Source organism: Chenopodium quinoa, unplaced genomic scaffold, assembly GCF_001683475.1.
Source record: "Chenopodium quinoa cultivar QQ74 unplaced genomic scaffold, ASM168347v1, whole genome shotgun sequence".
Classification (NCBI taxonomy): Eukaryota; Viridiplantae; Streptophyta; class Magnoliopsida; order Caryophyllales; family Amaranthaceae; genus Chenopodium; species Chenopodium quinoa.
This window is the reverse complement of record NW_018744757.1, coordinates 1224479-1296567: the sequence shown is the minus strand read 5'-3', so window position 1 is coordinate 1296567 and position 72089 is coordinate 1224479. Positions and strand designations below refer to the sequence as shown.

Genomic DNA, 72089 nt, shown 5'->3' with positions numbered 1-72089 from the left:
CAATTAAACATGAAATTTGTTGCAAAACACTCCTCAAACATAATATAATAACATGGAACAAACAATTTCAAGAATAATAGACCGAATAAAAAACCCCCAAATTCGAAATTTAGGGTTCAACGGTTCGAAAATCGTCCCAATTAAGCTTAAATCAAACGTAAAATAACAAAAAACTTACATTGTATTATGGCAAATATGAATTTAGGGCGATATTTTCTTCCTTTAGCTTCGAAAATCGCAAGAAACCGAGCTCTTTAGAGAGAGAAAGAGGTGAAAATAGATGAGGGAAGGAGAGAGAAAGCGAAATGAAAAATCACGTTTGCGATTTTCTTTTTGCTGAACTGAGTGTCGCGCGCAACTAAATTAGTTGCGCGTGACAAACCAGCATAACTTAAAAAGATGCGCGCGCTTGGTTTGCGCGACCCACTGGGTTGCGTGCGGATACTGGTCACTAAAATGGCCGGAATCTTGATTTTGATCTGTTTGAATATTTTTCAACGGTTTTGCTCGTTATTAGACGTAATGGCGCGCAAATTATCAAAATCTTTTTAAATTGCTTTGCATATTGTAGTTTGTTTTCTTCTTTATTAGTTTTTTGCATCATTCTTGCATGCACACCGTGCTATGTGCCTTCCCCAAGCATACGTTTTGAACGTTTTTTGTAAGTGTGCCTTAAGACGTTCCGTGGTGGTGCTTTACGTAAAAGCACCCATAGACAGGTTTATCATTTTACTTTACTGACGTTACAAATGTCCGGGTTTTATTCTTTTTTCACGTCCGAAGTAAAAAGGAAGGCATTTTCATGCAGCATGCAAATGCAAATGGCGTATCATACGGTGCAAAATTGTACGGCGTAGGTGTTGCGTAAAATATCACTTCAGCCCAAGCTTTTCGAGATCTACCTCTCGGGACTAAAAGGCAGAGAATTACTGTAGGCGGTAGTTCACGAGTCGACAGGCGCGCCGAACCATCAGGAACATGCACTTCTTGAATGGGAGAAAATACGGTAGTTAGTTCGCTTACTAACATACCGGGCAGTTAGGGTGTCGAATCATCCCCTGTATAAAGAAGCGAAGAGACGATGTCGCGCCTATGTAGTCACGTTCCCCAAGTCTTGAGACCCGTGTACTCATCTTGTGGACAAAACTGTTGAGAGAGTTGCTAACTTTCTTCCCTCTCACTGGATTTGGATATATGCCTCTAGTCCTAAGACATGTATTTCTATCTTGTGGACATTCGGCTTGAATACCGGACTATTTCGGCTCGAATACCGAAAACCCCTTTTCATCTTTTTTACTTTGTTAAAGTCAGGCTAAAGTTTCAATGACATATCGAGGGACTTTAGACCAACGATGACACAATTGAGAGGAAATCTTCGCCTTTTGTCCTTTTAAAACCGATCTCTACTCATGACTTGACATCACATAGAACACCTTTACTTGTAAAAGCGTTCTACAATTGCAAAGGATCAATCTAGATTCTTTAGCGCGTTAAGACTAGGGAAAACTTTTTCTAGCCTTAATAGCTAATTTTTTCAAACACTTAGAGAACCAAGGATTATTTCGATATCCATAAACATTACTGAAAGATTTTCTATCCTAAGAGAAATTGCAGAATGAGTCTCGGATTTATTTCCTTGACTACTTTGATCATCGTCTATTCTAGACTCGATCAAAGTGGGGGCTAACTGTAGACATCTACTTTTGGCCTCCTGTGCCAACAGGAAGTGGAATGACGATATATAAAACCATCTTCGTGTTAAAAAAAAGTGAAGAAAACTTATAGAAAACTAGTTAAGCCACAAAACACAAAAGACTAGCCTAAATTAAAGGTAAAAGCCAAAACAAAGGTCCAATTAACTAAAACCGATCATAATTAGGCTTAAGCCCGTGCTTAAAACCCAATAATGACGGATTTAAGAGCGCCTAGGTTAAATTTTAGTGCCGCCGTAGGAAAAGCTGCGCGCAACTAATTCAGTTGCGCGCGACATCCTGCGCGACCTCCAGAGTTGCACTGCGGAAGGTTTAGAATTATACGGAAAATATAAAGTCGAATCTTACCATAAAGCCGCACGCAAGACAAATAGTTGTGCTGCCTAGAGCAGCGAAACCTAATCACTTACGCTGGGTTGCAGCGCGCAACTCATCTTGTTGCGCGCGACACCAGCTGCGGTAGAATGCTCGTAACCTTAAACCTAATAATTCCCTAAAAATAAGAGCTTTAACCGAGGCTTAGACAGACAGAAAATAACCTAAAACTCTGGCAAAATACTTGTGAACTTGTGCAACCTAGCCCCTCTTGTCCTAAAAACTCACCCCTTTTGATATTTTGTTGCTACGGTGGAGGTTTCCTAAGGAGTCTATAAGTATTCTAAACAGAGATCTAGAAAAGCGAAGTGGTAAATTCCCGAGCACTTAGTTAAATCACATTTATTTTCTTGTTTAAAAGAACCTTAATTAATTAATTAGTGTTGTTTGATAACCTTTAAAATAATTAATTAATCAATTTTACATAGTATCTTGCGCTAAATAAAGATTAGAATTGAACTAAATAATTGTTTGTTGATCACTTAAGCCAAGGCGAATATTGTTTATTTTCTTGTCCTTTTGACAAATTTGATTAAATAAGAATAATGACATTACGATGTAATTCCTACGTGAATTAATATGTGTAAATAAAATCAACTAACATAGTTTTAGGTATCGCGTTGCATATATTGTTTGGTGATGAAATTGTAAAAAAGGAAGATCTAGTAGAGGCCGCACTAAGGCTAGGATAACGATTCCCCTCTAAAGGGAACGTTATTTTAGTACCCTCGCTCCCGAACTCATTTCTGATTTATAGACCAATTTGGGCATGGGTAAACTTATGATTCATGCTAATTATTCCATGAACTCCACATGGAAGAAAGGCATGAACGAGGTTTATGAGTTTTTCCTAAAACTCATTGGCGACTCCTTATTTAATTCTTACAAAAAAGCGTAATGATAGAATCAATTCTAATTCAAGGTCCCCCAAACAGTCAGGAATTTAAATCGTACTACACCCTAGCAAGTGTAAAGTTTTAGGCTTTAAAGGGTCATGGGCATTTAAGGAGGGGACCCCTTACGATGGGAACTCCCTCCTTACACCTTTTATTTTCCTTAGATTTTTATTTTGTATGTTTCTTTTCTCCTTTAAATAAAATGAGCATTTGTTTTCTTACATATGATCATAACATTGCAAAATAATAAAAAATAATAATAAAAAAAATCCATGTCAAACTAAGCACAAGGTATACAAATTATTTGAGGCACCCATTGTACTCATATCATATCACCTTTCACCCTTCAAATATACAATCCTTTTTGATAAACCACTTTGAGCCATGTTTAACGATAGACCTTTCATTTTTCAACCCATATCTACCTAACTTTGGGATGGGATGGTGTGCAACTTATGCAATTTTCAATTTCATAAAAAGCTTGAGTGACTTCAAAAGATTAAAATAGCAAATAATAAGCAAAAATAAATAAATAAATAAAAGGGTACAAAAGGGCAATGACAAGCGCACATTAGGGCGCGCTTTAAGGCATATAAATGGGTGATTTTGGATGTATTTAGGCCCGTTTTGGTCGTTTATTGCCTTGTTACACTCGTTTCCTTCATATTACGTGCTTCACGGGTTTCGGTCTGTTTTTGGTGTGTTAAAAGGTATAGTTGACCAAGTTATGTCGAGTCCCGAACCATTGGTGCGTAATCAGGCTATTATCGATCCTAGTCCACCAAGCTAAGGCTTTGCTGCGGTTCTCAAGGCCTTGAAAGGCAAGTTAAGTAGCAGGCAAGGCAGAACAGTTCACAAATATGACACCTGTTCACTATTTTGCTCACAACTTTCGGTATACAAATGATAATGGAGTCATTTTAATTGCATTGGAAAGTAGACTTGAAGAGCTTTCCAACGATATATTGCACGCCTCAAACGAAGCTCTGGATAAGAAGTTGTGACTGTTTTAAGAAGACCAAAGTGCTTGCAACCTTCCTGCCTATGCTGCATGGCCGTGCCAGATTCAGCACGGCCGTGCCAGGCATTAGCACGGCCGTGCCAAGCCAATTTCCATGCCCGTGCCAGTGCCAGATTCAGCACGGCCGTGCCAGGCATTAGCACGGCCGTGCCAAATTCAGCACGGCCGTGCCATAATTGAAGATATTGCGGATCAGCTACTGCCATGCTTGCACGGCCGTGCCACTTCCAGCACGGCCGTGCCGATTCACGAAGGGCAGCCTGCGATTTACTTTCCGATTTAAAACATATATATATAGCCCGATTGTAAGGGTTAAGAGACAGTTTTAGAGATAGTTTTGAGAGCCTTTGTAGAGAGTTATTGGAGAACGTTTTTAGTATTAGAGATTCATTAGTTTTCTTAGAGATATTTCTAGAGATTTTAGTTTTCTTGGATTGATTTGAAGCAAGATTTGCGAAGATTCTTTGTATTATTCATTGACGACGGATATCAAAGTTCTGAAATTTTCCATTGATTCGCATCAATACAATTGGTATTATTCATTCTTGTTTATTAATTAAGCTTTATTATTCCTTAATCAGAATTCATGTTTATATCTATTATGCTTTTGGAATTCATTATTTCTTTGATTATGAATAAGTGTGAGTAGTCTCCTAGCTAGGGTTTCGGGATGAAACCCGGCCTAGGTAATCTATGTAATTGAGGATTGATTTTGATAAACAGATTGTGATTAAATTGATTATATGCGATTGCATGTTAATTCATTATAATAGGAGTAGCTAACCTAGAATCTTGAATTTGATTGCATGATATCCTTGATTTGAACAAGAGATTGTGAATTGAGTATTTCATTATTGAATGTGGTTTGATTATGTATCGAGTAATGTTAAGTGCATGAGAAATCCAATATTAGTATTGCCCGTTGTCTTCCTATCACATGATATTGATCAGACATATAGTCTTTGCATATCTCGTTTGTCTCTGTGATTCCTTGTTGCTTAGTTACCAATGGTTAGGCGGATTCCCGTTCTCCCTAGTGTCTTAGTTTATAGATTTATTCCATCTTATTAGTAGTATTTTAGAACACCATTTTCCATTGATTTCGAACTAGCTTAGGTTTAAGATTGATTTGCAATTACTCTCGTTCCTCGTGGACCGAACCTTTATTTGCCATTGTACTTGGTTATAGGGTGTTCGTATAAGTATTGTTTGATTGAGAGTTAGATTATAGCGAACGATTTAACCCTTGTCAAAATGGCGTCGTTGCCGGGGAACGGTGTTTGTTAATTGCTTTTTGATTTCTTGAGTCTTGTTCATCATAAAAAAAGCACAAAAAGATTTTTCCCTTTTGGCTACACTTGTAGCCCTGCTATTTAATTGGTTTGGTTAGTGTGTATGCGCAGGTCTAAACAGAGAGAATTAATACCCTTCGATCCAGAAATCAAAAGAACTTTGAAGAGCAATCGTAAATCTCGATTGACGTCATCAAACTCTCAAGGAAAGGAACACAACACACAACAGGTTCCAATGGCAGACATATCGCGCCAACCCAATCGGCCAGCACCACGACCCCTTAAGGAGTTGGGAACTCCTGGGGCGTATAGAGCTTCAAGTGGGATTGCTCCACCCACTACTGAGGCCAATGATTTCGAGATCCGGCCGGCTATGATCACCCTCATCGAGAGAAGGCAGTTTAGTGGTGCCAAGCATGAGAGCCCTTTGGCTCATTTGAACGAATTTGAGAAGTACTGCAATACCATCAAGGTTAATGGGGTGAATCAAGAGTTCGTGAGATTGAAGCTTTTCCCCTTTTCACTTATTGGGAGAGCTCTCGAATGGTTAGAGAAGGAGGTGAAGCCGAACTCTCTACACACTTGGGATGATGTCACGACAGCATTTTTGGGAAGATTGTATTCTCAAAAGAAGACGGCCGATGCTAGAGCCTTGATTCAAGGGTTTCGGCAAAGGAGTGGGGAGTCGATCTATGAAGCATGGGAAAGGTACAAGGAGTACCAAAGAGAGTGCCCACACCACGGAATCCCAACATATCAAGTTTTACAGATTTTCTATGGAGGATTGAGTCCTCAAGGGAAGACCAGTTTGGATGCGGGAGCAGGTGGCCCAATAATGAACAAAACTGAAGAGCAAGTCATAGATATTATCGAAGATGTGGTACGACACCACATGGATTGGCAAGACGGCGAGCGAGATGCTGTGAACAAGAGTGGAGGAGCGGTCTATTCAGTGGACCACCTCAATGCCATTAGCAACCTGACATCACAAATTACGAACCTCGGGAAGGAGATGTCAGTGATTAAAGCCAAGCTCGATTCCGTGCCATTGCAAGATCTTCCCTCCCAATCTAAGGGGAGAGGTATGAATCCTAATCCTTCCGTTTCTAATATGCCTGTAGGATGTATTTTCTGTGAAAACTGTGGGTCTTATGATCATTATACTAATGCTTGTAATTTTGATCCCTCATATGATCCTAATAATAATGATGGTAATAGATATAATAATGAACAGGTCAATGATATGTCTTATGATAACGGACCTAGGAATGACAATAATAGATATCTACCACCTAATCAAAGAGGGAACAATTATAATCAGGGAGGTAATGATTTTGATTATCAAAACCAGTGGGGAAATAGGGGCCAAAGGGACCCAAATTCCCAAGGACCCTATAATCAACATGGTGGTTTTGGAAATCAAAACCAATACCAACAGGGTAATCAAATGAATCATAATTCCCAAGGGCAATTCAATCAAGGGGGAAACGGCATTAATAACAGGGGAAACAATAATAATAATAAGGGGTACTCTAATCAAAATCCCCAACAATCTAATGTGCGTGGTTCCCGAGCTACAAATGATAATTATTATGCTCATGGACCACCATAGAGATCTAGCTTGGAGGAAATGATGGAGTCCCAGGCCAAAATGTTCAACACTTTTATGTCCACCACTGATAAAAAGTTTAGTGAAGTGATGACACATAATAAGATGCTTGAAACCCAGATTTCTCAGTTGGCTAGTGCTATAAAAGATGGGGTTGGAGTTTCAAAACTACCGCCTCAAGGTATTGACCCTAAAAACTCTGTAAATGCTATCACCACTAGGAGTGGAAAGACATTGAGGGGGAGCGATGAAGTAGTACCCCCTAGGAGTCAACCTGTGACTCCACCTATCACTGATAATGTTGTAGGAAGTGAGGATGAGAGGACCAGAGAAAAAGATAAAATTAATGAGGTCCCAAAGGAACAGGTGGGAGCACAAACCAATGAACCCGACCTATTACATAGACTCCCCTAACCCCAAAAATATGTGAGACATAAGCTAGATGCCCAATTCGGGAAGTTTTTAGAGACCTTGAGAGAAGTCCACCTTTCTATACCATTCACTGATGCTATCAAGCAAATGCCTAACTATGCTAGGTTTTTAAAAGATATATTGAGTGGTAGAAGAAACTGTGAAGGGGTAGAAACTGTTAACCTCACTGAACATTGTAGTGCTATAATAATAAACAAAATGCCTCCTAAGTTAGGAGATCCGGGTAGCTTTTCAATCCCTTGTGCTATAAACAAAATGAATATTGATAATGCTTTGTGTGATCTTGGAGCTAGTGTTAGTCTCATGCCATATTCTGTTTATCAACGATTAAATATAGGAGAACTTCTTCCCACTAACATATCCCTTCAATTAGCCGATCGATCGATCAAATTTCCAAAGGGTAAAGTGGAAGATGTTCCCCTAAGGGTGGGGAAGTTTGTCATACCTGTTGACTTTGTGGTCCTAGATATGGATGAGGATGTTCATATACCTATAATTCTAGGACGTCCTTTCCTAGCTACTTCAGGGGGCCCTTATTGATGTAAAGGGTGCCAAGATTTCATTGAAAGTAGGAAAGGAGGTTTTAGATTTTGATTTACATAAAACTATGAAATATCCTTGTTCTAATTCTGATAATTGCATGATGGTTGACACTGTTGATTCCATTGTCTCTGATATGCGTAATGAATTATTCTATACTAATCATGATTTTGAGTTGAATGAGAACAAGGAAAACAGGGACATGGAGGAGCAATTTCTAGATGCATTAGATGTGGCCACTACAAAGGAGGCTAATGAAGCACCAAAGGTAAAGCTTAAACCCCTTCCAACACATCAAGGAAGGGTTTCCCCTGTGTTTGTAGTACCTAAGAAAGGGGCGGTGACTATTGTCAAGAATAAGAATGGTGAGCTTATCTCCACTGCAATGGCAAGTATTGATTATGGGTAACCTGCTTAGTTTTCTTAGAGATATTTCTAGAGATTTTAGTTTTCTTGGATTGATTTGAAGCAAGATTTGCGAAGATTCTTTGTATTATTCATTGACGACGGATATCAAAGTTCTGAACTTTTCCATTGATTCGCATCAATACAATTGGTATTATTCATTCTTGTTTATTAATTAAGCTTTATTATTCCTTAATCAGAATTCATGTTTATATCTATTATGCTTTTGGAATTCATTATTGCTTTGATTATGAATAAGTGTGAGTAGTCTCCTAGCTAGGGTTTCGGGATGAAACCCGGCCTAGGTAATCTATGTAATTGAGGATTGATTTTGATAAACGGATTGTGATTAAATTGATTATATGCGATTGCATGTTAATTCATTATAATAGGAGTAGCTAACCTAGAATCTTGAATTTGATTGCATGATATCCTTGATTTGAACAAGAGATTGTGAATTGAGTATTTCATTATTGAATGTGGTTTGATTATGTATCGAGTAATGTTAAGTGCATGAGAAATCCAATCTTAGTATTGCCCGTTGTCTTCCTATCACATGATATTGATCAGACATATAGTCTTTGCATATCCCGTTTGTCTCTGTGATTCCTTGTTGCTTAGTTACCAATGGTTAGGCGGATTCCCGTTCTCCCTAGTGTCTTAGTTTATAGATTTATTCCATCTTATTAGTAGTATTTTAGAACACCATTTTCCATTGATTTCGAACTAGCTTAGGTTTAAGATTGATTTGCAATTACTCTCGTTCCTCGTGGACCGAACCTTTATTTGCCATTGTACTTGGTTATAGGGTGTTCGTATAAGTATTGTTTGATTGAGAGTTAGATTGTAGCGACCGATTTAACCCTTGTCAGGCAAGTGTTCTAATGTCTTTGAAATGAACATGTCTTCGATATGAACACGTCTCAAATTGTGTCTTTTATCGAGTGATCGGTACCGTGCCTGAGAAACATGAATGCCAAGTGAGTAATAGACCGTAGGATCGGGATTGCCCGCACTTATAAAATTAAAATAAATACAAAAGTAAAAAAACGAGAGCAAAATTAAAAAAGAAAGAGCTCAAAAGTGAGAAACCTCAAGCATAATAAAACAAAGATTCAAAAGCAAGGTTGCACACCTGGGGGGCTTATCTATGGTCTTTAGCCTTTATCCCTTTCTTCTATAACCTTTATCCTAACCACGTTACAACCCTCAAAAGACCTCTTTGAGGTATACACACTTGTGCGAGGTTCGGCTAGAGCTATGTTCGGCCTGATTCCTAACGGATACGTTGGCAACCTCACATTGAGGTGTGGCCGTAATAAAAATGCATTTATATTTTTATAATTGATCATATCAAGGGATCTCCCATGCTCATCCCTATTCATTTAGAGCTAGACTTGGGGCTTGATCCCTACATCATTAGCCTACCTAGCCTAAGAGTCACCATTATTTGACTCTTTTCAAAATATCTTTCCACACACTTAGCTCTTGCAGCCTAACTTTAGTGTCACTCTCACACACTGCACAGATACATGACCAAATATACTTTCCTTAGGTACCCTTTGTCATGAAATCTTAACACAACATTGAAGCATGCCTTGTCATATCAACATCAATCATCATTGCATCACAAAGTATGAAGCATTGTCATCATTGCATCACAAAGTATGAAGTACTATCATCATTGCATCACAAAGTATGAAGTACTTAGTCTCCGGGCCTAAGTTACCTAAATACATTCATTATCGAGTCAACTAGGATAGTCTAAGATGTTACAATCCTTGTACTATGAGAGACAACGTTAACGGATTAAGCTCATTCAACATGCACCTTCAAAAACTTCGCTTCCTTCTTTTTTCGCGTCTTTCTTTTTTCGGGAGAAAGTCAGTACCCTCCACAAAAATGACGAAATTTTTTTGCTTTTTTGCATTATTGAGTCGCACGATCCGAATACAATGCACACAAGGGTCATGAGTCACACTTGTCAATTCACCTTGGGTCAACCTCAAGTCAGTCAATCACCTTAAGTCAACCCTAAGAAAAAAAAAAAACATCAAGCCTTAGGTCACCCCTAAGAAAAGCACTAGCAAAGTCTTTTGGCAATCTTTTGATTTTTACAAGATACAACTATTCAGCAAAGCTCCTGTTCGCAGCCAACCGAATGATCGCAACAAAAATTCATGTGTTAAAGCTCTATTGTTCAAAGATGTGTAGACAATCCTTTCAAGCTCTTTATTCAGAGATGCATGGACATATCATCAAAGCTCTTTTGTTTAGAGACGCGTGGAAATATCATCAAAGCTCTTTGTTCAGAGACGCGTGGACATATCATAAAGCTCTTTTGTTCAGAGACGCGTGGACGTATCAAAAAGCTCTTTTGTTCAAAGACGCGTGGATATATCACTAAAGCTCTTCTGCTCAGAGACACATGGGCATCCTATTAAAGCTCTTCTGTTCAGAGACACATGGAAGTTTCTTCCAAAAGCTCCATTGTTCAGAGACGAGTGAACAATCTTAAAAAAGAAGCTTTTTTTTACGAGTGAACAGTAACAACGGCAAAGCACGACCACAACATCAAAACAGCAAGATGACGTTCCCTATCTTGTGGAAGGTTGTCACAACAACAATGTAGCAACAAATCAGTTACCCTAGAGACTTGTACTCGACGGTGCAAGATACACGTTTCTTTAACTCTCTTATCTGTTTTAACTAACGCTAGTTTTGTAGGTATCGGTGTTACAAGAATGATTTAGGATCGCAGAACATTCTGAATCATTCTCCGTCCCTATCGATACTTTGACTTTTATTTTTGAAACTTGCGTTTCTCCAAACTCAGTCAAAGTGGAGGCTTCTGTAGACACCCATTTGTGTCTCCCCAAAACCCAACCCAGTGATGAGTACCTTTCACGTCGAATCATAATCTAATGAAGTGAAAGTGTGGAAAGTCTAGTGTTGCGGTTAATTTTTATTTCTTTTCTTTCTCTCTGTTTTTAAAAACCTATTTTAAGAAAACAACCAATCCAGTTTGGTTTGGTCCATGGAAAGGGTCCAATAATGGTGTAGTTGGGTCGGGTTAAAAAGAGCTTTCCAACGATATATTATAAGCCCAATTCCGATGAATAATGAGGAAGTTATGGCAAAATTACTAAACTGGGCCCGGTTTGATCTTTGTATGCGGCCCAATGATCTAGAGGAGGGTCTATTATTGATTTATCGTTCCTAATGCGATTAGGATTGATTATAGTCTTCTAGAATCTTCTAGAAGGTTCTTTTGAATCCTAATTTGATTTGCATTGATAAATTGACTTTTAGGAGTTTTAATTAGAATAAAAGAAGTGTTTATAAGGAAAATACATTTTTACCCTCTCGTATGTTTAAATTTTATCAAAATAAGAAAATGTGTGGAAAGCTGATTGCAGTGCCATATGACACGTCTGTCGCCTGGCGACAGGCGCGTGTTTGGCGACAGCGTTGTGTTTTATTCTTTTCGAAACTCTGATTCGTTTTTTATCATATCCGGTTGATTTTCTTTATAAATAGCCTCCTAAAACCTGCAATTTTAATCACCAATTCTCCATCTAATTCTCATTAACTCTCATCAAGAAATTCTTGATATTCTCTCTCTCTCTTTTCTAAACTAGCCTTTTCACAAACAAAATTCCGCATTCACAAGATTTAGACACACCTAGCCAAGTTCGAAGTTTCCTTCGCCTTAGACGTGAAAGGTTTGATTTCTGAGGGTTTGGTCCTAAATCTCTCTTTCAATTATTAATTTAATTGTTTGTTTTATATTTTCCTTGAAGTTACTAACGTGTGTATTTTGTTATAAGAAAGAGATATGAGGCATCCAAGTAAGTGATTTTATTGTTTAATTAATATTATGATATAGAAATCATGATTAGATTGTTATTTTGATTCCTAGTATCATGTTAGGATGCTATTCTTAGTATGATGTTTAGGGGTGACAACAATAAGTTTCTTAAATCAATTGTGATTTCTATGATGCTTCCTTTTTTCTTTTCTAATATCATGTTAGTATCATGTTAGGTCTAAAGCTTTGATTTTTGTTATTTAGTGACATGATAGGGTTTGTTATTAATATTGTTAGTATCATGCCTAGGATCTCGCTATTATTATGCTTTAACATGATGGTGATTATTTTGTTGATTCATGATTATGTTAATTATGATTATGATTATGATTATTTTTAAAATTGTTATGATTATTATATTTATTGATATATGTTATTGCTTGATCACACCTTTTACGCATGTTTAAAGGGAATTGGTACATGTAATCACGCTTAGGGTTAATATGATTATAATTCAAGTGATCGCCAATAATAGTTTTGTTGTGCATTAATATTCAACCAACATAGATAAACAGGTTTAGGGTTAACCTAATGATTTTATGTTAGTTAGAAAGCACACATGAATACGAGAAGAATAAAGTAGAGGCCTATTATTAGGGCAGGTATAATCTCTTTTAGGTTGGATTTGTACCTTCATCCCCAAACTTCCAGTCATGGTTCCAGACCTATTGGAGTTAACAATCTCCTGGATTGTTAAGGGGTTTAACCTTCACCATGTGAATGGTTTACAAGTTCCTAAAACTTGTTGGCGACACTTTTGCTCTAGGTTCCTTCCCTTTGGACGCCACCATGCTTAAGTGTATGATCACAGTGAGGTTCAAATTTGGGGTAATGCTTGAAATATTCCCTACGGTAGGGCAAATGAGCAAGGAAGCTAACCCCAGATAGGGAAGGCCCCTACCGAATCTATGAAGAAGTAAGAGGCTGCACCTAACGCCTGGAAACACCAAACGGCAGGAAGCTACCTAGAACCTGGAATGTAGATAACTTAAAGAAGTTTTACTTTTGAAATTTGTAAAGTTTTTGACTTGTTAATGAATTTTTGCCTTCATTTCATACTTGTCTTTATTTTATTTTGAGTACTGAATGCACGAAGTGCAGAAGGATCATGCTCACAACAATGAGGGATGCCGCCTACACGATGTGCCGACAGATCCTACTTACTCTTTATAGTTCCGGCTTCACATTGTGCAGACGGACCAATTTATAACTAATGATGATGTTTGAACATCGCCTGCACAATGTGCAGACGGACAACGTCGAGATTTTATGAGCTACCGCCTGCACAATGTGAAGACGGACTAGTACGCTTTAAAACTTAAAATTGTTAAGGGATCGTCTGCCCCGACATCCAAGATCCTTATGAAAGGACTAGACTGCACCAAGGCAGTCGCCCCAAAACTAATTAACTTCTTAAGCTAAGTCAATAACTTAGCATCTCTTTATCTTTTATAGAATTTTTAAGCTAAGTCAATGATTTAGTGGCTTTTTACTCGTTAAAAGATGTCAATGGCCGGATGAACATTATTTAAACTACCGTCTGCACCAACATGAGTACGACTGTCTGCCCCAACATGAGTCAGACAACCGGCGACGTCCATTTAGGCGAATTCGTCGAGGAGAAGCATCTCCCATTTGGGTGGCACATTGCTCTACGAATGCAACAAGCGGCCCTACCGAATGCGCTAAGGCAGTGTTTGTAGTTGCTTGATTTAATCTAACTTGAAATCTAAAAAGCGCTGAGTTTTCTGGGTGTTCTAGCACAGGTGGAAAACGGCTACTGTTCATATTAGAGGCTACCTTTCCGCCTGCTTTGCTATGGGGCAAGGCAGGCGAACAATCCCTTTTTTAATAAATATGCTAAGTAAAAAAACTTACCAGCTTTTTTATATTTCACGAGGCCTTTGGCAGGATGCATTCAAGAAACCGTCTGCTCTACATGGACATCTGTCGCTTGGTTTGGGGCAATCACCATAATGATTGATTGACTTAGAAAACATTCAGACTCTTTAAAGTATCAAATATTCTAAGTCAATCAATCCACTCAACCGAAACCAACCGACATCTGGCCAGGGGCAAGAACATTCGCATACTATATGGGTTAAAATACTTAGCCAAAAATTCTATGCATAAAAAATTGAAAGCTTTAAAATTCTTTAAAGCATAAACACCAATATGAATAAAATCGGCAAAACGAGCGGATGGTTCATAAATAAATAAAACAGCCGTCAAAATAGACGATTGGGAATGTTATCTAGCAAAGCCATAAATTGTAAAATCACCCAACCCCTCGGTCGGTGAAATACATGGTTACTCGGCACACAGGCCGAAAAAGCAAATACTTAGCCATTCGGTCGCAGAATAGATACCTAAAAACTTAAGTAGCAGAGGAGATGTTCTCATTGTTGGCAGCCGCCTCCTTGTTTCCACCCGTCGGTTGCTCATCCTCCTCCTGCTCATCCTTGGAGGACTCTCTCGAGGAGCCGAACTCCTTAGCAGCGGCCTTGGCCGCCTCCTCCTCAACCTGCTAAAGGAGCTGGGCGTTAAAATCATTGCTGGCTTGATCAAACTTGGTCTTCCAAGTATCATAGTCAAAACTTGGCTGAGCCACCTGCCAAGCCATCCGCATGATGGCTTCATTGTCTTCCATCATCTGCTTGACAAGGGCCTCCTTCTCCTCCTCATTGCGAGGCTTGTACATGGCTTGGAGCTGCCTCTCCTGGTTGGCCAAGCGCTGCTCCAGGCGGCCCACCCGCTTCTTAGCCCTCTCAGCATCCTGCTTGGCCTCATCCAAGGCTCAAGTTTCTCCTTAAGGCTCTTGATTTAAGCCTTAAGCTCGTTGATCCTTGTGTGAGCCGCCTCCAAGTCCCGCTTTACTTGCAGGTTGACATCCGCATGGGAATACTTCATATCAAGTGTCAATAACTCATTCTGAGCAATTTCAAATTGAGCTCTGTCTAAAGCAGAGGTGGCCCGTACATTAGCAGTTGTTACCTCTTTTGACTTCTCTAGAATTGGATTTTAAAGCCTTTGGACGCACACCATGGCCTGCATTTGGTCAAAGGAGCGAATGGTTAGCATCAGGCGGATATAAGTACGACTTGCGATAAAATTTATTTAGTTCTTGCCTCGTAGAGGATCCCGAAGATGCCATCCAAGTTGAGGGTGCCGACCCCTCGGACTGACGCCATGTCCTTAGGGTCAAGCGCCCGCAGCATCTCTTTGGCCATTTGAACCACAGTTGTCTCTGAGTAGGAGGTGGGAAGATTAATATAACATACGGTAAGAGCAGGCCAAATGGTCTACATCTATGTAAGAAATATTAAGGGGAAGTATCCTTTCCTTCCAGCTGCTCCTCATCCCCCGTGAAGGGCTTCTTCCCGTCTCCTGCTCAAGCGGCAGTAGAGTTGAGTGGCTTGCCACTCTTTGATACCCTTTGGGCATCCAGCTTGCTGATCTCCTTACCAGCTTCGAGACGGGAGCCGTCACCTCCCTTCTTTGGCTTGTAGGCAACGTGCTTTCTGTTCTTGCTAGAAGCGCCCACATCTCCAACTTTAAGTTTCCGCACCTTAGGGTCGGATGGTTTGGAGGGAGAAGGCTTGGTGGAACCACCCTGCACCAATAAAGAATAGTTAGAAACCATGCATAATGAGATAAAACCTTGTTCAAAAAAGACAAGTGTGATAAGAATTTACCATGGGGGTTCTGGCTGTTTTTTGTTCTTCGTTCGTCCGTTTGAGAACGTTCGAACGGTACATAGCTGCAGCAGACTTCTTGGAGGCCGAGAGCTTCTTCATAACTTTTTCTGCACAAAAAAACAAGAGTTAGAAATTTGCAAGCAATATTGAAAACAGCTAAAGCATTAAAAATATCAAGCGGTTGACTACCTCTCGGCATCTTTGTACTCAGGCCGCAGGCGGCCAAGTACACCTCGTCCGAGAGCCACTCGTAATGAGGAATGTAACTCTAGGGGGTGACTTCCTTCTCCCCCATCTTCTCATTTGTTCGGACGGACAACTTGAACAGACCCTTATCAAATATCTCCTCATGGGCTCGCCTAGGGAGATGCGGCATGGCTTTCTTTCCTGCCAAGAGGGGGTATCCTTATTCCACCTATTATATTTTTGGTTCATCAGGCGGTCAGAGGAGTGGAAAATATAAAACTTTGTCCTCTAGTCCTTCCATTTGGACTCCTTGCCGATTGCCATCATGTACCCCTTATAGGTGGTCATGGTGTACCAGCCTTCGCGGCTTGCTTTTAGCGCTCGGCTTAGATAGTGCATGATGGCGAACGCCTTAAAGCTAGGATCCACCTTCAGCATTTTACATGCGGTAATGTACCCGATTATATTATTCCAGGAGTTCGGGACCAGTTGCCAGATACCCAGTTGGTATCCATCAAGAATTCTCTCCACTGCCGGATGGAGAGGAAAGTGTAGACCCGCCTGAATGGTTGCCTCATAGCAACCTAAACTCCCATCATGGTAGCTGGCCATTCTGAGCCAGGTCAGCCTTCATTGTGTCCCGCCTGCCCTCGGGAACATGTTGATAATAGGGAGCACGCTCCTGGCGGTAAGTAGCATGCGGCTCGACCCAACCCTCGCCTTTTTCACTAACAAGGACTCCCTTTCTGTGCTTATCTTAGCTCGTGCCTCCTCCGAGTCAACGGAGGCACTAGCAGAAGATGACGAGGCCGAGTCGTCAGCAGAGCTCTCACTAGAGCTGAGAGACTGTCGGCTGGTGCCAGAAGGGTCTTCACTCAATCTTTCCTCCGGCGCCTGTCCGGAAGGCTCGGGTTCCGATTGATTCTCAACCTCCCACAATATTGTGTCGCTGGGAGTGTCGCTGGAGGTTGGGGAATGGTAATAAGAAGGAGTTGGAGGGGGGTCCGAAGAAGGGCCTAGAGGATGATCTCGAAGCTAACTGACAGGCGCCCTAATGGAGTTGTCTGAATATATGGTGGACCTGTCCAAATGGTAGAAAGAACCATCCGAATTATATTGTCAGGTCGTTCTCTTGGTTCTGGCCATGGTGTTCTGCACATGCACAGAAACGGTCAAATTCGGGGAAGTTCACAAAGAAGGGTCATTGAACAAGCATTTGCCACCGCTAGTTCTAGACTCATCTATCCCCGGTGACCGGCTGATCACTACCCTAGGCCGTGCTGTGTGCGTTAGGGAAACCATTTTAAAAAACAAAACAAGAAAAAAGTAAAAAAGAAAGAGAAAAGAGCAGACGGTTACCTTTAAAAAGTAATAGAAAATGGCTGAAAAATCTTAGACGTCTGTTTACAAATGGACTGGTTGGCGCCTGTCGAATACTTACAAGGAACTAGTTAATTTAAGAGTTCAAATGTCAGAAATTCAAAGATTCTCCCAATGATTCACGCAAGTGTGAATCCAAGGGGGGTCATCCCTTCTATTTATAGAGGGGGTAAATGAACTGGGGTAAAAACCCTAGATTAAGGTGAATAGTAAAAGTAATTTCTCGACCAATCAGAGGAAGACACATGTCACAGGCGCCACATGGCATGTCATGTAACACTTGTGAGGGGAAAATGATTTGGGGTATTTGACACCCCCAATTGGACCAATGAGAGAGCAACACGTGTCGCCATGGGAGGCGTCCAAATGGACCCTCTAGATGCATGACACGTGTCACTCATATATCCCTCTCTTGAAATGGCAGCCTTCAAGGCCTAAACTTCGAGGGCGCCGCAAAACGGCGCTGTCCTAATCCCTAAGTCATTAAACCATAGGGTAGGGCACACTTCCCAAGGTCCCTATAAATAGGGATATTCTCCCCATTTATTGGGGGACGTTCCAATCATTGCTGAGTTGTCACTCTCAAGAAACGGACAACACCTGAGCTTGGAATCCAAGCACATAACTTAATTTCCGCACGTTTTACTTCGAATCCATACTAACTTAATCTTCAGAGGCGTCCTTGTTGAATCCAGCCTTGAGCTGTAACTCTCCCGAGGGACACAAAAAACCCCGAAACAACAGCAACCCAATAGCATCACAATTAAACGATCATGGTTTTCCTTTAAGATCTACAACATATACCCAGATAAAATCACACCCAAAAATACAATTCAATCCAGAAAATATAAATCGAAAAAATGCCCCAAAAAATAAAATAAAAAAGCTTAAAATAAAAAACAACAAAATTAGAAATTAAAAATCGACTTACTCCTAGGATAATCATATTAAACAACAAAATTTCTACCTCTATTATCATATTAAACCAAAATTAATATTAAACTAAAATAAATATTCACACGTACAAATATCAATCATAAAAAACCTAAATATCAAATTTTCCAGTTATTTCATTAAACCAAGTATTTTCTGCTGGATAATTAAGGCTATCATTCACCCAAGAAATTAAGGAAAAAATTCCCAAGAAATGAAATTTAATGATACAATATAATTAGAAAAGTTAATCAATTGAAAATTTGAGATTGAAAGATAGATAATTTTACTAATTGGGACTAAAGGGTTCCTGATTCTCTTCTTCAATTCGAACAAATCGTCGATGCTGGGTTTTGGGGTACCCATTACTTCTCTCTCAAAAATCACTGAATTTCTATTAAAAAAACCTTTAATTTAATTTTTAATTTGCAAATAGTGAGGAAAATTGCACCAATTTCTGCTCTCTCTCTTCCTTTGATTCTTCTAAAGCATGGCTCAATTCGTTGGCGAAAGAGTGGCTCGACTCGTTAGCGAAAGCGCGGAGACACCAGCACCATGAATTCGCATCGAGTTCAATGTTTTATGTTTAGGTAAAATAGATGAAAACAATGGCGATAAACCCTAGAAAATGATTAATCGGGTAAATGGAGGCAAGAGGAGAGAGAATGAAAAGAAATGGGATGTGAGCGGCGGTGAATGTGGATGTTGATGTGGGTGCATCTGCGACTGCAGCTGAGAAACATGCTGCGACTTAGGGTTGGGTGAGGAGAGAGAAAAGAGAGACATATGAGCAGAGATAAGAGAGAGAGGAGAGAGAATGAAAATAAAAAAGAAAGGGAAAGAGAATGAATATAGGAAAGGGAAAAAAAAGGGCGTGTTCTTTATTTGATTAAGTGCCACCGTTTTGAATGCCATCATTTTGAACCGGTGTCTTTAATAAATTTGGCACCAATTTGGTTTGAACCGGTGCTATATCTATTAAACTAAATCTTGCCTTGTTTTTTTCCCACCGGTTTTTAAGAACTGGTATCAATTTCTCGGTACCAATTTGTGTTTTTCTACTAGTGGTAATACCTTTTGATTAACTTGTAGCCAACAATGGTGTATTTTCTAAAGACTAATACTACTAGAAACTGTTGATTTCAGGACCTGATTGGAAACAAGATATTGCTGAATTTTTTTAGAGCATCCCGAAGCATTAATATCATAGTGTAGTCTGGTAAACTAGTTGAGCTAAACATATATTTTGGATTCCAATGAATGATTATTATGTATTACTTTTGATAATCATTAATTAACTTGTGTTTTAATTTGATGTAATTATAAGCTTTCTTTTTTTATTTTAATTTTGAGTCTTTTTTAATCCTATCCCCACCCCAAGCACTGTTGGGCAACATGTTCATTTGCTTGCTTACCATGTACATGTGTACTACATATTTGCTAACTTGTCTTGCTATCAATCTTTTAATTGTATGGATAATCAACATCCCAAGTACATTGTGCCCCATAATTTCTAGTTTGGCATGTCCAGACCCATTGAGCTTTGTTGATTGCATTAAACATTTCCCTTAGTGAGTTTTCTCATTGATTGCATTGACACCTAACTGCACGCTGGACAGGGAAATATGTGAACAGAGAAATTTTTGCTTGATCTTGAATGAAACCATTGAACCAGAATTTAGCTAATGATTGGTTTAGTTAGCAAGTATAATAGATCATTGTGAATTGAGAGCTTGGTTTAAACTTTCTTATGTCTTGTTTTCATATGATCATAGCTCTACTTTATCAACATTGATCTCATTATGAGAAATAAATCAGCTATCTCTACAAGTAAATAGAAATGAATATAAAGTTTATAAAACAAACTAAGCTAAACCTATTAGCTCAAATGGTAGAACACTATGCACATGCATAGAGGTGTAGGTTCGATTTATACATAGGTTATCTTTAAAAGTAAATATAAAACACTCCAAAGTTATTCAAAACTAGATTGTATCCGTGCTAACAAATGGTATATAAGATGTGGAAGTTATTAGGAAAAAAAATGAAGTGGAAGTTATTTAATTGGAGGTTATAACAACACCAAGAAAAAAAAAAGAAAAAAAACTCTAATGCATGAGTTTTGAGAATTTGGCTTTTAAAGGGTTGTGGTTAAATCACTCTACAACTATATAAAACATACCTCAAAAGTAAGTTAAAAATAACCAAAAAGTAAATCAACTTGGCTTAAAGGTGTATTGAAAATTACTTAATAGAGTAATTCAACATAATTAATAGAGCTAGTATATAAAACATTCATAGTAAAGAAAAATTACTTAAATGTTACTCAAAATATGTTAAAATTAATTAAACTGATATATCAAAGTAGGCTAAGCTAGTATATATTAAACATTCGAAGTAAAGGAAAGTAAATAAAAAAATGTTATAAGTAAATAAAATAATCGCAGAAGTAATATATATATGTATTTATATAGGTAGGACAACAGAGGAGTTGAAGGCACCAAAACATGGCTCAAGAAAAATTAAATAGGGCATATGAGATGTAAAACTTAATACATCCAGAAGATATAGCAACACATCATCACACCCCTCACCTCACATGCTGCCTGCCTCAAGTACCTTGCAACCCACCACATATATGCCCAATTCAACTTCCTAACCCACTCAACAACAACAACCAGCAACACATTGTTACATTGCTTCCATTATTAGCTGACGTGTTTGGTTATCATCATCAAGGGGTGTTACATATACCTTGCCTCCCTGAAAATTTTCAAAAAATTATAGGTAAGCTATATAAGAAAAGATAGATATCTTGTATTATACTATGGTATATATTAATCTTATTGGGTGCTACTCGTATATTATTACTACTATGTTTTGTAAAATAAGCTAGATTGATGTATGTCACTTGTTTGAATTGGTTTTCCAGTTCAATTTCTAGCTATTTTGCTCTAACGTTATATCGTCAGATCACATAGTATAATACATAGAGTTCTAGCTAGGTTGAAATTATAAACTACTTTATACCAGATCGATTTTTGGTTTTGAGAGGTTGATGATGTATTTAAAAATATGTTAAACCAATGAAAAACTCAAAAGTAAATTAAAATATGTTAAAAGATAATAAAAATGTTTCAAAAGTAAATAAAAATAAAAATAAAAATCCTATGAAATTAAAACAAAGAAAGAGGTATTCTGCTAGTAGTCTAATCCCTACATGCTTGCCTTATAGGGATTTCACCACTTTCAATCTGCACATTCATGAATCATTTATCTCCACATATGCAAGCAGAAATCTAAGGGAAATGTATATGAATTGAGGGTGAAGTAAAGATTTTCAATGTAAAAGTAAATAAATCAATGTAAAAAGTATATAATTTTATTAATTTGGTAAAAAACTAATCATAAACAGATATATATACAACTAATAAATAAACCTACATGGGAATCGAACCCATATCCTTTGTACATTTGTACAATGCTCTACCAATTGAGCTAGTAGGCTAGTATATATTATAAATTGGAAGTAAAAGTAAATTAATATACCTCAAAAGTAAATAAAAAAACGCTAAAATGTAAATAAAAACATCATTAAAGTAAATAAATTATAATATTACTTTTGCTCATGCTTCAGGTGCTCCTCATGACTGGCTTCTTAGGTGTACAGGCTGCACTCTTGCTCACAGCAGCTTCTCGTTTTGCCCTACTCTAAGAACTCCCGAGTAACATGTACAGAAGCAGAGCAGAAGTAGCATAGCAATAACAGACAGCAGAGCAGAAATGGCATAGAAACATCAATCTTGTGGGCTAATGTCCACTACTACTCTAAGTGACATTGTGAATGAATGTTAGAAATTTTTTTTTGGCCTATATACAATCCAGTACTACTAGTATCTTGTGGGTTAAAGTGGTTAAAGTGAAATCCAAAAATTCAACTCTTATTGTTTTCTGTAGGGACAAATCAGTTGTGTGATCAAATGACACAATTGCTTCAGCAGGCATAAATATCTCGCTTTTCCATATGCTAATCCATCTTGGTCTTTTGATTTATTTTTGTCATAGGATCTATAGCACAAACACAATAAAATAGAAGGTAGCTTCATTTTGGATGTTAGTTGATCTTATGTAAGTCATAAAGACTGCTATAGAATAACATATTATCAAGGGCTATTCAAATGCTAGATGATCTGATTCTTTCATTTTAGTTTACAATTTTATATAGAGATAATGATAGTACAAAGAAAGCTAAGGAAGAAACTTGTAACACCCCAATAATTATCTCTTTAAACCTATGAGGACCCTGAACAATATTCAAGAGTATTACTAGCGTACTACTGCCACTTGTTCAAACGTTAAGGCTTTATATAAAAATAACAGTGGAAAAACTAAATCAATTATAAATAAGTTTCAAAACCAATAACCAAAACCAAATTAAATCATACAACTTGGAACCATTAAGGCCCTTATTCAAAACTCAAACCAATAGAAGTAGTAAGAAAGAAAAATTAAGTTTAAAAAACATCAAAAGTAAATAACAATAAAAATGAGAAAAGCAACCAACACTCCACTCAAGCTCCCACCACCTAGATACGGATGTTGCATGTGTAAGAACCTGTGGTTAATCTGCTCCCCAATATTACAAGTGTAAAAATTGGATCGTCACAGGGTCATTGAAAGGCGAAGCTTATGACCAAGAAAGACACACGAAACACATGATCAGCAAAGCTGAGTACAAGCAAGCTGCGAAACATAAGAAGAAATCCCTAGCTACTAATAATCAATCATCACACATCATTAATTTGTAGACTCCACACATGATTCGACTATCAATTTACTAAGACTCCACTATCTAAAAGTAGTTACCTCATCATTTTTATTCATTGGATTAAGCAATAGACCAACCCATGCTCTATTTGGAACATCAATAAAAGAAAACCCCATGACTCCTTTAGGAAACATCAATAAAACATCCAACGACTACGGGCGCGAGTCCGTGACCGTAGCTAGTATGCGATCTCATCTAACTCCTAATTTTGAAAAGTATTTGAAATAAGATACTCGTAGATAAGATAGCCTCGAGAAAAGTGCACGACAAATAACCCGTGTACCCCAACCCCTAATTGTCAATACTTCAGATGTGTACAAATCTCGAGTTTTATTGCTCATCCATCTTGCACTTTACGTGATTTACAAGTTTAGACATTGTGATGACTCATTTGCAAACAACACAATCAATCCATTATCAATTCAATCAAGTAAAACAAACTTTCAAATTTCAATTCTTGATTTATTAGTGATAAGCAGCATTTATTATTAAATCCTTTAACTACCTCAGTGTATAAACACCTTGAGTGCATAAGGCACCCCACAAACTTAACCTCATCATATAAGACTTAAATTCTTCCTTTACTCATTCTGTTTCCATAATCATGAATGACTAATAATTAATTATTTCACCAATCACATACCTCTACCTCTAAGCGCATCTTGCATATTTATAGCATAAACAATACTTGCAATATAGAATAGTGCACGTCATACGAAATTCACAATGTATAACCAAACAATTTAACCAAGTCATCCTTACACACACTACTACAAAATAGGCAATATAGAACGCCCGGAATAGGCAATATAGAACGCTTTAGAGGCGTCCTTCAAGTGGGGTGCCTTATATTGTATACATGACGCCTATTTGAGGCGTTTTATATCTAATACAATACTAAACGCCTATCTTGGATAGGCGATTATTATTCTATGTACAAAACATATAAAAATCAAAGAAAAGAGAACTGTCAACATTCGAAAGGCGTTCTATATTTGATAAAAAAAAAGGGGAGCGCCTATCTTAGATATGCGTTCTCTTTTCTAATTTTTTATTTAAAAAAATAATATTATTATTTTTATCATAATAATAATAATAATAATATCTACATTCTGTAAATAAAAGTCGATATGATACATTAAAATTAAACTACAAATTACAATATCTTTTTTTTTGATAAAATTTGACAAAATTAGCTAACTGATACATTTAAGCTACAACACACATAGGATACCATCATCGTTTAATTAGAATACCATCATCGTTTAATTAGAAACTCAATGAGTTACCTTGTGATCATCATCCGCCAATTAACATCCTGAGAAAAAAAAATTATTAGCATAAATCAAGCAGCAAACCAAATATTTAAGATTCAATCACGAAGAACTACAAAATAAATGTCACCAAAATCATCAAACATGCTAATTTACAGAACATAAAACATGCTAACTTACTAGAACATAATCAAATTTCAAATTAAAAAACATAATCGAACTTCTACTAAAATTTTAATTTGATCATTTACAAGAACAAAATCGAAATTAAAAAAAAATACAGATGCACAAAAATCAGTCGAAATAAACTAATACAGTAAATTCTAGCCCAAATAATCCGATAGAAATATTACAACCCAGTTATCATAGAAACCCAGGAAAAAGACCAGTTAAACAAAGAAAACCCAGAAAAATAACTAGCAAGCTCATCAATTATAACTGATATGTGATTGTCAACGATGATACGATAAAAATCCTTCCAAAATCAACAAATTCAAATAAAATAAGCAACAATACATACATCTACAAACTATAAAAGACAATTCAACTTTGACAATAATCAATTCCAAATCCAAATTCTACAATGAAAATTGATGCTCATCAAATGAAACCAAATAAAAGAGAAAGAAACTAGCCCATTTGCCGGATCTGACGATTTCAAGGCCAATACCATCGTCAGGGAAGAGTATGGCGGTGATGGGATAGCAGCGGAGAAGGGAGGAGGCGGTGTTGCCTCGCCATTGTTAAAGCCCCAAATCCGGGCTTTTTGTGTGGAGGAAGGAGAAGGGTTTTTTTTGCCATTGAAGGAGGCCGTTAAGGGGAAATAGAGTAAGATCCATGGGAGATTACTAGGTCGAATCGGATGAGAGAGATAGCGGAATTCTATAAGGAGAGGGAAGAGAAAGGAGAGCAATGAACGGCGGTTAGAGCAAATAGGGTTTTGACCTTTTTTTTTTTTAAATACTCCATACCGTAGAACGGTTAACTAAGAAAAATGTTCTATATTGTAAAGCTACAATTTAATAAAAAAAAAAATCAAAAAATCAAACATAACAATTAACTTAGTGAGGCGTTCTATTTGATACAATATACACAACGTTTCTCTACCAAAGGCGTTCTATATAATTTAGAGAACGCTTTTCCAACTTGACAGTTATATATTGAGTGTTACTTTTTCTCATTTTTGTGGTAGTGACATGATAATAAGTTCTCGACCCATCCTTAAACATGCACCTAAAAGCAAGGTTTCGTAACTCGTACGTACCTTATGTAAACAATTCGGTTGGCCACTTTAGAACTAGAAGTCGTCTTCTACAAAGTTCTCTCCTAAACCAAACAATGAGAAATAAATCAATACTCAATCAAATAAATTTACAGGATTACTAAACTACTTTAAAACCTCTTAAATCATCAATATATAGCGTTTATATTGTTCCCATTATCAATAATAATAATATAACATCCCAACTATAAGTTTATATGTTAAAATTATGAAAATATAGTGTATAACATGAAATTCCAGCAACTTTAAAGTAAGTAAATAAATCTTAAATTTTAGTTTAAGTATATAAAATAAACTCATAAACATAATTACTTGAGATAATCGTTATATAGTAGGTTAGTATATTTAAAACCCAAAAATACATCAAATCAATGTAATTAGAGGCTTCAAAATAATAACTTTAAAATCTCAAAATTTATTCTTGATATTAGACTATAAAGTTCAAAACTTTTTAAATCATAAAATACCCACAATAATTATTTATAGGCTTAGAAGCATAAAAAAAACATGAAATTAGCATGACTTGCTCATAAAAATCCAAACTTTAATAATTAGAAAATTTATATATGGTAAAAATAATTACACTTTGATGTAATTTAAACATATAATAATTAGATAACTTAGTTAGTACGTTTCCAATCCCTAAAGCATAAAATTTTAATGTTTAAACCCTAAATTTTATGCATACACAAATCTGAAAATTTATATAATAAATTAAACATGTCAAAACTCATAAATTGATAATCTTTTATAATTTAAACATATTATCAAACCATAATAATATAATTTAGAACAAAATTTTAATTAAATATTGAAACTTTAAACATTATAATAGCAAATAAATAAATAAAAAATAAAGAAAGAGAGAGAGAGATAAAAGGTCAGACTATCAAAGGGGCGGTTGTAGGGTGGCGGCAGCAGGCTGAGCGGTGGTGGTGTTCTCGGGGGCAGCATCTTCAACTTGAGGTTATTGATGAGTGTCATTTATGGGACTCATAGGGTAGTCTTTAAGGATGTTTTCACCCTATTTTCATAGTTTTCTTTTATCATTTTGGTCTTTTCTCCTTTAGTTTCTCTATTTCTTCTTTCTTCGTGTTTTACTTTCCTTAATGTGGTTTTCTTCGTGTTTCCCTTTTATATTGCTCTTTTTCTCTTCAATTTTCTCTCTTTGGTTACTTTTGAAGGTTCTTAAGGAGTTGGCTTCGCAAAGGGGTCAAGAAGAGCAAAAAGGGCTAAGCAAATAAGTATTAAGCTCATAGGAGAGGGCACGGAGAGGGCGCTCTACATTTGCCAATTGTCGCGGGCACAGGTCCTAAGGGCCGCAGGCGCGGATAAAGTGCAGCAAATTGATGATTTTTGGCAGGAACTCTCCGCGCCCTAGACGCGGTCTAGCCACGGGCGCGGAGATTCTGGAGAGATCGTTCCCTTTAGAGAGACCGTGACCCCCTGTTTACACTTGGGAATAGGGCATCTGCTGCGCCCTTAGCCGCGGGTGCGTGGGTCTTGCCTAGATTGCTCGCGGAGTTCGTTATTTGTTTCGTACCAATTTCTCCGCTCCCGCGGGATGTTCTTCGAGAGGGCGCGGCCGATCAGTTTTTCTTCTTTGTCTATAAATACTCTTGTAATTCCTTTAGAAGGCTAACTTTTAGATAATCTTTCATTTGCTTAGTTTTTAGAGAGAGAAACTAGAGAGAAGTTAGAGAGAAAGTAGAGATTGGAATTCTTGGATTTGATTTGTATTACAACATTGCTTCAATCAAGTTTTGATTTCTTCTTCATATCAATGAAAGTTTGTGAGATTTCTTTCCTTTGAATTTACTTCAATTGTAATTTTCTTTAATGCTTGAATGTTTGATTTGGATTTTTATTTAGGTTTGAGAATTTGTTGATTGATTGATTTTCATTTTGATTTAGCTTGAAATGAATATGTTTGTGATTGAATTTTCATTTTGTCTTTCAAGTTCCTACTCATTCCTTTGGGTTTGACCCTTGACTTACCGTATACTTGTATAAGGTTTGTTAAGTGTTTATAAATTTAGTTTGACCAAGGGAGAATTAGATAACGACCTAGTTTTCCTCTTGTAAGTTTTGAGGGATTTTTTTGTTATTGTTGTTGTTGTTGTTGTTGTTGTTGTTGTGTGCGTGAAGGAGGAGAAGAGAGTGTGAGGGTTTTTATTTTTGTTTTCACGTGAAAAAAGAGGAGGGTGAGGGCTATTTTATTTTGGTTTTAGTTCTCTAATTCTATTAGGAGTAGAATTTGGGTAGTTTGGCCTTGAATGGGAATCAACTTTGGGCCAATATACTTAAAAAGGGAGTTATAATTAGACTAAAACTTAATAGTTTAGTAAAATCTTATTACTTTTACATTAATAACTCATACTTATAAAACTAAGATTAAAATATTTGTATAAATAATAAATAATTATATTAGAAAAATATGGGGGATTACAATCTACCCCTCTTAAAAGAAGTTTCACCCTCAAAACTTAACCTAAAAACCATAAATTCTCCAAAACTGTTCAAACTTTTATGTTTTGTATTGCTGTAAATTGTTTGATCCTCAACATGTGTACTCAACAAACTGAACTTTATACTCAATGAACTCATACTTTGCTAGAGTTTACATACTTTTATTATATGTAAACACAATAATAATGCATAATAATAAGCAAAAACATGCAAAATCAAGCAATAAATGGTATAATTGAGGTAAAAGCATGAAATTACATCGCATTCTACCCCCCTAGAAGAAAAGAGTTAAGCCCTCGTGACTCACCTCGTCAAATAACTCGGGATACTTATTCCTGATCTCTTCCTCGGCCTCCCAAGTAGCCTCTTTGTACTCTTTGTTCGACCAAAGGACCTTCACTATCTTCACAACTCTGGTTCTAGTACTACGCACCTTGTGATCTAGGTTTTTAACTGGTCTTTCTTCATAAGTTAGAGACTCATCTAGTTGAATAGTCTCTGGTTGCAAAACATGGGTTTCACTAGGCACACACTTCTTTAATTGGGAAATGTGTAACACATCATGCATTTTCTCGAATTCCATTGGCAAAGCCAATTTATAGGCCACTTTCCCCACAAGTTGGAGAATTTCATACAGACCCACATACTTTGCACTAAGCTTCTATTTCTTGCCGAATCGTATCACACCTTTTGTTGGAGAAACCTTTAGAAAGACCTTGTCCCCAACTCTAAACTCATCATCCCTTCTCTTCAAGTCGGCATAACTCTTCTGTCAATCTTGTGTTGCTTTGATCCGTGAGTGAATCAGTCTCACCTTGCTAACCATGTCTTCAATAAACTCTGTTCCCAAAGTAATCCGTTCACTATAATCATTCCATTACATTAGGCTTCTGCATTTCCTTCCATACAATGCTTCAAAAGGTGCCATCTTGACGCTTGTATAGTAACTGTTATTGTAGGAAAATTCGATCAAAAGTAGGTGATCCTCCTAATTCCCTTGGAAATCTAAAGCACAAGCTCACATCATATCCTCCATGGTTTGGTTTGTTTTCTCAGTTTGACCATCTGTTGCAGGATGAAAGGTAGTAATCATCTTCAATGCTGTTCCAAGGTTCTCTTGCACTTTTTTTCCAAAACTTTGATAGAAACCTTGAATCTCTATCCGACACTATGTCCTTGGGAACTCCATGCAAATAAACTACATTCTTCACATAGACACTTGCTAGATGCTTCTTTTTCCAGGTCTCTTTGATAGGAATGAACATCGCTGGCTTAGTAAGTATGTCTATAATCACCCAAATCGTGTCATTCCCACTACGAGTCTTTGGTAAGCCTATCACAAAGTCCATGGATATAGAACCCATTTCTAACATGGTATTTCTAATGGTTGAACCTTTCCCATGGGTATTTTTTAGTCTATCTTCACCTTCTGGCACGTCAGACACTTTGTTACAAACTCAGCAACCTCTCTCTTCATATTCGGCCACCAATAGAATTCTTTCAAGTCCTTATACAACTTATCTCCTCAGGGTGAATTGAATATGGTGTATTATGGCACTCCTCCATGATTTTTCTTTTTATATCCTCACACTTTTGTTGTATACACCATCTCTTCTGGTATCTCAGACTCCCGTCTTCATGAATCTTGAATTCAGTCTCTGCACCACTAGTTACTCGATCTCTGATTTTTTGCAACAACTCATCTGCCAACTGCTTCACCTTAATCTCTTCAAATATAGATGGTTGGATTGTTAGGGCACTCAGAAATCCCTCTAACTCTCCTTGATTAACAACCTCAAGGTTTAATCTTCTCATATCCTCACACAACTCATTGGCCATAATTGAAGCATTGACATTATGGCTTGACTTTCTGCTAAGAGCATCTGCAACAACATTTGTCTTTCCCTCGTGATACTAGATGTGGACATGGTAGTCTGTGAGAAACTCTAGCCATCGACGTTGCCGCATATTCAAGTGGTCTTGGGTGAAAATGTACTTCAGACTTTTATGATATGTGAAGATCTTACAAGAGACGCCGTAAAGGTAGTGTCTCCAAATCTTCAAGGCGAACACAAGAGCTGAAAGTTCCAAGTCGTGCGTAGGATAATTGACCTCATGTGACATCAGTTGTCTCGATGCATACGCGATCACCCTTCCATTTTGCTATAGGACACATCCTAAACCACGCTTCAAGGTGTAAGGAGGGGGTTCCTATTGTAAGGGGTCCTCTACTTAAATGCCCATGGCCACTTAAAAGCCTGGGACTTTACACTTGTTAGGGTGTAGTAAGATTTGAATTCTTGACTTTTTGGGAGACCTTGAATTAGAAGTGATTCTATCATTACACTTTTTTGTAAGAAACAACCAGGGAGTCGCCAATGAGTTTTAAGAAAACTCATAAACCTCGTTCATGCCTTTCTTCCATGTGGAGTTCATGGATGATTAGCACAAATCATAAGTTTACCCATGCCCAAATTGGTCTATAAACCAGAAATGAGTTCGAGAGAGAGGGTACTAAAATAACGTTCCCTTTAGAGGGGAATCGTTATCCTAGCCCTAGTGCGACCTCTCTTAGCTCTTCCTTTTTTTACAATTTCATCACCAAACAATATATGCAACGCGATACCTAAAACAATATATCGTAATGTCGTTATTATTATATAATCAAACTCGCGAAAAGGACAAGAAAATAAATAATATTCGCCTTGGCTTAAGTGATCAACCAACAATTATTTAATTCAATTTTAATCTTTATTTAACGCAAGATACTATGTGGAATTGATTAATTAATTATTTTAAAGGTGATCAAACAACACTAATTAATTAATTAAGATTCATTTAAACAAGAAAATAAATGTGATTTAACTAAGTGCTCGGGAATTTACCACTTCTCTTTGCTAGATCTCCGTTTAGAATACTTATGGACTCCTTCTTGTTAGGGAACCTCCACCGTAGTAACAAAATATCAAAAGGGGTGAGTGTTTAGAACAAGAGGGGCTAGGTTGCACAAGTTCACAAGTATTTCGCCAGAGTTTTAGGTTATTTTCTGTCTGTTTAAGCCTCGATTTAAGCTCTTATTTCTACCGCAGCAGGTGTCGAGCAAAACAGGATGAGTTGCGTGCGGCATCCCTGCGCAAGTAATTGGGTTGCGCTGCTATGGGCAGTGCAACTAATTGTCTTGTGCGCGGCTTTATGGTAAGATTCTATTTTATATTTTCCGTATAATTCTGAATCTTTCGCAGCGCAACTTTGGAGGTTGCGCTGGGTGTCGCGCGCAACTGAATTAGTTGTGTGCGGCAGCCCAGCGCGACTGTTTGAGATGCGCACGACTTTTTCTACGGCAACACTAAGATTTAACCTTGGCGAGCCTAAATCCGTCATTATTGGGTTTTAAGCACGGGCTTAAGACTAATTATGATCGGTTTTAGTTAATTGGACCTTTATTTTGGCTTTTATCTTTAATTTGGGCTACTCTTTTGTGTTTTGTAGCTTCACTAGTCCTCCATAAGTATTCTTCACTTTGATCCAACACGAAGATGGTTTTATTTATCGTCATTGCACTTCCTGTCGGGACAGGAGGCTAAAAGTAGATGTCTACATTTAGCCCCCACTTTGGTCGAGTCTAGAATAGATGATGATCAAAGTAGTCAAGGAAATAAATCTGAGACTCATTCTGCGAAGTTCTCTGAGGATAGAGAATCTTTCAGTAATGTTTAAGGATGTTGAAACAATCCTTGGTTCTCTAAGTGTTTGAAACAAGTAGCTATTAAGGCTAGAAAAAGTTTTTCCTAGTCTTAACGCACTAAAGAAACTAGATTGATCCTTTGCAATTGTAAAACGCTTTTACAAGTAAAGGTGTTCTGGGTGATGTCAATTCATGAGAAGAGATCGGTTTTAAAAGGATAAAAGGGGAAGATTTCCTCTCAATCGTGTCATTGTTGGTCTAAAGTCCCTCGATATGTCATTGAAACTTTAGCCTGACTTTAACAAAGTAAAAAGATGAAAATGGGTTTTCGGTATTCGAGCCAAAATGGTCTGGTTATTCGAGCCGGATGTCCACAAGATAGAAATACATGTCTCAAGACTGGAGGCATATATCTAAATCCAGTTTTTTTCCACAAGATGAGTACACGTGTCTCAGGACAGGGGGCGTAACTCAGTGGGTCGCGCTGGCCAGACGCGTGCATCATTCTGAGTTGCGCTGGTACGTCACGCGCAACAGATTCAGTTGCGCGCGACATTTATGTCAGTAAAGTGAAATCGCTGAGCGCAATTTTCACTTCACTCTTTCTTTCTCCTTCCTTCACCATTTTCTCCCCTTTCTCTCACTAGGAAGCTTGGATTTTTGCGATTTTCGAAGCTAAAGGAAGCAAATTTCGTCCTTAATTCATATTTTTCGTAATCCAATGTAAGTTTTTTGCTAGAATTTGTTCTTTTATTCCCGGTTGAATTTGAACGATTTTCGAATTGTTAAACCCTAAATTTCGAATTTGGGCGTTTTCGATTCAGTCCATTATTCTTGAAATTGTTTGTTCTATGTTGTCATGCTATGTTTAAGGAGTGTTTTGCAACAAATATCATGAAACATGGTTAAGTATTGAACCTTGTATGAGCATTTCTTTGTTCAGGTTCGTTCTTGCTCTTTTCCTTCGAATTTTGCTTGATTTTATTGCTTTCTTTCTCATTTTGGTTATAATCGCTGATTATGAAGTAGATTATAGTGATGCAACCAATATTACTTTCATAATTCATTTTCACGAATTTTGAATTGTAGGAAAATGCGCGAAACATACTCTTAGCTTATTCTTGCCATGTTCAAATTTCAAAATTATTTGGTAGACAATAACCATGTTTATATTACTGTTATTCGTCTAGAATTAGTTGATTCTTTGAGATATTTGAAATACAATCCCTTGAATACTTAGTCGGAAGAGGATGACCCGTCCTCGAGAGGAGGTTTGAGAGCGACGCGTCGCGGCCGATCGACGTCGCCAGGAGGATGTGGTTTGGGAGGCTCCTCCCAACTGGGACCCTAGGGTCTTTAAGTGGGATCCAGACCATCATGTTTTGATAAGAGGGTGGCACGACATTATGAGTTTTTTGTGCCTTTATTTCTTTCTATTTTCCTTTGCTTCTTCTTTCTAAACCATAATCGTTTTTTTTTTTATTCTTTTATTTAGAGTGAGCCTTGCATGCGTTTATATGACTCTATTGACCCGCGAGCCCGTTTTGAGAGTTTGCCTGAGGTGGGAAAGGAGATTGTAGCACTTTCTGGGATTGACTCACAGCTCGCGGCTCTTCGGGATTTATCGAGTCAACATGCATCGTCAGCTTTCCTCCGTGGATTGTTGGAGTTTTGGTGGGATTCCACCAACACTTTCCACTTTCCACTTTCCATGGGGAGAGATGACGTTTACCCTTTTCGATTTCTCTATGATTACGGGTTTTCCTTTTGGAGGCGAGCCCGTGGTCATGGAGTTCGTTAAGGGTCATACGAGAGACCGCGCGACCTTGTGGGGGACCGTCTTGTGTCGGCCCTTCACGTGTATGCGCAGTCTTGTCCGTACTCGGTTCTTGCCGACGAGTTGTTAGCTGACGAGCTTGATCCGTAGTGTACACCTGAGCAGCTGGCTTTGATATACATTGCTCACGTTCTTTTCGTCACCATCATGAGTGATCGAGGAGAGCGTTTCACCATTGGGTTACTTATTTGCCTCAGCGATTTGGGGCAAGTAGGTGACCTGAGTTGGGCGGAGGTGTCGTATGCCCGTATGCTTACAGTTATGGGCAAGGCGACTCGGGTGATGAATTTTGCGGCAGCTACTAAGGTGCCTCGGATCTCCCTTACGTTGCATGGTCGTAACCTTGAGGTACCTGTTTTAAGCTTCTTTCGGTTATTGCTTTCGCCTTTTCCTTTAGGCTTATCTTTTCTCGATTTCAGGCTTGGGGATACTCGTACCCGCCTTTCTTAGCCCCCAAGATGCTTGGGGCTGCTCGTTTTCCTATTGTCCATCGATTAGTCTCGATTAAGAAGAAACGAGCCACTTCTGCCGGCGACTTTCGCCAAAGGATCCTTTCGGCAACTCCTGCTCGTTTTTATTTTGTTTATTTTCTAACGATTTTTCATGTGGTTGTGTTTTATAGATCGATCTTCGTCCTTGGAGTTTGATCGTTGGAGTCCCAGAGATTATACTGTCTGGCATGATTCGTTTCCGTTTTCGGGCCCTCTATCCTGGAATCTCGGTGCTCCAGAGGACAGAAGCTAGGTTTTTTGGCGAGCGTGTTCTCTGGCAGCTTTCGTCCGAGGAGCCTTCGGTTCCTACGCATCCTCCGATCCGGATGTTACGTTCGAACTTGCCTTCTACCGAGGATCGAGCTCAGGCGATCCTTGGTTATCCAACGGAGCAGCTGGTGCTGCTAGAGGTTTCTTATCCAACTTTTATAGCTTCCAGGCTAACTCCTTTTCCGGCTTTTGTTCTGTTTAGTACTCTAACTCTTTTCCTCGTTTTTGTTTATTTTTTGGAACTTTGACCCTTTTATCATTTTTTGTCATGTATATTTTAGCGGGTCGAGCTAGGTGGTTGGGTGCCTCCTACAACGGAGATCACGTATACCGATGCTGTCGGATCGGTAATTCGTGAGACCCTTCCAGTAGCGGATGATAATGAGGGGATACCGTTTGTACTTGAGACGGTATGTCTTTTGTGTATATGTATTTAAACATTTCGATTTATTTTTTGTTTCATATACATTTGTTTACTAACTATCCTTGTATTCTTGGAACAGGTTCCGCGGAAAACCGTGAACGACATGGTGAGGACTTTACGTGCTTTCCAAGCTGCCTATCAGAGAGCCCTCGTGAATTTATCTTGCAGTGATCATCGGATGATCGCGGTAAGTTTTATTTCTTTTCTTTTCAACGAAGTTATTACATTTCATGTATTAATTTTCGTTTTGGATTTTGCAGGATGTGCAACAACCGTCTAGTAGTCGCCGAGCACCCTGATTCCTTTTGTACAGATATTGTTATTTATTTTAGGAAACAGATGTCTATATAAATATTTTTTTTGCATTTTTGTACATATGACACATTTGTCATCATTATTATGTTTTTTTTTCCATGTGTACATTATTATTTTTTTTATTATTAAAAGCAAAAAAAATTAAATTTTCAAGGGAGGGAAAGGGTTCCCGACTTAACCCCCTCGAAAAAATAACCAAAACTTGAAAAAAGGAAGGCGAAAAGAAAACAAAAAAGAAGAAAAAAGAGAAAAAAGAAATTAAGAAAATAAGGAAGTAAGATAATAATAAAAAAGAAAATAAGAAAGTAGGAAAAAAAAGAAAGTAGGAAAAAAAAGAAAAAAAAAAAGAAAATAAGAAATTAGGCAAGAAAAGGGACACAAAGGGTTAAAAGGCAAGCGCATGATTCGTCTTAAGATTTTGTGAAGATTCCGTCATTATGTGAGCCAAAATACAGAAAGACATCTAACTCACATGCCGCGTCAGGGGAGACGGGCACAACTGTGTGAGATGCGCGCAACTGTCTCACGCATGTGAATTAGTTGCGCGGGGATGTCGCGCGCAACTCATGAGTTGAGCGCGCCACCTGTTGGTGAACTTTCCTTTAGCTTTAAGCCGAATTTGCCAAAAATTTGCCCCTCTTAGGTCTATTTAAATGTGGTTTCGTGTAGGCTTTTGATCATCTCGCATTCATTCGCTTAGTAATATAAGAAAAATAAAAAGAATTAATCTCTCTAAATTCTCATTCTCTCTTCTTTTTTTATTTTTATTTTTAAAATGGTGAAGATCTTTGAACAATGTTTGAAGCAATGGGTCACTTCCCATTCAACCGAGGACAAACTAGCTTTCAAAATTTACCACCTAGACCCTCTATTGAATTATATGCAACTAGGGGTTTACTTTTATTTTCTTCATGCCGCAGTCAACCATTGGGACTCTAACCACCATCTTTTCTTGTTTAAAGGGGACAAAATTGTCCCCCTACCCGGTGAGTTTGAGGCCTTTCTAGGTTTCCCTACAAATACTCTTCTTGTGACTTATTCGACTACCTTGTCGGATCCCAAACCTATCTTCCAAATATTTATTGGCTTGTCCGACAATGATATGACCAATATTGGAACTGAAGAAGGCGTGAACTTGATTAAATTTATTGAAAATTTCGTTGCCCCTCATGACAACATGACTAAACAACAGTTTAAAATTCGTGCTTTATGCTGTTGTCTTCTTGTTAGTTGTTTACTTAGGACATGCGAAGAATATGGAGATTACTTCGTGGTGTCCATAGTAGAGCAAATAGAGGGATGTCATTCACCCGCTCCTTTGGCTTTGGCGGAAACTGTTCAATGTTTGAATCGCCTTAGAGGAGACCCTAACGAAAACGATTTCATGGGAAGTCCACTCCTATTACACGTACGTTTTTTTTTCAGCGTTTATCAGCGCAAGTTACAAAGTTGCGCTGGCATCACCAGCGCAATCTTCTTCACTGCGTGCGGATTGCGCACGCAACTAGTTTTGTTGCGAGCGCCACTTGCTTGTGTACAAAATCGCAAACTGATTTTCTTTTTCTTTTTTTTGTTTGTAGAATTGGTTCATGGAGCATTTGCGAATTGTTGATCAGCCACAAAACCTTGAGGCTAATGGAGTAAGGACATTCCCTGGACGTCAAATCCTTTATAAGCATAAGAATGAAGAGGAATGGACGTTGTTTTTCAGTCGTGGGGTTCCTACCATACGTTTTGTGATTCCTTGGTGGAACATAAATAGTATGATTGGGAACAGTCTCAATTGCCCTTACATTAGGCTTTTAGGCATATCTAGTACTACTTATATTTTTCCTTGCAGGGTAATGAGACAATACGGGATGAAACAAATTATTCCCCCGCAGGATTGTGATGCCCCCTAAAGATGTGACTTTTAAACCCGAGCGAATTTTTCGTTAGATGGAGTATTGGTCAAGTCTTCCTTGATGGGTAGTACAAAATCCTACTGCGAGTATTGCATTATCTTCTTTTTACAAAGCTTGGATGAATGCAGCGGATAAGGGCGAATTAAACAAGGCTCGATGTCAACTTCAAACAGCCACCGCTCGTAATGCACCTAAGCCTTTGATGCATTCAACTACTACTACTCCTATTAGTGGCCAAAACAAAGGAGTGAGAAAAAAATTAGACTTCTCATCCCCTAAGGCTCGTTCGAAGGAAACAAAAAGGAAAGCTCTCTCCAAACCCGCGCAACAAGGTATGAAAATAAAAAAACCTTCACCAAATACTCACAAGAAAGCTTTAATAATAGTCAAAGGGAAAGGAAAGCAGGTTGCAAAGGCCCCAATCCCTAAACTGAAAAATAATGTTTGGGTGAAGAAGAAGAGTTTAGGGGAGAGCTTCAAGGTTTCCGAAAATACTGCGATGAAAACTACTCCTCCATCGTCTGTGACAATTGAGGACATAGTAAAGCCTCAGAGTGTTACACAATTTCCCCATTAGTTTTACATTGAATAAAGTGTAATCACTACTATGTTTTTTTTTTCGTTTACAATCTAGTTCAATAATGTCTCTCTTTTGAAATTTGAATGAAATAAAATGAGCTTTATATTTATATTTTGATATGACCGAATCATAAAGATTGCCTACATATTCGCATTACGAAATCAGGTCTTTGCGTAGTTCTAATATTTTTTTTATTATTTTCTTTAATCTCTTAGGTAGAAATTAAATGAAAAATTAATCAAACCTTGTTTAAAAATATTAAATCAAAGTTTAATTTTATTTTCCGAGTATATGTTATATTTAAGAAACACCCTCTTTTTGTCGCAAGTAGAAATCGCAACATCATTAAAACGTAAAAATTCGGGTTCGCAGTTTGTCATTAGGTGGCGCGCGCAACATTTGTAGTTGCGAGAGCCTGTCGCGCGCAACGAAATCTGTTGCGCGTGACATCCGCGCGCAACTCTTCCAGTTGCGTGCGATACTTGTGCTACGAATGTCTCGAGATTTTTTTTTAAAAATTCCCTATTATTACCCCCCCTCCCCAAGTGTGAATATTTTTTCGTGATGTTCAAAAAAATTTGAACACTTAGAAAGGTGTTTTATTTCTAAATTACCCCCCAAGTGTTATGTATTTTACCGTGTTATTCGGTAAAATGCATAACCCTTAGAATCTTTCAACTGAATGCTAAAAATTGGTTGTATGAGTTAACGAGTTTATCGGATTTCATATGCAATATTTCTTAAGTCGATTAATGTTTATTAATTGGCGAATTTCATCTCCTTCGATATCCATTAATCTAACGGCTCCTCCTAATTGGATTTCAATTATGCGGTAGGGACCTATCTAATTAGGTTTGAATTTCCCTCTTGGATCGGTTTATGGATCCCTAACCTCCTTTAGTACAAAGTCACCTTCTTTTATATTTCTAGGTTTGACTCTTTTATTGAAATGACGTGCAATACGCCTTTCGTAGACTTGTACATGATGCAAAGCTCTTAATCGCCGTTCATCGAGGAATAAAAGCTCTTCATACCTCGTTCTTACCCATTCAGCTTCCGGTAGCTTACTTTCAAGTACGATGCGTAGGGATGGAATTTCCAGTTCGACTGGTTGAATTGCGTCCATTCCAAAAACTAAGAAATATGGAGTTACTCCTATTGATGTTCGTATAGACGTTCTATAACCACATAATGAGAAGTGTAGTTTATTCGGCCAGTCTTTATAATTTTCTGCCATTTTCTTAATGATGATTGTTATATTTTTATTTTCCGACTCTACAGCTCCATTCATTTGATGTCTTTATGGGGATGAGTGATGATGTTTTACTTTATAACGAGTTAAGAGAGTCTCGACTTCAGCTTTGAATTGAGATCTTTGATCACTAATTAGTTCATGTGGAATTCATATCTACAAAATATGTTTTGTTCGAGAAACTTTGCGACATGTTTAGAAGTGATATTCACGTAAGAAGCAGCCTCAATCCACTAAGTGAAGTAATCGATGGATACTAATACATACTCGTGCCCTCCTGCTCCAGTTGGAGAGAATTTCCAATTATGTCAATTTCCCGAATTAAAAAAGGCCAAGGGGAAGTGAGATTGTATAGTTCGGATGGTAGAAGGTGTTGTAAATTAGCGAACATTTGGCACTTTGGACATTTTTTAACATATTGTGTGCAATCATGTTCCATAGTAGACCAATAGTACCCTTGTCGTGAAATTATTTTTGAAAGCATTTTACCATTCATGTGAGGTCCACAAACACCTTTGTGAGTATTTTCCATAAGGCTTGTGGCTTTCGATTGGTCTATACGTAATAAACTTTGGCCATTAGGTCCTTTTTTGCATAATTGACCATTTAATAGACCATATTGGGCCGCAAGTGTTTGTAAGGCTCGTTGGTCTTTCGATGAAGTATTTTCAGGATATATTCCATGGGTAATATATTGGAGGATGTGATCATACCAGGGACTGCCTCCTTCGATGTCATTTATTTCCTCTATTGCGTTGCAATACGCTGGTTCTTCTCTTCTATCAACGTATAATGGCATCATATTTAAGAGATCTGGAATGTTGATCGTTGAGGCTAATTTTGTTAGCGCATCGGCAAATTGATTGTCATCCCTTGGGAGATATTTAAAATCAATATGTTCAAAATGCTCGATGAGTTGCTCTAGGTGTGCTTGATATAATATCATTGTGGAGTTCTTTATTTTCTATTTTTTTAGTATATGGTTTATAATCAAACTGGATTCTCCATATACCTCTAATTTTTGCACACTTATGCTAGCTGCTGCTTCTAATCCAATAATGCACGCTTCACATTCTGCGGCATTGTTAGTAACCTCAAAGTCTAGTTAAAAAAAAATTGAAGTATGTGCTCCCTCTGGACTTATGAGTAACACTCCTATGCCACATCCTTTTTTATTGGACACACCGTCAAAGTACATTACCCATGAGAATCTCTTCATCCGGAAGATAAGTATTTTCTGCACGACTTGTTTGAATTGGATTTTGTGCCAGAAAGTCGGAAATTACTTTTCCTTTCATTGATTTTTCAGGAATATATTTTAACTCAAATTCGGCGAACATCACCAACCAATTAGATATCCTTCCTTGTATGGGTGGTTGTTCAAACAAATACTTTATTGGATTTTGTTGAGAAATCACATGAGTAGTGTGTGGTAACATATAATGTTGTAATTTTTTGGTTGCCCACACTAATGATAGGCTTGTCTTTTCCAAGGTGCTATATTTTGTTTCATATTGGATGAATTTTTTAGTTATGTAATATATTGCACGCTCAACTTTTTCTACCTCTTGTGCTAACATGGCACCTGTGTTGTGTCTGTAACTGTAATGTATAGTCTAAGAGGTAGTTTGGGTACTGGTGGTGCTAAAATTGGTGGACTTTTGAGATAATCTTTGATTTTCTCAAAGGCCTTTTGGCATTGATCGTCCCTTTCATATTTCTCCTCTTTTTTCAATTTGTTAATAAATCCACTAATGTATTGTAGTTTGCCAAGGAATCCCCTAATTTCTTTTTCTGTTTGTGGGGGAGGCATGTCAACAATTGTCTTTATTTTAAAGGGATCGATCTCGATGGCACGTGTGCTTACTACAGATCCAAATAACTTGCCAGAAGTTACTCCGAAGGCGCATTTTTGTGGATTCAATCTCATTTTGTATTCTTTTATGCGAGTGAAAAATTTGTGTAAAGCTTTTATATGTCCCATTCTATCTTTGGACTTCACGATCATATCATCCACATACACTTCTATTTCTTTATGCATCATATCATGCAGGAGAGTCGTAGCCGTTCTTTGGTACGTAGCTCTTGCATTTTTTAAACCAAATGGCATGAGTGTGTAGCAATACGTACCCAAGAGGTAATAAAGCATGTCTTTTCTTCATGTTCTTTTGCCATTAAAATTTGGTTGTAACCTGCGTATCCATCCATAAAGGATAACATCGCATGTTCAGCCGTGTTATCTACCAATATATTAATATCTAGTAGAGGAAAATCGTCTTTAGGGCTAGCTTTATTAAGGTCCCTAAAGTCGACACACATGCGTACTCGTCCATCCTTTTTAGGGAATGGGACGATGTTCGCTACCCATTCTGGGTAATTACATACGCGAATAAAACCTACATCTAATTGTTTTTGTACTTCTTCTTTTATTTTTAATGCGATATCAGGTTTCATTCGTCGAAATTTTTGTTTTACTACTGGTTTAGAGGTAGGGTTCAAGGGAATGTCATGTTCCGCAATTTCCCTATCTATTCCAGGCATGTCCTTGTATGACAAAGCAAACACGTCTTCGAATTCTTTGAGCGTTGATATGAGGGTCGATCGCTCTTCTTGATTTAGAGTTAAGCCAATTTTGATTTCACTTTTATTTTTGTTAGTTCCCATATTAACTATTTTAGTTTCTTCAACAATAGGGTTCTTTTGTTCTCGTTCATTCATTAGTTCAACCAATTTATTAATGTTATCATCTTCATTAGATTGATTGTTATAGCATTCGAAAGATTCAAGAGAAGGCATATACTCGGAAATAGTGCTTAAATTATTAAAATGAAAAGAGAGTACATCAAGAGAAGAATCCTTTTTGGGATCTTCGTCCTTAGAATAAAGACTCAGTAATGGCCACAAGGCCTAGATTTTCAGCTTCCTTAGAGTCTATAATGGATTCATCGTCCGATTCTTCAAACATCTTCCCTTCGCTTGTGACGATTTTCAGCTTATCGCTTTTGTGATCGGTACATTTGAAAGATTTCCTCCATCCATGATCAAAAGTTTCATTTGAAAGGGTGATCAACGAGGTTGGGTCAGAAGCTTAATCTTGAATGGCGTTTTGATTGGTCATTGTAGTGATATGATTTTGATCTAGTCCAAATAGCAAGTTAAATGCTTGCCCATCATAGCACCCTAGAGTTGGGTGTTTTGATTTAACGATAATGAGATCGTCATCCAAGAAGTAGCAATCATGACATATTTCAAATCCAGGCTTCTTGATTCCTTCAAGAGCTAAGGCTTCTGGAAAGTCATAGCATGGGTAATCTTCTCCCTCCCTAATGAATTTTCCATTAAGAGTTTTTTGATAGGATGGGAGTAAAGTGATTATCCCTTTCACATTGTTGTCTCTACGTGCTTTGTTTTTTGCATTGTGAGACTCCAATTCTTCTTTTCCTGGTTTATATCCCAATCCAAAGGAGAAGCTTTTCTTTGGGATTGGAAGTAAGAGAGATTTCGTCATTCCTATTCCCTAAGGCATCCCAAGAAAGTAACTACTCTTGAGTAAGATGTTTTTTACTATCCGAGTGGAATATGGATCAAGCTTGAATGGTTATTCAAAGTCTTCTTCCATTTCAATCGTGTAGATTGGGTGCGCGGCGAGTCCTCACATGTCCTCTTCATCATTATCATGGTTTATTTCTAAGAGTGATTGATCATTTATTTCTATTTTGAGTGGAGAAGCATGTATAGTCATAGGAAGCCTTTGATAGTTCAACTTAATCATTTGATGAAGTAAGGATGGTATTGCACCAAGCTCATGTATCCAAGGACGTCTAAGTAAAAGGTTGAATGTAGGTTTTATGTCCATAACATGGAATTCAACCATCTTTTGAATTGGGCCTGTGGTAATTGGCAGCTTAACAGTTCCACACACCGATCTTCTCGAATCACTACTACAAAAACATGAATATAGAACGCCTAAAACATACAATATAGAACGCCTCAGAGGCGTTCTTTTGAGGGGGTTCCCTATTGATATGTCCAATTTATATAGTGTTTTACCCCCGTCCCATGGTCATAATTAGTAGTGTTTTTGGCTCTTTAGAGCCACTTTTATTACTAATTTGTGTTTTCTAGTGTTTTTGTAGTTTTGCTTGAGTTTTGTAGGAAATTGCACACTTGGAGCGTTTTCCGGGTTTTCACGAAGCAACTACGAGCATTAGGAGGACTAGACCGTTTTTGAAGCCCGGGACCGGTGGGAGCCGGTGATTAAGGGCTCGGAATGTGATATTGGGGCAATTGGATTGAGTATTCAAGACCCAAAGAGGCAATACGGATTGGGGCGAAGAATCGAGCCCAATCGAAGTCCAAGCCTCGAAGAAGAAGTCGGGCCCGATCAGGCAAGCATACGCCCGATCAGGCGGGCGTGCATAAAGCAGCACCAAGAAGAAAGGCGCGCCTGATCGGGTGAGCGTAGGCTCGATCGGGCGCAGCACACCAGCCAGGGCTTAGAAAAAAGGCGGGCCCGATCGGGCGCGTGTTTTTTAGGGACCTGATTAGTTTTGGTTTAAGGATTTGTTTTAGGGATGTTTAAGTACGATTTTTGTACGTAATTTTTTATTACCTTCTCTTTTAGATTTTCTCTCTCTACTTAGAATATTTTCTCTCTCTTAAACTCTCTCAACATTGTTCTTAATTCCATTCGTTAATCCAGATTTCTTTTGGTAACAATTTGTTCTCTTTTAATTTTAGTTATTTTATTTAATTCTTTTATTATGTCTTGTTTTATTGATTTGATTAGTTTAGATTTAATTATGGTTGAGTTGTTTTATTTCTAGGGTTTATGGGGATCTAATCAAATAATATGATGGGGTAAATTTGTGATTGTTGATTATCAATGCTTGATTTATTTCCTATTGATTGATTTAATGCTATGCAATTAGGTTTGGCTAGATTTAATTGTAGGAAAAATTGATTCTAATAATCCCACCTTTAGCCGATTCGCTTTTAATATACCTACCTTTCGATTATTATATAATAATCCCACCTTTGGGGTGCATTCTCTTTTAATGGTCCCTAACCTGTTGGTAACCGGTATAATAGGTTAACATGCCATGTGGCACTTTGTAATTTGCCGAAATATATTTTTTTCATTTATTTTTTTTATCTTTAAATTTAATTTTTTTCCCCTTTCCTTCTTCCTTTTCCTTTTCCCATCCTTCATCCATTATTCCCGACCCTGCATCGGACCACCCACATCCACGACCCCGAAACACCAATCCCAGCCATGCCCACCCTTGAAATAGCCCATCCGAGCCACTTTCACCCCCGAAACACCCTACCCCAACCTATCCCTATTCCGAAACTCTTCATTTCAGCCCTCCCATGCACACACCGAAATGCCCAATTAGGTGTTCAAATTGGAGCATCGATTGAAAATTGTAGGTGTCAAATTGCTCGACTAGAGGTTGGAATTGTGATTGTAGGTGGTCGAATTGTTGATTGCGGGTGGTTTGGAGGTAAAATTGTTGTTGCTTGGTGGCTAATTGGAGTACTGTAGGGACTACGAGGTGGCTTGCTGCTGTGTTGTGGAGCGTGGAGATTGTTGGTTGTTGTTGCGTTGTTGAGTGACGGTGGCTGGTGAAAAAGAGGTGTCGTGACTGTTGGTGAGTGAGCAAGGAGCAACGAGGGAAAAGGTGGTCGGAATTGTATGTTGTTGTTGGTGCTTGGTGGTCGGAATCGTAAGGGGGATAGTCAACCGGTGGTTAGGGAAGGGAAGCTGCTGCTGCCAAGGAGTAAATTAAACAAAAAAAAACACTTTAACTTACCCAAAGAATAGGTTACCGGTCATGAAGGACCATTAGAAGAGAATGTCCATCAAATGTGGGATTATTAGATAATAATTAAAATGTGGGATTATTAGCAGTGAACCGATAAAAGGTGGGATTATTAGAATCAATTTTTCCTTAATTGTATGAGTTTAGCAATATTAATTCGAGATTCGACAGATGAGAATTGATGTTTAGGCTTAATTTCAATAGGCGGACTAATTTATAAATGGTTAAGTCGAGATTCGACAGATGTCATTTAATACCGGTAAATTAGCTCTGTGATTATAATATGTAGCGAAAGCCCTTTATAATCTGATTAATTGATGCTTGATGATTGCTTATTATGATTTTCCCTGGAATATTGTTTATTAGTGAACCTATGCCCTAGGTTTCCCTTTATTGATTTAAACCCTTTTTATTCCTTTCCTACTCTTACTTTTAATATTAAATTACATTTTTACAACAAACTGTTACTTGATAATTTAGACTGCATTTAATTAATTAGGAGTAAATTGACTTGTTTCCCTGTGGTTCGACCCTTCTTCCCTATCTACATAGTTAGTGGATTTAGGTTTACTTTTGATTAGGTGAATACGACTTGAGCCTGTCACCTATAAAGTCTACAGAACGCCTCAAAGAGGCGTTTTATATCTAACACAATACATATCGCCTATCTAAGATAAGCTCTTCATATTTAAGGTACAAAGTGAATAAACAACAAGGACAAGAGAGCTGTCATCTTAGGAAAGGCGCTCTATAGCTACATAAAACCAGAACGCCTATCATAGTTAGGCGCTCTCCATTCCTCACTTTTTTAAATAAAAAAATATTATATAATATAATAATAATAATAATAATAATAATAATAATAATAATAATAGTAATAATAATAATAATAATAATAATAATAATAATAATAATCCACAACTAGGCCAGCTCGCTTCCGCCAACCTCAAAAATAGAAAACCTGCACCGTATCAAACACTCGCAAATGAAAAGTTTTAGTATAAGAAATTAATCCCAATTACATCATATAAATCAATCGATAAAAGATAAAATTCAGAATTTATTACATGAAAATCAACTAATAAGAGATGAAAATCGGATTATGACATGAAAATCAATTAATAAAATCACGAAAATCATAAATTTTAAAACATAAAAATCAATTGATAAAAGATGAAAATCAGAAGTTATAAGTTTATAACATGAAAAACAAAACAGATCTAAAATACTCGTAATTGAGAAATAAAAATCAAAATCAACATTTTGAATTAGAATTAAATCATGAACTATAGATCGAAAAAAGCCCATAAAAATCATATTAATTACTTTAAAACAACCAAAAATCTGATATAAACATTAAATTCCAACACAAATGAGTTAACCTTCATATACCGTACCTTTATGCATCTTTAGACTTCACAATCTGTTCTACAGTAGCAACACCTCATTTCAACTGACCTAGATCTAGCGACAAAAACTTATACGACTCGATCGACGGCGGCATCAAATTAAACTTTTGAAAATTTGAGGGAAATGTTACAAAAAAGCATGCGTTAGTCTTTATTTTTGAAATTGAAAAACAAATTTACTAGCCTTCTAGTGGGGTTTCAGAGGAGATAATAGAGGAAAAGGAATGGAGATGAGGAGAGAGAAAGACTGAGGGCAGCGTGAGGTTTGAGAGGAGATAATAGAGGAAGTGGAATGGAGATCAGAGGAGAGAAAAACGAGAGAGAAAGAATGAGGGCGACGTGAGGTTGATGAGTGGAATTTTATTTTCTAGGGTTAGATTTTTATTTATTTAGTTTTTTCTCTAATCATGTTAAAATCATATAGATCGCTTAACTTAGAAAGGCTTTCTATATCTATAATCATATTTTCTACAAAACAACTATAAAATGCTTAACTGTGAGAGGCGCTTTATAGGTTTAAACATACAAAGCACTTATCTTACATAGACATTCTATAGAATGCTAGAGATTGCCTATCTAACTTGATAGCTCTATATTATGCGTTATTTATTCTCTATTTTGTGGTAGTGAATTTTCATAGGCCCTAATTCTTTGTGTTGTTGATTGAAAATCTTTTTATGGATTTAGGCCTAAGTATTTTGCCGTTCGTAATGGGCATACGTTTACAGCTGACCCATTGTCTACCAAATTAAGAGGGATATTGTATCCCTTGCATCACACAGTTAAGTATAATGCATTGTTGTGGGTAGTGTCTTTTGAAGGCAAATCATCATTAGTTAAAATGATTGATTTATCGGATTTCTCGCTAGTAAGCAAGCTAACGATATCCTTAGGGGTTGTGTCTGTGCTTACAGACAAAGCCGTTAGAGTGTTCATTAGAGAATTTCTATGTTCTTTAGAAGTACTTAGGAGTTCCCAAATTCTAACATTGGCCTTGGATTGGCAAAGTTATTTGACCAATGGATATTCCACCTCAAGTGGAGGTGGTATTGGATTTTGTACTTAACCTTGAGTTTGATTTTGTGTGGTCGAAGATTCATTTGGTGGTGGTGCTTGGTAGACACGCCCAGAATGAGTTAATTGATCTATCTCATTTAGGTGAGTTGTAGAACTCACAAACCAACTTTCTTCTAGAGGCTTTGAATGTGCCTTCGTTTCAAGATGTTCTATGAGTTGTGCTTGATGTCATTCTTCATCCAAGGAGAGATTTGATAAATCTTGTGACTTCCCCAAGAAATGATCCCAATCAAGCGCTCCATTTGTTTCATTTTGTAAATGAGATGGAGTGGTACAACGGCATACTTAGAGACATATAAGTCTTGAAAGTCGTCATCCCATAGTCCACATACTTCATTAGTTTCCCCTACAGTTATTGTGGATAGAGGTTCTCCTATAGGTGTGATATAGTCCAAAGGATTGAATATATCACTTCCCATATGGTCCTCATCGATGTGAAACACCCCTAAGGGGGACGCATTATTGTTAGGTTTAGGCTTGGGAATTCTCCCATGGTCTACTAAATCTTGTATTTTTTGCTTTAAACATAGCAACGTTCAGTATCATGTCCAATGCCTCTATGATAAGCACAATAAGCATTACCATTCCATTGAGGAAATCTTCTTTCTGGTGGAGTGGGTGGTGTTGTCCCTGATGGCGCGAGTAAGCCTTTTTCAGTTAATTTTTCTAACAATTCTTTATAGCTTACAAAAAATGGAGTAAATTTTCTTTCTTTTGTCCATCTTTTTCTAGGATCATCATATCAATTTGTGTTATTGTATTGCGTGGAAGTCGCAAATACGTCAATAAAGGATGATGCATTATCATTCCCCTTCTTGTAGTTATTCTTAGGTTGATAATGATGATGAGGTTTGTTTGCTTTTTCTTTAGCAAGATCATTTTCAATCCTAGTAGCCACAGAATAGACCTTTTGAAAAGTGTCTAAACCAAGGTAACGTAGATGTTTGTTGTACTTTTCATGACAGTTGTCAATGAACTTTTGTACTAACTCGAGTTCAGGTGGCCTTTGGGCAAGGTGGGACGCCTTTTCTCGCCATCTACCATAGAAAGCAAGGAAACCTTCATCGTCGCCTTGTTAAGCATCTCGAGTTCACGTAAAGTTGACTTAAACTCTACATTACTCTCATATTGGGTAATGATAGCCGAAACTACATCTTCCCATGTTGCCTTGAATTTTAAATGTAGCCCATAGTACCACTCTCTTGCGGTTGGGTCTAGGGATAAGGGGAAAGTCAAAGCATAAATCTTAGGATCAACTCCCTTTAATGCTATAGTGCCAGTAAAACACATTAAATGATTTTGTGGATTATTGGCCACCTTAAATATTGGCAAGTCCGTAGCTACGAACTTTTCCGGTAAAGCAAGTCCTGGGGGAGGAGCAAACTTTTCTGCGTCAAAGTACTTATTCCCCATTGAATAATGAAGAACTAGCTTCTCCAGCAACTTTTCTTTGATGGATAATTGTTCCATCTTTTCTTGCAAGGCTAAGGTTTCAGCATTTTTCATTTTAGCCTTTTCCATTTTCTATATTCTTCTCTCCTCAGCCTCTTAAGCCTTTTCGTCTCTCAAACGAAGAATCTCTTGTTGAAGTTCTTCGATGGATGGAATTCTTGTTTGACTAGAATTAGTTGTCGAAGAAAAGTGGTTTAAAAGGGGTTGATCTTAGGGTGGTAAATGTAGAATGCGAGTGCCCGGGAGTCCTCTTTCCCAAGCTTGGAAACTGGCCCTAAAGGATTACAAAAGGATAAGTAAATCGATACGCTTGTTTAAAAAGGGAGAAATAAAAAAAGAAAAGACGCAAAATATATAAAAACGGATAACATCAGTGTAGACGCCTAAAAATGTCTCCCCAAAACTAAACACGATGATGAACAACCTTTCACTGCCATTATTGGTCGGGTTGAGTATTTAATATTGGAGTGCTTAAATCAATATTTCCATTTCATAAACCAACCCAACTTCTAGCCCATTTCCCCAAACCGTAACTTATTTTCCTCTTTTCGTGCCTTTAAACCCAAAATAATTAATTTCGTGTCTTTTAAAATCATTCATTTCGTGTCCTTTTTATAAAAATGTTTAATACAGTTTATTTTGGTCCACAATATGGGTCCAATGATTGAATATTTGGATGGGGCTTTAAAAGAGATTTCCAACGATATATTATAAGCCCAAATCCGAGTTATAACGAATAAGTTATGACCAAAATATTAAATTGAGCCCAAACTGAACCTAAGCCCACCTTACCTACGACCCAATGATCATGTGGAGGGTCCAAATGATTTAATCTCAATCCTAAACCAATTAGGATTAATTAGAAGATTCTATAAGTTTCTAAAAGACCTTAATTATCCTTTTTGAAAAGATAAGATGAAAGAGTTTGAAATTGAATAAAACTCCTTTTTTTGAAAGTCCTAATTTTATTCGAATTGAAAGACATTCAAAGATAGACAGATATTATTTTCGTGCATCATAGTTTTTATCCATAGTTTATATGGTTGGATATCCCTTGAAATTATATTTCCAATAATATATTATAATATCAATTCCGAGCTATAACGGAAAAGATATGAATAAAATGTCAAACTCTATCCGAAACTGACACTGTCTCACTATTTAGGCCATATCTTTTATTCTATAAAATATTTTAATTTGATTTTAATTGGGTTAGAAAGTAGAGTTCAAGATCTTTCCAACGATATCTTATTCATCTTTTTTCGATTTCTGGATCAAAAGATATGATAAAAACAAAAACCGCAAAAACTAAAGTCTATCGAGTTTTATTCCGATTTAATTCGGATCTTATCTTAATTCTTCGACCCTTCTTTTTTTTTTCTCTATAAATAGAGGTCATATCATTCATCAACAAGCTTGATCATCAAATAATTCTCTCCTCCCTCTTTAGCCTAAACACTAGCCTCCCCATTCTTTCACTATTTCTTCCTTTAAGCACTCCAAGGAGTCCATACAATACCTGAAGTTCTATACTTTAACCAAGGCGTGATAGGTAGAATGAACCGAGGGTTTGGACCAAATTAACTTTACTTTTTAGTTAATTTAATTTAATTTCCATTTGATTTATTTTTATTGAAGTTACTAACAATTTATTCATGATGTAGCAATTACAAGGAACGCGCGGAATGTGAGTAATTAATTAATTTAATTACTTATTATTTTTATATTGTTAGTATCATGATAGGTTTATTTATTATTCGATTTGACTAATGATATTATTGTTGAATTACTTCCAATATTAATGTTTATTCTATTATTATTATGATCACCATATTGCATGTTTAAAGGGAATATGTAATTGAAATCACGCCTAATAAGATAATTTGGACAACCGATTTAGGATCCTTTTTAATCTTGTTGTTTAATCAAGTGATCACAAATATTTTAGAATTATGTGTTGCATTAATATTCAACCAATTTAGCTTAATAATAGATTGGAGCGAATTGAATATTTTATTTGCATGCCTTTGAGATCGCAGGAATCATTTGTCACTATAAGAATCGAGTAGAGGCCAATACGGGCGAATGTGACTCCATGGCTCACTTCGTACCATCATCCCCGATCCTCCTTTCGTGGTTCCGAACCATATGGAGTTAGTAATCTCATGGATTATGAATGGGGTGTAACCTTCATGGGTCAATTGTTGTTGCCTATCGTTGTCCCTTATTCGTGGTTGCCTTTTATGATCCGTGAACGGTTTACAAGTTCCTTAAAAACTTGTTGGCGGCTCCCTACTTTTCTTGTCCCTAATCGTGTCCCTTATCGTATTATGTCAATTCCCACTTCCTATGAGTGCCAAGCATATTCACACATGCATTAACGTAGGCGCACTTCGAACGACGCCTACAATTTAACGACTCCACTGGGGAGGATTCTTGGTTATTTATCGATTTGAGTGATCGGTATTAATTAAGATGAGTGGATGAGACTTGAAAAATTCTTGAATTGTATTCCTACGATTTAATTGGCATTGTCACATATGCATATGATTTTTTTTTTGTTACCTATTTTCCCACAATAGTACGTGTTCTACGTATGTGGCTAGCCCGGGGGATTTATGCTCTATCAACCCGAAAACGCTCATGGCAATAAGGGTTCATCAGAGTTTTTAAATCCACCCAAACCATGGAGTCGAGATCGATTTCATCACGAACTCGCGGAGCTGCCCGTTGGCATACACCCTCAAGGGAGGCTGCCTTGCTAACGCGTCCAAACTCTTAACCATGGTACCCTTTGACACCCAAAATCTTGACTATAGTCGAACATAGAACTTGACTTTATGTTGCGAATTTCATTGCATCATGCTTGACTATATGCTTATGTGTGCATTTTTTTTATTGACCTTTTTTTAATTATTTTATTTTTCTCTTATCAAACCCCTTTTTTCATTGTTAGAGTCGAGCCATAAATTTTTTTTTTTAATTTTTGAGTCACCCGGATTTTAATTCCCGTATACTGCATAAGAGTCAACCTGTTTTGGTCATATCCGGAGTTCTAGAAAGAGTTATGTGTCGTGCCACATATGGATCTGTAGCCCCGAGTTTTATCTTTCATTTAGAATTGGTTTCGTCCCAATCAAAGTCACATATCAAAAGTTATAATCGATATACTATATCCTGTCCAGTTTAGGTGTCTTTTTAGCGTCAATTTTCTTATTTATTTTTATTAATTTTTTTTAAACTTTTCGTGTCAAGCTAGTCTTATCCAATTCCTTTAATCCGTGTCAACTCGTATAACATAGGATTATAGATTTTTGTTTTAATTATTTATTTTTTTACACCCATGAATCCTAACTCTTCTAGAATTCTAGTCCTTTTTTCTAGTGTCTTGTGATTTTTTGTGCTAACCTTAACATGTGTTCTTTGTCTTTGACTGTGGTTGATCTTATTTATGACTAACGATTTCCAATGGACCGTTTTCACCTAGTAAATAGCATAAACATTAAAATTGGACAAAATTAATCAAGTTAGTTTGTCTTTTAGTCTTCCGTGCTATTTGGTCATTGGGTCCTTTGTTTTTCACAGTGTCCTCATGTCTAGCCATGAGATCATACCACGAGACTTAATAAACTCACCCAATCACACATGTTGAGTCATTGCACACACTTTGTCTTCGAGTAATGCACTATATTGTTTATGATTGTATACTAGGACCATGCATGTTCCGTCGTAATAGGAATGAGTGGAGTATTTTCTATAAGTTTTCAAAATTGTTCCATGCACTCTTCCTTTCCAATCTGAGTATTAAGTTAATGCATTAGATGAGTCCGTCCTTACATAGTACTTGATTCTAAAATCAATAGGCAATAGTTGGAAGAATAAGGGGAACGTCATTCCTTTCTTCTTTCCTTCTAATCAAAGCATCAACAACAAGAAACTTTTTTCCTCAGTAGGCGGCAAGAAGTAACTCATAAACAGCCATGAAGACAAAGCACGATGCAAGCTTCTCACCAAGATTTCATGTTTTCTTCTTCTTTTGTTTCAAACCTTTCCCCCTAAAAAGTCTAGCATAGGTTCTGCTTATCCATGTGTCTATGTGTCACATTTCTTACCTTCTTCATAAACGAGCATCTCTTTCTTACATTCGATCATGTGATCAGCAAAAAGAAAAAAAAATTAAAAAAAATTAAAATAAATAAATAAATAAATAAAAATTACCGAACTAAACGCAAGGTACACCGATGACTTGAGGCACCTTTGCAACCCTGTCATTCCCCTTAAACCATTTTCAATCAAATATCCATTTCTTCATCAACCACTTTGAGCCTCGTCTAATGGTTGGCCTCATTTATTCAACCCACATTCACTTAACCCTGGGATTGGAAGATATGTAATTGTATAACATTCAAAAAGCAAGTAAAAAAAAAAGTAGCAAAGCAACAATAAAACAATGTCTAAGGACAAGTGTTCCAATGTCTTTGATATGAACACGTCTCAAATTGCGTCTCTCATCGAGTGCTTGGTACCGTGCCTGAGAAACATGAATGCTAAGTGAGTGATGGACCGCATGATCTGAGATTGCCCACATTTATTAAAAAAAAACAAAATAAAAAAAACAAAATAAACTTGCAAAGTCCAATTCACAATTACACATCTTGGGGATTCTCTCGGGTCTTGAGCCTTGTACCCTTTTCTTCTTTAAACCATCAACTTAACCATATTACAACCCTTGAAATACCTCTTTGAGGTGTACATACACTTGTGCAAAGTTCAGTTAGAGCTACGTTAGCCTGATTCCTAACAGATACGTAGGCAACCTCACATCGAGGTGCGACCACATTCACATTCATATCCACATTCACATTCATATCCATGCATGATCGAGTCAAAGAATATCCAATGCTTACCCCTACCCATTTAGAGCTAGACTTGGGGGCTTGAATCCACATCATTTAGCCTACCCAGCCTAAAGAGTCATCATCTTTGACTCTTCTCACATCTATTTCCATCACCATAACCCTTGCAGCCATCCTTAGTATCACATTCACACACTTCACTCACACATACATATCCATATCACCTTTCCTTCTAGGAACCTTCTATAATGAAATCTTACTTCAACGATGTGCATGTTTCGTCATCTTTCAAGACAACATCAAAAGTGACATTGTATACTTGCCTAGCTTCTAGACCTAAGCAATGTTCATTGTTTCATACATCACATATTGTGCTTAGCTCCTTGACCTATGTGACATTCATTATGCGATACTCATCGATCACTTCATCTATATACGCGCTTAGCTTCCAAACTTAAGTAACGTTCAAGATCGCTTCTTTACACCATATGTGATGCTTAGCTCCATGACCTAAGTTCATTCATCTATCGTGTCACATGACGTAATTGTCCTTAGCCTCCTAGCCTAAGAACATACATCATGCATACATTATACTCAAGACGGGCAGTTCAATATGACAAGAAGAAAATCCATGTGATTCATTTCGTCTTGCCCAACAAGGAAGTTCAAAACTTCTTCCCTTTTCTTATCATGAATTTTATTTTGGAGAAGTTCAAAAACTAAACTTCATTTTTCACGTCTTTATTTCTCGGGAGAAAGTCGGTACCCTCCACTCATGACAAAATTGACGGAAAATTTTTGCTTTTGCATTTTTAATTGCTTGTGTCAGTGCACACACTCACTCAAGACACACACAATCACAAGTCATACACATGTCATGTCATGTCAAGTCAAACTTGGTCAAGTCTTTTGCTTTTGCATTTTTAATTGCTTGTGTCAGTGCACACACTCACTCAAGACACACACAGTCACAAATCATACACATGTCATGTCATGTCAAGTCAAACTTGGTCAAGTCAATCATAGTATATAGGAGTCCCATGGAAAATTTTATTTTGCAGGTCTTATCTACATCCCACGTCCGGGGATAAGCGGACCATTTACAACCCACGTCCGGGGACAAATGGACCATGTACAGCCTACGTCCGGGGACAAGCGGACCATCTATAGCCCACGTCCAAGGACAAGCGGACCATCTACAACCCACGTCTGAGGATAAACGGACCATCTACAGCCCACGTCCGGGGACAAGCGGACCATCTACAGCCCACGTTCGGGGACAAGCGAACCAACCACAACCCACGTCCGGGGATAAGCGGACCATCTACAACCCACGTTCGGGGACAATCGAACCACCATCATTTCATGACGCAAGGTTCTCGATACATAGAGACTTGCAATCTCATCATCTGTCGACTTTTCTCAAGCATGGAAAGTATTATCCGGTGGATTTCTTCAAGCATAGAAAACAACCAAATTCCTTTGTCGGCTTTCCTCAAGCATGGAAAGCATTATCGGTGGATTTCTTCAAGTATAGAAAAACGCCAAAATCATATGTCGACTTTCCTCAAGCATGGAAAGTGTCATCCGGTAGGTTTCTTCAGGCCTAAAAAGCTACCAAACTCATATGTCGGCTTTCCTCAAGCATGAAAAGCATTTTAACAAACGTCATCCAGTGGATTCCTTCAAGTATAGGAAGCTACCAAACTCATTTGTCACTGATACACTGGTGTTAGATACGCATTCAATCCCTTTACTCTTTTTTCTGTAGAACTAACATTTTTCTGCAGGTATCGGCGTATACAAAATGATTTAGGATCGCAAAACGTCTTAAATCATTCTCCATCCCTATCGACTACTTTGACTATCGTTTTCAAAACTGACGTTTCTACAAACTCAGTCAAAGTGGGGGCTTCTGTAGACACCTAAAAATGTCTCCCCAAAACCAAACTCGATGATGAACAACCTTTCACTGCCATTATTGGTCGGGTTGAGTATTTAATCTTGGAGTGCGTAAATCCATATTTCCATTTCATAAACCAACCCAACTTCTATCTCATTTCCCCAAACCGTAACTTATTTTCCTCTTTTCGTGCCTTTAAACCCAAAATAATTAATTTCGTGTCCTTTAAAATCATTCATTTCGTGTCCTTTTTATAAAAACGTTTAATCCAGTTTATTTTAGTCCATAATATGGGTCCAATGATTGAATATTTGGATGGGGATTTAAAAGATTTTTCCAATGATATATTATATGCCCAAATCCGAGTTATAACGAATATGTTATGGCCAAAATATTAAATTGATCTCAAACCGAACCTAAGCCCACCTTACCTACGACCCAATGATCATGTGGAGGGTCCAAATGATTTAATCCCAATCCTAAATCAATTAGGATTAATTATAAGCTTCTATAAGTTTCAAAAGATCTTAATTATCCTTTTTGAAAAGATAAGATTAAAGAGTTTGAAATTGAATAAAACTCCTTTTTTTTAAAGTCCTAAATTTATTCGAATTGAAAGACATTCAAAGGTAGACATATATTATTTTCGTGAATCATAATTTTTATTTAAATTTTATATGGTTGGCTAGCCCTTGAAATTATATTTCCAATGATATATTATAATATCAATTCCGAGTTACAACGGAAAAGATATGAATAAAATGTCAAACTCTATCCGAAATTCGCACCGACTCACTATTTCGGCCATATCTTTTACTATATAAAATATTTTAATCTGATTTTAATTAGGTTAGAAAGTAGACTTCAAGATATTTCCAACGATATATTATTCATCTTATTCCGATTTGTGGATTAAAAGATATGATAAAAACAAAAACCGCAAAAACTGAAGTCTATCGAGTTTTATTCCGATTTAATTCTCTTCTCCCCTTTTTCATTCATCAACAAACTTGATCATCAAATAATTCTCTTCTCCGTCTTTAGTCTAAACACTAGCCTCCCCATCAACAATATTGGTATTTCTCCACTCGTATCCGCATTTTTGGTTAATTCATTGTAAACATCTCTTATAACCCTCATATAGGAAACTCTTGTTGCGTTTTCAGTGGTGAACTTGATCTTGTTCACATCCAGGTTGGAACCTTTTTCAGTGGTGAACCGATTGGCGGCGAAGCCCATGCATTGTTGTGGTTGAACCAGTAAGGCTAACCAGCAAGCCCATGCGGCTATAATAATCCACAGCAGCCTCATGCTTAGCAACTGTATCAAATATTAACAATTCAGGCCAACCAATCATGAAATTACTCAATACATGAGGAGAGAAATAAAGATAACATGTTAAATTATCATGAATGTGATACTTCTGTATCTGAAAACATAATACTACATCCGTTTCATTTTAGTTGACACACATTTCTTTTTAGGATTTTTTTTATTATTTTATTTTTGTAAAGTTGACACGTTTCCTTTCAAGATAACTTTTTTTTACTGCATTTAAAAACTACCCCACCTGCTTTTTCTTTCTCTCTCACTCTCTCCTCTCCTTATTATATGCCTAAATCAAACGCGTTAAATAAATAGAAACGGAGGAAGTATGATAATACTAATTCTTGTAGCTACTATGATATTTTGATCCAATCCTTTTGTTTCTAGCATTAACATGCACCCTCCATAAAACTCTACTTCTCATACAGTCCAAGTCAACCAATTAACCACGGAGTTATATGTTACAAATCTATACTTAGTATTTAAAAAAGAAAACCAAAAAAGACATATGTCAACATTTTATTACACTTCCCTATCTTCTTCTTCAAATCAATGTGCCACATGTCGTTTTATATTTTTTATTTTTAATTATACAATTTTTCTTAACTATTTCTTCCTTTAAGCACTCCAAGGAGTCCATACAATACCTGAAGTTCTATACTTTAACCAAGGCGTGATAGGTAGAATGAATTGAGGGTTTGGACCAAATTAACTCTACTTTTTAGTTAATTTAATTTAATTTCCATTTGATTTATTTTTATTGAAGTTACTAAAAATTTATTCATGATGTAGCAATTACAAGGAACGCGCAGAATGTGAGTAATTAATTAATTTAATTACTTATTATTTTTATATTGCTAGTATCATGATTAGGTTTATTTATTATTCGATTTGACTAATGATATTATTGTTGAATTGCTTCCAATATTAATGTTTATTCTATTATTATTATGATCACCATATTGCATGTTTAAAGGGAATATGTAATTGAAATCACGCCTAATAAGATAATTTGGACAACCGATTTAGGATCCTTTTTAATCTTGTTGTTTAATCAAGTGATCACAAATATTTTAGAATTATGTGTTGCATTAATATTCAACCAATTTAGCTTAATAATAGATTGGAGCGAATTGAATATTTTATTTGCATGTCTTTGAGATCACAGGAATCATTTTTCACTATAAGAATCGAGTAGAGGCCAATACGGGCGAATGTGACTCCATGACTCACTTCGTACCATCATCCCCAATCCTCATTTCGTGGTTTCGAACCATATGGAGTTAGTAATCTCATGGATTGTGAATGGGGTGTAACCTTCACGGGTCAATCGTTGTTGCCTATCATTGTCCCTTATTCGTATTTTCCTTTTATGATCCGTGAACGGTTTACAAGTTCCTCAAAAACTTGTTGGCGGCTCCCTACTTTCCTTGTCCCTAATCGTGTCCCTTATCGTATTATGTCAATTCCCACTTCCTATGAGTGCCAAGAATATTCACACTCGTCTAGTGGGCGACCGCAAGTGACTCAGTAGCGCGCGACTGTCGTGCGGAATGGAATCACTTGCGCTGGAAGAGGTCGCGCAACTTACTGAGTTGCGCGCGCCACCTGCTCGTAGAATTTTTTTTATTCGAGCGTTTTTTTTTTGTCATCGTTTTTTTATTTGATTTTTTTTATGCTATCCTTTTAATATGACTGTAGACACCCAAATGTATCTCCCCTAAACCAAACCCAGTGATGAATACATTTCATGTCATTTGATTATCGAACAAAGCGAAAATGTGAAAAGTCTAGTGATGAGGATGTTTTTTATTGAAATATCTTTTCTTTCTGTTTTTGAAAATATTTTTTTCTTACCTTATTTATGAAAATCGTGCATTCTAGTTTAGTTTGGTCCATGATAAGGGTCCAATAATAGTATAGTTGGATAGAGCTTGAAAAGACCTTTCCAACGATATATTATAAGCCCAATTCCGATGAATAATGAAAAAGTTATGGCCATATTACTAAACTGGGCCCGGTTTGATAGTTATGTGCGGCCCAATGATCCAAAGGAGGTACTATTATTGATTTATCATTCCTAATACAATTAGAATTGATTTTTGTCTTCTAGATTCTTTTAGAAGGTTCCTTTCATTTCTAATTTAATTAGCATTGATAAATTGACTTTGGTTGACTTTTTAGAGTTTTAATTAGAATAAAAGAAGTGTTTTTAAGGAAAATACGATTTTGCCCTTCTGTACGGCTAAATTTTATCAACATTTAGAAAACGCGTGGAATTAATTTCTAGTGCCTGACGACAGGATAAGCGCCTGGCGCTAATGCTTAGTGTCTGGCGCTAGCCTTAGCGCCTGGCGCTAATGTCCAGCATCTGGCGCTAATCTTTTTTATTCTCTTCGAAACTCTTATTTGTTTTTCTATCCGTCCGGTGATTTTCTCTATAAATTAGCCTTCCTAAAACCTCCGTTTTCAATCATCAATTTCCATCAATTCTCTAATTCTCTCTCTCATCAACTGTCATCAAGAATTTCTTGATTCTCTTTTTCTTTCTAAACTAGCCCTTTTACAAACACAATTCCTCATACATTAGCACTAGACACACCTAGCATAATTCGAAGTTGCCTTCGCCCTAGACGTGAAAGGTTTTGATTTTTGAGGGTTTGGTCCCAAATCTCTCTTTCAATTCTTTGATTTAATGGTTTTATTATTTTCCTTGAAGTTACTAACGCGTGTATTTTGTTATTAGAAGGAGGTACGAGGCATCCAAGTAAGTGCTTTAATTGATTTATTGGTATTATGGTTTAGAAATCATGTCTAGATTGTTATTATGATTCCTAGTATCATGTTAGGATGCTTGATGTTTTGGAATGACAACAATGATTCCTAGTATTTAAGGTGATTTGCTTATATCAATTATGATTTCTATGATGCTTCCTATTTTCTTTCCTAATAGCATGTTAGTATCATGTTAGGGTTTAATCATCCATTAAAAAGGGAGATTATTATGGGTTTTTAAATAACTTTATGGTTTTTATTAAACTTTAAATTTGCTGTAATTTCATGTATAAGAGTGTATTTTAAGGTTTTTATGAAGAAAATTTAAAAAGAACTATATATAAACCTTTAATTTTAACTAAAGGGAAGGTTTTAAAGTGTTGTTTGATTTGGATTTTGAAGGTTTTAAAAGTAAGTTAGTATTGCCATAAATTTGATTGATTGGGTGTTGATTAAGATGGTATTGTTTTGTTTAGGAGAGGAGTTTATTGAAGGTGATTTCTAGATAGTAAAGTGGCATACCAATTCGTTTATTCAAGGTACGTACGAGTTACGAAGCCTTGCTTTTAGGTGCATGTTTAAGGACGGATCGAGAACTTAGTATCATGTATAGGGATGACTGGGTTAAATTGTTTGGTTATACATTGTGAATTTTCGTATGACGTGCACTACTCTATATTGCAAGTATTGTTTATGCTCTAATTATGCAAGGTGCGCTTAGAGGCAAAGGTATGTGATTGGTATAATGATTAATTTATTACTCATTCATGATTATGTAAACAGGATGAGTAAAGGAAGAATTTAAGTCTTATATGACAAGGTTAAGTTTGTGGGGTGCCTTATGCACTCAAGGTGTTTATACACCAAGGTTAGTTAAAGGATTAAATAATAAATGTTTTTTGTCACTAATAAATCAAGAATTGAAATTGAAAACTTGCCTTGCTCGATTGAATTGTTATTGGAATGTTTGTATGGTTATGCATATGAGTCATCACCAAGTCTAAACCTATAAAGTGCAAGATGGATGAGCAATAAAACTCTGTATTGGTGCACATCTGGAGTAATGACAATCAGGGATTGGGGTACACGGGGTATCAGCCGTGCACTATTCTTGAGGACGTCTGATCTACGAGTCTCCTATTTCAAATATTTTTTGGGAAATTCCCATTGGTACACCCGTGCTTCTGACTTTTCCCATTAATAAACTCCTAAATTTTTTCCTTCCCATCGGTACACCCATGGTTTGGTCTTTTTCCCAACCGTGATTAACACCGCTAAAAAATATATTATTAAGTTAAAATAATAAAGGAAAAGACTATAATACCCCTTTTAAACATTTAATGTCTCGATTTGCGTGTCGAAAATTGTTCGGTTAAAGTTTTGGGAGTTATGTTATATCTTAAGGAACCAAATTAACCTCGAAATTAGCAAAAAAAAAAATAACGCAAATGTCTATGTGTGTCAAAAAATGTCTCGATTTGCGTGTCCTTTTTTTGTGATAATTATTGTTCAGCTAAGGATTTAGGGGTCATTTTGACCCTTTTATGGGTCTAAATTGAACTCCAAATTGTCAAAAAATTAACGAAAATATCTCGTTTTGCGTATCATGAAAAAAAGAAATATTATGACATGCAAAATGAGATATTTTCGTTAATTTTTTGACAATTTCGAGTTCGATTTAGATTCATAAAGGGTCAAAATGACCCCTAAAACCTTAACCGAACAATTACTATCACAAAAAAGTAACAGCACGCAAATCGAGACATTTTTTATACGCATATGAGACATTTGCGTTATTTATTTGCTAATTTGGGGTTAATTTGGATCATTATGGACTAACATGACTCCCAAAACTTTAACCGAACAATTTTCGACACGCAAATCGAGACATTAAATGTTTAAAAGCGGTATTATAGTCTTTTCCTTAATTATTTTAACTTAGTGAAATACTTTTTAACGGTGTTAGTCACGGTTAGGTAAAAGACCAAACCATAGTTGTACCGATGAGAACGCAAAAATTTAGGAGTGTATCAGTGGGTAAAGTCAAAACCACGGGTTTACCAATGGTAAATTCCCTATTTTATTAAAACTAGGAGTAAGGTGAGATATCATATTAACTACGGTCACGGAGTCGCGCCCGTGGTCGTTGGATGTTTATTGATGTTTCCGAAAGGAGGCATGGGGTTTTTCTTTTATTGATGTTCCAAATGGAGCATGGGTTGGACAACCTTGTCTATTGCGTAATCCAATAATGAATAAAAATAATGATTTACCTATTATTAATTAATGGAGTCTTAGTAATATAAATAGTTGAGTCATGTGTCGAGTCTATAAACTAATGATGCATGATGATTGACTATTAATAGCTTGTTAGGGATGTCTTTTATGTTTTGCAGCTTGTATGTACTCAGCTTTGCTGATTACGTGCTTTATGTGTCTTTCTTTGGTCATGGCCTTCGCCTTTCAATGACCCTGTGACGATCTAATTTTTATACTTGTAATATTGGGGAGCAGATTAACCACTGGTTCTTACACATGTAGCATTCGCATCTGGGTGTGGGATTTTGAGTGGAGAGTTTGTTATTATTCGCAGTTTATTTCTTTTCATAAGTTTGAATTTATTTAAACTCTAGTTTAATTTATTTGCTACTTTTGTTGGGTTTTGAATAAGGGCCTTAATGGTTCCAAGTTGTATGACTTAATTTGGTTTCATTCGTTGTTTTGAAACTTATTTATATAACTAATTTAGTTTTTCCGCTGCTAATTTCTGATATAGCTTACCTAGCCTAAAGAGTCACCATCTTTTGGCTCTTCTCAAAATAATATCTTTCCATACACTTAGCTCTTGCGGCCTAACTTTAGAAACACTTTCACACGCATCACAGATATATGGCCAAATATACTTCCCTTAGGAACCCTTTGTCATGAAATCTTAACACAACGCTGAAGCATGCCTTGTCATATCACTCATCACTCATCATTGCATCACAAATTACGAAGTGCTTAGCCTCCGTGCCTAAGTTACCCAAATAATTTCATCATAGAGTCAACAATGGAGATAGTCTAGGATGAATTCATCCTTGCACAATATTTGACTAAGCTCATTCAACATGCACCTTAAAAAACTTCGCTTCTTTCTTTTTCGCGTCTTTCTTTTTCGGGAGAAAGTCGGTACCCTCCACAAAAATGACGGAAATTTTTTGCTTTTTTGCATTTTTTAGTCGCACGATCACAATACAATGCACACATGGGTCATGAGTCACACGTGTCATTTCACTTTGAGTCGAGTCAACCTCGAGTCAATCACAGCGAGTCAAGTTTATACCTTGAGTCGTGTCAAGTCAATGAGTCAAGAGACATTAAACCTTAGGTCAACCCTAAAATAATTAAAGAGATTAGAAAAGTCCTATAGTCAAAGATAAATACAGGTGCATCCCAGCGGAAGCAAGAGCAGAATAGGGAAGACCCTACTCCAGCGCCAGACGACAACATCTAGCATCTGGCAACAGATTTCAGCTCCGGGCGCTAGATCCCAACATCTGGCGACAGAGCCAAATCGCGGTGCCAGAGGCATTGTAGTGGCGACAGAGCTCAACCGCTCAGAGCAGTTCTTTCAGCCTCTTTCAGCAATTTCGGGTTCCTTGGTACCCCAGTTAGCCCCTATAAGCAATTTGACATGATTAAGTAGTCGGTTTGATTTCGCAATAAGTGATCGACCTGACGAAAGATCGTCTCACTTAGCTTAAAGCGCCTAAACATTGGCTCATCGCAAGAAACCGACATACTAGTTCATAAACAGTAGAGACACCGACATACTGGTTCATAAACAGCAGGGGCACCGATATAATGGTTCACAAGCATCAAAAGCCCCGACGTACTGGCATAGCGGAAGCAAAGTTCAAGCGAGCTTTAAAGATCGACAAGCGTTGGTCTTCGGATTTTTTTTTCTTCGGAATATTATCGCAACAAACATTCAAGCATCGAAGCTCTTTTGTTAAGAGACGCGTGGATATATCATCAAATTTCTGTTGTTCAGAGACGCGTGGACATTTTTTTCAAGCTCTTTTGTTCAGAGACGGGTTGACATATTATCAAAGCTCTTTTGCTCAGAGACGCGTGGGCATATTATTCAAAATCTCTATTGTTCAAAACGCGTGGACAAATCATTCAAAAGCTCTTTGTTCAGAGACGCGTGGACATATTAAAAAGAAGCTCTTTGTTCAGAGGCGCGTGGACAAATAAAAAAAGCTCCATTGTTCAGAGACGAGTGAACATCAAAACAGCAAGATGGCGTTCCATGGATTGTGGGAGGTTGTCACAACGACAAATGCAGCAACAAATCGGTTACCTCCAGAGAAGTGTGCTTGACGGTGCAAGATATGCGTTTCTTAACTCTTTTGTCTGTTTTAACTAACGCTAGTTTGTAGGTATCGGCGTTACAAGAATGATTTAGAATCGCAGAACGTTATGAATAAGTCTCCGTCCCTATCGATACTTTGACTTTTATTTTCGAAACTAGCGTTTCTCCAAAGTCATTCAAAGTGGGGGCTTCTATAGACACCCAAATGTGACTCCACAAAACCAAACCCAATGATGAATACCTTTCATGTCATTTGACTATCAAACAAAGCGAAAGTGTGAAAAGTCTAGTGAAGAGGATGTTTTTATTGAAATATCTCTTTTTTCTGTTTTTGAAAATATTTTTTTTACCTTATTTATGAAAAACGTGCATTCCAGTTTAGTTTGGTCCATGATAAGGGTCCAATAATACTGTAGTTGGATAGGGCTTGAAAAGAACTTTCCAACGATATATTATAAGTCCAATTCCGATGAATAATGAGGAAGCTATGGCCAAATTACTAATTTGGGCCCGGTTTAATAGTTATGTGCGGCCCAATGATCTAGAAGAGGGGCCTATTATTGATTTATCATTCATAATGCAATTAGAATTTATTTTAGTCTTCTAGATTCTTCTAAAAGGTTCTTTTCATTCCTAATTTAATTAGCATTCATAAATTGACTTTGGTTGACTTTTGAAAGTTGTAATTAGAATAATGAAGTGTTATTAAGGAAAATACGATTTTGCCCTTTTGTACGGCTAAATTTTATCAACATTTAGAAAATGCGTGGAATTAATTTCTAGCACCTAACGATAGGATTAGCGCCTGGGGCTAATGCTTAGCGCCTAGAGCTAGCCTTAGCGCCTGGCGCTAATATGTTTTATTCTCTTCGAAATTGTGATTTGTTTTTATATCCGTCCGGTTGATTTTCTGTATAAATAGCCTTCCTAAAACCTTCGTTTTTAACCATCAATTTCTATCAATTCTCTAATTCTCTCTCTCATCAACTCTCATCATGAATTTCATGATTCTCTCTCTCTTTCTAATCTAGCCCTTTTACAAACACAATTCCTCATATATTAGCACTAGACACACCTAGCATTATTCGAAGTTGCCTTTGCCCTAGAGGTGAAAGGTTTTGATTTATGAGGGTTTGGTCCCAAATGTCTCTTTTAATTATTTGATTTAATGGTTTTATTATTTTCCTTGAAGTTACTAACGTGTGTATTTTGTTATTAGAAAGAGGTATGAGGCATCCAAGTAAGTGGTTTAATTGATTTATTGATATTATGGTTTAGAAATCATATCTAGGTTGTTATTATGATTACTAGTATCATGTTAGGATGCTTGATGTTTTTGAATGACAACAATGATTCCTAGTATGATATTTAGGGTGATTTGCTTATATCAATTAAGATTTCTATGATGCTTCCTATTTTCTTTCCTAATAGCATGTTAGTATCATGTTAGGGTTAAAGCTTTGATTTTTATTGTTTAGTGACATGCTAGGGTTTGTTATTAATCTTGTTAGTATCATGCCTAGGATCTTGCTATTATTATTATGCTTTAACATGATAAATTTTTTTATTATGGTTTTGATTATGATTATGATCATTTATTAATATGCTGCTTGATATTTATTGTTATTGCTTGATCACGTCTTTTATGCATGTTTAAAGGGAATTGGTACTTGTAATCATGCTTAAATAGATGATTAATAATCTTGTTTAGGGTTTATGATTATAAATCAAGTGATCGCCAATAATTGATTTATTTGTGCATTAATGTTTAACAAACATAGATAAATAGGTTTAGGGTAAACCTATTGATTGCATGTTAGTTAGAAAGCGCACATGAATACGATCAGAATAAAGTAGACGCCTATTATTAGGGCAGGTTCAATCTCTTTTAGGTTGGGTTTTTACCTTCCTCCCCGAATTACCAATCATGGTTCCAGACCTATTGGAGTAGAAGAACTCCTGGATCGTTAAGGGGTGTAAGCTTTACCCTGTGAACGGTTTACAAGTTCCTAAAACTTTTTGGCAACTCGTTTGCTCTAGCTTCCTTCCCTTTGGACGCCACCGTACTTAAGTGTATGATCACAGAGGGGTTCAAGTTTGGGATAATGCTTGAAATATTCCCTACAATGACGCTGAATCACAAAGAGACAACTTCTTAATTGGGAACCTAGACCAAACTTAAAAGAGAAAAAGAAGACTATCCTAACACGTTGCATAGTCACATAATCACATAAGCATGCCATAAGTCAAGATTTACGCGATGCCGTTCTAAGGTAAAAAAGGCTTGGGTATCCAAAGATACCATATCTTAAGAAACGACGCACAAATCAATCACTTAACGTGTTGACTTATGACATCGCCCTCCCAACATTTTGTTGGCGATATGGGTGGGATGATTATTATTGATTTCGGGATAGAAGCCTAGTGTTGGAGACCCCTAGTCAATGAGCCAATCCCCAATGGTTTAAGTGTGCTATGCTTATGCATGATGCAATGTTGCTTGTTTGGTTTTTAATCTTGTTCAAAAGGAATATATTATGTGTTCAAGTCTCGCTCCCTAACTAGAGATTATCCAAGTTAATTCTCGTTACAACCCATAGGCAACCTAGTATTGGAAACCTTGGACCATAACTACGAATTAATCATTTAACCTCTAAGTCCCCAGTTGAGTCGCCATTGTAAGGAGGGGGTTCCCATCGTAAGGGGCCCTCTCCTTAAATTCCCATTGCCACTTAAAAGCCTAGGACTTTACACTTGTTATGGTGTAGTAGGATTTGAATTCCTGACTGTTTGGAAGACCTTGAATTAGAATTAATTCTATCATTACGCTTTTTTGTAAGAAACAAGTAGGGAGTCGCCAATGAGTTTTAGGAAAACTCATAAACCTCGTTCATGCCTTTCTTCCATGTGGAGTTCATGGAATAATTAGCACAAACCATAAGTTTACCCATGCCCAAATTGGTCTATAAACCAGAAATGATTTCGGGAGCGAGGGTACTAAAATAACGTTCCTTTTAGAGAGGAATCGTTATCCTAGCCGTAGTGTGGCCACTACAAGCTCTTCCTTTTTTACAATTTCATCACCAAACAATATATGCAACACGATACCAAAAACTATGTTAGTTAATTTTATTTACACATATTAATTCACGTAAGAATTACATCGTAATGTCGTTATTCTTATTTAATCAAATCCGTGAAAAGGACAAGAAAATAAACAATATTCGCCTTGGCTTAAGTGATCAACCAACAATTATTAAATACAATTCTAATCTTTATTTAATGGTAGATACTATGTGGAATTGATTAATTAATTATTTTAAAGGTGATCAAACAACACTAATAAATCAATTAAGGTTCTTTTAAACAAGAAAATAAATGTGATTTAACTAAGTGCCCGAGAATTTACCACTTCTCTTTGCTAGATCTCCGTTTAGAATACTTATGGACTCCTTCTTGTTGGGGAACCTCCACTGTAGTATCAAAATATCAGAAGGGGTGAGTGTTTAGGACAAGAAGGGCTAGGTTGCACAAGTTCACAAGTATTTCGTCAGAGTTTTAGGTTATTTTCTGTATGTTTAAGCCTCGGTTTAAGCTCTTATTTATAGGGAATGATTAGGTTTAGGGTTTTGAGCATTTTGTCGCAGCAAGTGTCGCGCGCAACAGGATAAGTTGCGCACGGCTGACAGGCTAAATTCGTATCACCTAATCAAAAGTAATTCCTAAAACCACTAACTAATAATAGATAGGGAAGTAGGGTCGAATCCACAGGGAAACAAGTCTTTTTATTCCTAATTAACTAATATAATCTAGATTATAAAGTAACCAAAATATTATAATTAAAATGAACTAAACTAAGAAGATTAATAATAAGGAGAAAACAATGAATTAAAAGGCCTAGGGCATAGGTTCGCCAATAAATAATAGTCTAGGGTAAAACATAATAATTAATTATCAATGCATAAATTAATCAGATTATAAAGGGCTTTCGCTACGTATTACAATCACACAATTAATTTATCAGTATTAAATCTCATCTCTCGAATCTCGACTTAACCATTTATAAATTAAACTGCCTATTGAAACTAAACCTAAGCATCAATTCTCATCTTTCGAATCTCGAAACAATGTTGTCAAACTCATGCATAAAAGATCTGCGCAAAATCTAGTCACAGAGCATTAAATCAATCAATAGGAAATTAATCTAGCATTGCTAATTAACAACTATAAATTACCCCTTCATATTATTTATGGATCCCCATAAACCCTAGAAATAAAACTACTCACACATAATTAAATCTAAACAAATCAAAGTAATAAAACAAGACATGATCAAAGAAATAAAAATAAATAACTAAGATTAAGAGAAGAGAAATCGTTACCAAAGAAATCTGGAATTAAGAATAGAGTTAAGAACAAAGTATATGAGAGAGAGAAACTAATCTAACAGCTAAGTAGAGAGAGAAAATCTAAGAAAGAATTAAGAAATACTAAAAAAAGTTATCAAAACTCGCTTAACGGAAATGTATTTATAATAAGCAAGAATCCTAAACTAAAACAAACTTAAACGTCGATAATTAACTCCTAACAATAACACGCGCCCGATCGGGCAAGGCACCTCCCGATCGGGCGCGCCTTTTTCCTTCAGGTACATTTCCTCGTGCCCGGCCGGGCGCGACTTCAGGCGCCAACCTTGCTTCCCACGCCCGGTCGGGCGCGCCTCCGGGCGCCAGCCTCTTTGGCCGGGCGGCACTCTTGGCCACTATTTGGACTTCGATTGGGCTTCAATTCTTCGGGCCAATCTGAGTTTCCTCTTCGGGTCTTGAATATCACATATACCGAGCCCTTAATCACCGGTTCGATGGCTCTAATGGACCCTGGGCTATAGAAACTGGTCGTGCTTCTCCAATGCTCGTAATTTCTCCATAATATCTCGGGAAAATGCTCTAAAAGTGCAAATCCCTACAAAAGTAAAACAAATCTACGAAAACACTAGAAAATATCAATTAATAATAAAAGTGGCTATAAAGAGCCAAAAACACTACTAATTATGACCAAGGGACGGGGGTAAAATACTATATAAATTGGACTTGTCAAACTCCCCCAAGCCACACATTTGCTTGTCCCTAAGAATAGATCTCATAAATGAATAAATAAATATGCTTCACCCCAAAAAGTAAAAATCAAGCACAAACAATTCAAGGTAAATCCAATAAACATGCTTCAAAGTCAATCAATCAAATCCATCCAATTACCCCTCCTCCCTAACAATTGTCAAATAGAGCAAACCACAAGAGCATAAAGAATTCAAGACTAGTGCTCACACACTCAACTCTCATTTATGTGGAGAGTAAAAGATGTACTCGATCGCTCTCCAACCAACCCCTGTATGTGAACAATGCCCTCTCAACTCACACTCTCGTGTGTTTAAAGAAATGAACGCTCAACCTACTAGTCGACTCAAAATATGTCAAATCATAACTTGCATTGATAAACAACACTTTCACATTCATACAACTCTTATGCACAAAGGTCGGAAGGTCTTTTAAGATTGTAATGTAAGGCTAGGGTAAAGGGTAGGAATCATCTGGGAACAAGTGAGAGAAAAGCTATGCTTAAGGGAGCAAATCCTAGTAAAACCCATGATCAAAATAAAAAATGATCAACATCTCCTACATAACTCAACTCTAACAAAAATCCACCAAATACAACTCCAAACAATATAAATAATCCCAACTCTTACAATTTCACTCATAAGATATAATAATAAAGAACTGGAGTGAATAAACAAACTTTATTTACAAATTTGAATTTTTCATAGACGCTCAAATTTTTTTTCCTTTTTGATCAACCTCCATCTAGAACATTTGAACATTGAACACTTTTTTTCTTTTTCTTTTTCTTGATTTTCTTGTTGAAGTTCACTTATATTTTTTTCACTTTTTTTTTCTTGAACTTCTCTTTTTTTTCATAACATCATACTTTATTTTTTCTCAAGCAGATATAATTTTCAAACTCATCAAAAATAAACATGATGAAGAACAAAATAACTTCTCAAAACCCACCCAAATTGTGTAAATAATAAGCACACTACAAACTCCCTCACCTCACTCACTAATAGCTCCCCCAAGCCAAGCTTGGGACTAGTAACCAATGGGGAAAAATAGGCTTGTAATGTGGCTAATAAACAAAAAAAAAGTCAAGGCAAAAACATGGGTAGCAATAAGGGAACAAATGTATCTACAATCATCTGAAGGCCACCTAAAAGAACAAATGCCTTCGTCCTCCACAATGAGCATAATAACGAGTCATACAAACATTACTTATAGTTGCAAATCAATACTCAAATTCATTGACATACTAAGAACTAACACACATTCCTAACCAAATCAACTAGTCAAGCACTATATTCACAAGTAGTTGGGCAAAATTGACGCATGTTAAGGTTTCAAGGCAATCAAACATCAAATCATGATCAACAAATTCACAATGCTTATCATCATATACTAACAATCAAAACAAATTTACATGATTTACAATTCATTGGAACGTATTTTTGAATTTTTTATTTATGAATTTTTTTTTCATATAAAAGAAAGCAATAAAACTAACCTAGAAAGCAATAAATCTAAACCAAGAAAACACACCAAAAGAAAAGAAAAAAGGAAAATAAAGACACCAAATCCAAAATCTCCCTCAAGCCAAAATCAGACAATGTCCTCATTGGCTTGGGAACTAGCCTAGCATAGCTAGTCCTGATCATCCTCATCCATGGAGCCGAAACCTCCACCTCCACTGCCACCTTCACCACCTGCACAAGAAGATCTACCACCAAAATAATCAGCATGAAAACTCCCACCCCCCCCACCGGTCCCCCAAAAGGAATGTCCTGGCTGTACCCATGGAAGGCAGAATAGTCAGTATAAATGCCATAGGCAGTGGGGTCCCTATCGTATCCCTGGGGTGGAGGCTGAAACCAGTCAGGGTAAATAACATCGTCGGGAATGTTTCCCCGACGAGCATAATCATCGTACATAGGGTAGAGAGCTCTACCTTGGTTCCTCTCGAAGTACCCTAATCTCTGGTCTATGCAGCCTACCATCCTCCTATGGTCAGTGTGAGAATGCTCGATATGGCCCAAAGCCTGACCTATACTCTGAAGGTCCCAAACTGGGTCAGAGTCAACATGGGGGACAGAGTGAGACATGCGAGGTGGAGAAAATGCTACCTCGGGTTGAGGCTGGGGTGGTGGAATTAGTGGTCGTACTGGTGGTGCTTGCCCCCTAGAGTTGGCAACTAAAAGGTCATACGTGTAGGATGCTTGCCCGGGGGGAAAGGCGGTCAAGTCATAACTAGGTAGGGAAAAGATGGGCAAAGGCTGCTCGGTACCAGTCCTAATACACCAGTGGGGTGTTTGCTCACTGTCCAGTCGTACCCACCCCAACTCCTCAAAATACCTAGCAGTCATATAGGTATCCGGTCCACAGTTGGTCAGTTGGTGGGGTACACTCTCAACAAAACTGGCCTTTTTCACTGCTATTCTAGTGATAAGGCCTCCTATACGAATAGGGGTGGGAGACTGGGTACTGGCTGTGGCATGTCTGCTCAGATGGTGGATGATTTACCTACCCATGTTCAGTTTCCTAAACCCATATACATAGTTTCCTATAACAGCTAGTTCGTTGGTTTAGGCGTTATGAGGCTCGTTCCTACCTAGAAAACACAAACCCGCAAATCTTTGCCAGATTTTTGGGATAGGGTGATGAATAGGTTTGGTACTAGCATGTTGTTGGTCGGGGGTAGGCAAACCAGTCAGAGCATGATAAATATTACCCATTTTGTAATCAGCATGCCATTGGAATGGTAATTCAGAATTCAATTCAAACAATATACAAAATTCAACATATGTTAAACTAATATTTCTATTGTTCAACCTAAAATATAAATTTGGCCCATTTCTACTATTTACAACTTTCAAAGAAGACAAGAATTCACAAGTTAATTCTCGGTATGTAGGATAGTGCATATCAACGAATTTTCTCATTCCTATGTCATTCAAAAATCGTTTAACAAAATCATACAAAAAAGTTTCTAAAGTAGGGCGATGTAACCATCGTGAAGGAATTACCTCGCGCCCGGCTAGGT

At 37.0% G+C, this 72089-nt stretch overlaps 1 protein-coding gene and 1 long non-coding RNA gene across 2 annotated transcripts; both read right to left on the bottom strand.

Annotated features, from left to right (window-relative positions):
* Positions 1 to 24293: 24293 nt before the first annotated feature.
* Positions 24294 to 25690, bottom strand: LOC110703720. Its single transcript, XR_002507744.1, has 2 exons — positions 25123 to 25690; positions 24294 to 24496 (listed from the first exon to the last, which is right to left on the bottom strand). It is a non-coding gene; the product is annotated as an uncharacterized LOC110703720 (long non-coding RNA).
* Positions 25691 to 29255: 3565 nt separating this feature from the next.
* Positions 29256 to 30042, bottom strand: LOC110703750. The gene is made up of 2 exons (XM_021881536.1): positions 29718 to 30042; positions 29256 to 29536 (listed from the first exon to the last, which is right to left on the bottom strand). The coding sequence occupies exons 1-2, from the start codon at positions 30040 to 30042 to the stop codon at positions 29256 to 29258; spliced, it is 606 nt and encodes a 201-aa protein (XP_021737228.1).
* Between the last annotated feature and the right edge of the window lie 42047 nt (positions 30043 to 72089).

Bases quoted from the DNA above. Each gene is read 5' to 3' on its own strand.
- LOC110703750 (XM_021881536.1), bottom strand. From the start codon at position 30,042: ATGGCCAATGAGTTGTGTGAGGATATGAGAAGATTAAACCTTGAGGTT. The intron at 29,537-29,717 runs GTATAAGGACTT...ACTTTGTGATAG, and splicing joins TCACCCTGAGGAGATAAGTT to GCTTACCAAAGACTCGTAGT.